The sequence below is a fragment of the Rhipicephalus microplus genome, chromosome 6 (assembly GCF_043290135.1).
Source record: "Rhipicephalus microplus isolate Deutch F79 chromosome 6, USDA_Rmic, whole genome shotgun sequence".
In the NCBI taxonomy this organism is placed as follows: Eukaryota; Metazoa; Arthropoda; class Arachnida; order Ixodida; family Ixodidae; genus Rhipicephalus; species Rhipicephalus microplus.
This window is the reverse complement of record NC_134705.1, coordinates 160666307-160738395: the sequence shown is the minus strand read 5'-3', so window position 1 is coordinate 160738395 and position 72089 is coordinate 160666307. Positions and strand designations below refer to the sequence as shown.

The following is a 72089-nucleotide window of genomic DNA, read 5'->3' as shown; positions in this document are numbered from 1 at the left end:
TAAGTAAACATAAACTATCACCAACTCACCCAATTTTCAACGTTGTCGCCTCTTCCCTTCGTGATCCATTCTGGCTTGCGCTGAAGGTATCAGTGCTGCCTAGGAAGGTGAAAGTGTACACTTACTTGCACCAGTGGTCCACGGGCCTTGCCAGGTTAGTAGAAGCGAGCGCGTGCTCAACAGCCGTGAAGAACGCCAGAGTAGTGCAGACCAGAACCATGATCTGAAACCCACCGTGTCCACAAAATATAACGTGGCCCAGTGGTGACGAGGCTGCTACCATCGTAGTCGTGGCTGCTGTCGTAGCAACTACAGCAGTGGGGGTCTGAGCCGCCTCGTGATGACCTTCCTGCTGCGGAAACAACGGCGATGTTGGATTGGACGCGGTCTTCATGACAGGAGCTGTCCGATTCGTCGTGCGCTCGTCTTCAGCGCCCCCAGTGACCGCCGCAATGAAGGTCTCCCATTGTTGACCATTGTGGGATGAAAGCGAGGACGTCGGAGCGGTCAATGACTGAATGACGATGCCTCGTTCGTCTTTGGGAATCATGGACTGGTCCTGCCGAGCATCCCATGGCGACAGTGGCGTGGTCAGTGCAGTCATAGACTGATTGGTGGTGTCCGGCTCGTTTTCTTTGCCGCTGGACATCTTGTCAGTGTCCCACTGGCCATCATACGGCGAAAGCGAAGACGTCAGGGTGGTCAATGGCTGTTTCAAAGTGGTAAGTTGGTCTTTGTCGCCGTACAGAATGGAAGACTCCTGCTGACCTACGCACGGTGATAGCGGCGTTGCCGTAGCGGTCTCCAACTGGTTGGTGGTGACTTGCTCGCTTTCTTTGCCACTGGCCACCTTGACGTGTCGCTGTTCATTGTGAGGAGACATGGACGAAGTCGCAGCGAGCAATGGCTGGTCGACAGTGGTTCGTTGATGTTGGTAACCAGGAATGATAGCAGTCTCCCGCTGACCTTCTAGTGACGGCCGTGGCGTCGTCGTGGCGGCCGCAGGCTGGTTGGTGGTGGTAGTTGGCTCACTTTTTCTGCCACTGACCACGTTGTCGGTGTCTTGCTGGCCCACGTGTGGAGACGGCGGGATCCTCGGCTGACTGGAGGTGGCCCGACGCTTGGCTTCCGCTTGTCTCATCTTCGCGGTCGCCCGGTGTTCCCTCGGTGGCACCACTGGCTAGCTGAACCCTGCGCGGCACCCTCAGTGAAAGTGGACGATGGTGTCGGGTTAGCTGCGTGGGCACGATGGCTTCGACAGAGCGACTGCCACTGGTAGTCAGCTGCGTTGCTTTTGAGAAGCCTTTGAGGAACGAAGCGAAAGTACGACCTACGTCGGAGCGTTCGAAAGCTGCTTGCTTGCTTGCTTGTTCCTTTCTTTTGTGGCTCTCACCCACTAAGGGGGATTGGCCAAGAAGCCGGTGGTTAATGCAAGTAAATACCTATAGATTTTCTAGATTAGGGGAATATGAATACTGTGTTTTGACTGTGAAATTAATTTGGCGCAATGTTAAAAAAAACAAAAAAAAGAAAAAAAAGGGGGGGGGGAGAAATAATAGAATTTGTTAAATATCTGTGGTGGAATCGTTATATGAAATTCTCCTGAAAGTTGAATCATTGCAGTGTATCAGCTAAATAGTAAGTGGTAGTGTGACTAGTAAAATTCGAGAGCTGATGGCTGCCTCAGCAAGGTAATCTTCTTGTGTTATATATGAAATCGCAGAGAGCCCCGCAGATGTTCCTGTCGCTATGTCCCAATGAAATGGCCCCAAAAGACAAAATATTGGGAGTATTAAGTGATATTCCTAATTTTCTGAATAAAATTTCGAAGCAGTTTTTTCTTTGATTTTTGAATCGGTGACATGTGATAAGAAAATGGTCGATATGTTCAGGTTCGTTACAGCTTGAGCACAGAGGGGATGGCACCAGACCAGACCTGTTTAAGTAGAAATTAAGAGGTGGTACACGGCAACGTAATTTTGTTACCAAGACTTCCAATTTACGCGTGGGACACCACTTATTATTCCATGTGAAGTGCAGGTGCGAGAAATCTGGATTCGGTATCATGGTTTTAGATGAGTCTTCAAGAAGGGAAAGTTTTCTAAACCTCGCTGATGTTACATAAGCTGTAGGAGGCATAATTGGCACAATCGGAAGATCAAGAGATGTTCGCGCAAGTTTGTCAGCCATCTCGTTTATAAATATACTACGATGGCCTGGCACCCATATCATTCGCACTAGACGGATGTTTGCTGGGATTAATGATTTAAAAGTCTCTAGTACTGCTGATGTCGACGACGATGATAAGAATGAACACACAGAATACGAGTCAGTCACTATCACAGCTGTCGAATGAGTCAAAGGAAGTTTACGAATAGCTAGTATAACGGCCGTTAATTCTGCTTCAAATATTGGTGTATAATCTGGGAGGCGTAATGAAAATGACCAGAATAATGAGAGAGAAAAAATACCCACACCTGCCTTCTCGCCACTCATAGATGCATCCGTTGCAATTACTGTATTAGTACCTAATTGAGACAGGTGTTGTTCTAATAAACCAATCAAATATTTAGAGGGCAAGTGTTTAGCGTTCATGGGAAAGATATCGTCAAATTCTATTTGCACTTGGCCGATTGGTTTGACAGATGGTGTGATCTCGAATATATTAACATTTAAAGCATCTAGAAGTGTTTGAACAAATAGCACTTGGGGTTTATATAAACGGGACCAATGCTCATTGAAAAAGACACCAGGCTCGGCAAAGAATACAAATTGTCGCCTTCTTAAAGTGGATTCAGAAAATTTTAAATAGGTGTTTACTGTTAAAATACGAAATCTGCAAGCAAGGGTGGGTATCCGAGCTTCTTGATACAAAACATTGTTAGCTGTGAATTTTGGCACACCTAAACAACTACGTAGGGCTTCCCGCTCTAAGAGAATGAGGGGGTTTATTTTGTATGCTGGTCCACCAGAGAATAGTACACATCCAAATTCAAGAATCGGACGAACGTACATGCGATAAATCATGATCATCGTATCTCTGCGAAGACCGGAACGGAGGCGGCCAAGCCTACTTACCATTCCAACAGCGCGTGTAGCCTTAATTTTAATATATTCAATGTGGTCACGCCAGCTCAGTTTTTGATCGTACAGTACTCCCAGATATTTAATACAATTAACCTGGGGTATTATTTCTTGATGGTACTGAAGAGAAATAGTAATTGGTGCGTCCAACGGAAAAACTATTATAGCACTTTTAGTTACGTTCAGGTTCATATGAATTTTCTGAAACCAGGTTTCTAATGTTGCCAAATAACACTGTAAAGTCGAATGTAGTGAATAAATATCGTTGTCAGATGCAAAGAACGTGATATCATCTGCATATATATATACGTGTACCTTATCACTCTGTGGTATTGAACTTAACAAAATGTTAAATAGCACAGGCGATAGAACAGAGCCTTGAGGAACACCTCTCGTTTGGCTATACTTCGGCGTGGAAATACCTCGTTGGAAGCAATAGAATTTTCTGTCTTTTAAAAATTCGTATATCCAATTTGTTATGTACTGCGGGAACGTAAGATCTTTTAGGACATTGATAAGAATAGCATGTTCAACACTGTCATATGCCTTGGCTAAATCAAGGGTTACTAGGGCTGCATATTGTCGTCTGTGCCGAGCAAGCTTTATACGAGCCTCTAAATCAACATGCGCCCACCATATAGAGTAACCTGGTCTAAATCCAATCTGGCACGCACTGAGTATCGCATTATCTGTTATGAACTTCGTAACTCTAATGTAAAGTATTCTTTCTATTAACTTAACTACGTGTGATGTTAAAGCGATTGGCCTAATGTTATCTATCTGCATTCCTAGTCCCTGTTTTTTAAGAAGCGGTATTATTTTTGCAAGTCTCCAGTCAGGAGGTATCCAACTATTTTCAAGTGAATAGTTGACAACGTTAAGGAGGTCTTCAGGAGAGATGTCGAATAATATTTTTAACATTTCCGAAGTGACGCCATCTGGTCCAGGACCTGTGTTTGGCAGAATACGAACGACCTGCGCAAGTTCATCCCTACTTACTTCAATAAAATCATTTTCGAATGACGGTTTTGCACACTTTATTTTGATTTGTGATGTAAATCTTTTCTCCAATTCTATTGCAATTTCCGTTAATGTATTTTCCAAATCAGTTGGAGAAAAAATAACTGAGTCAATATTTACGTGTGCTGTAATAGCTTTACGATTACGGAGAAATCTGAATAGAGCTTTCTTGTTGCCACTCTTGGATAAGTAGCTGTACCGTTTTTCTTCATAATCGTCTTTCGCTAATGAAACTGTTCTCCTAAAGGTAGCTTTAGCAAATAAATAATTTCTCCAATTAGTCGGACATTGGTTGGTGAGGAGTTTTTTCCATGCAGCGTTGCGGCGTCTATAATCTCTGGCGCAATCCGCATTCCACCAGGCAGATATGAATTTTCCCTTTGTTGAAGATATAGTGAACTGTGATTTTTTAATTGTACACTTTAGGGTGGAACAAAGGCTCATAGCTTTCATATTTGTTTCCATATTGGGCAAGGAAGACAGCGTTGACTGTAAGTTCTTTTTAAATTTAGAGTAGTTTACAAAACTTTGCACCTGGCGATCCACCGTCACTAAAGGAATGCTGACTTCAAATACCAGGGGGCAGTGATCACTACTTGTAGCAGTATCAAGAACAGTCCAAGACAATATTGTCACACTTGAGCTAGCAAATGTCAAGTCTAAGACGGACCTCGAATTACATCGAACGAATGTCGGAACTCTGGAGTTCCAACAAATAAGGTTATTCCGGTTAGTCCAGTCCCACAACCGTTTTCCTGATGAATCAGTGCGGAATCCCCATGAAACGTGATGGGAATTGAAGTCTCCCACAAATAGCATACTGTTTCTGCAAAAACTCGCAGTCACGTCAAGGGCTCTTTCATCTTGTATTCCAGCCGGAAAGTAGTTGTTGACTATAGATAGTGGCGCGCATCCGGGAAAGTGAATTTCCAGCACCAATACTTCATAATCGTGTGATATTTGTTGGTAAACTAAGTGTGCTTTATGGCAAATTTTGGATGAAATGAAAAACATTAATCCTCCACCACGTGAGTCTCTGTCCAGTCGAAAGCACTGATAGTCTTTTAGATAGAAGTTTTGATCAGAAGACAGCCAAGTTTCTTGTAAAATTATGACGTCTGGAGATTGTTGAGAAATTAGATATAATTTCTGCTTCTCGTCGCGCGAAACCGCGTGCGCCTCGTTGTGGGCCCTGCTTCTTTTTCTTCAACTACAGAAATGTGGCACGCTTTGTAGTGAAATGTTCTAATACATTAACGAAGTCGTCGATAGAGCAGAGAGCATTATTGATGCTCGTATGTCTCCAGAATATTTCTAAAGGCGATTGCCTTAGCGTAGATGTAGATCCTTGTCTTGTCGCCTAAAAGATCTTGGGTCATACCCACAAGGAGGATAAACTTAGGGTGATCTCTAGATGGTCCTGTGATGTCTATTGTTCCTGATACAGCTTTTACTACAGAACATCATTTCACTCACGACTTTTTCACTCACGACTTGCAAATTACTCTGAATACGGACAACATTCTATCCTTCGGGGCGTTCTCCGAGCGACGGTCGTAGGAAAGTGTGCTGCGACATACGAATTTCTTTCTGACAAAGTGACTCGCTCGAAATTTCGCAATTATTTCCACTAGTTTATCGCTCTTGATATTATAGCACTGTACTCTTACCTTTAGTGCTGTATAAATTTAAACACTCTCGAACAATTCTCTGCCCTAGACGAGCGGTCGACTACTCATTCCTCACCTTGATTCGAAAATATTCCACTCATGTTAGCCACCGGTTTTATTTTCGTTCGTCCGTAGTGCTCAAGAGCCATTAGTCAAGAGTAGAGCGATCAAGTAGGCGACTAGTACACTTGGCACGCCCCGAGTTCATTGCAACGTAATAAAATGATGGTGGTTATCACAGTTTACGAACACACACTAATACATGCGATTTCAGTCCACAATCCATTCCACATGGCTTTTGACAGAAAGTTAAATAACGGGAAATACCGCCACAAAGCTTGTCGTCATATCAGCGTCAAGTTCAACCAGGCTTCAACAGGACAACATTAGACAGTTTACCTGCAGGTCAGCAGCAAGTGTAAGTAGGTGTTTCCTTCGTGATTAAAACAAAATTGCTAAGTATACCTCAAAACTTTTCTCGTTTCATTCATTTTTTATCACACACAGTGGGATTTTCGATAAAGCCGCTAACAGGTTCGCGATGATTTCTATTATTGTCTGAGTGATGTCTATATTCAATCATGCAGTAACATTTATCCTTTTCTCAGTTGCGATCGAGGCATTCTTTCGAAATATTGCAGTTTTTTTCTTTAAAACCAACACAGAATATCAGATTCATGGCGGCCCCTTCCCGAGAGATCTAAATATACTTATTTTAAAAGAATCTGCGTTAGTCCTCTCTTCCTAGCAAGTAGAGGTAGCTCACCGGATGTCCTATTCGTTAATGCCCCTGCATTATTGTTTCTTTCACACACAGACTAGCGTGAAATGTTTCTCGGATGATCACGATACACATCATACATCCACTTAGGGAAATCAGTGAAGAATCGGTTGCACATGCAGGCGGTGTTTATCCTCAATAGTTTTTTGAAGCCTTGATTCATCTTGGCTCAAACTCTATGAAAGGAGTGCCTAGACACACAAGAGTGCAAACCCACCACTTTGATTATTTAAACGGCAGTTTCCGAGTACAGCACTCAGCTCATTCCTATTCCTGCACACTATTTCATATCTCTATACCCCTTTGAGCTACATATAGCGTTTGGCTGCAGGTCAGCTATGCAACTGGTCGTCTGGACATATGGTTGGGCAACTGTGGGTTATGCGACTTAAACACGTATTTGCGAGAAAACGTAAGGGTCGATACCGTTGCAGGCATGTCGGTTGACTTTATTGGGCACTATTCATAATTGCCAATAATACAGCATATTATCACATCTCTCTCTTTCATTAGTGTAATGCACTGAAATAACAGTTCCTATATCTTTGTAGTCGTGTGGCTTGGAGACATCTCCAAGGCTGAATCTGAGCCAGCAGGTTCTTGGCCGGGTCTTTGAAGGCAAAACAATACGATCGATTCCTTAATTGTGCGTGGCTGTCAACTAGCACAACAGCGTTAACGTGTTCGTCAGTTCTTAAAACTAGTCTTTAAACACGTGGTCTGCCAGCTTATCGACTGCGACCGAGGATGCGCGACGACGAACACAACTCGCATACAAATCCATTGGATCAAAACCATCCTAATCTACAGTTAACTTAATCGAGTAGTTCGCGTACAGCGAGACACTTGCTTCTCTTCCACGTCCTACAGTTGGCGTTAAGCAATTCGCAAACTAAGAGAATCTCACTCGCGATACCATTAAAGTTGCGAGTATCCTACAGCTGTAAATTTAAATCAAGGTGGCCTATAGAGTTGAACAAAAGCACAATGCAGATGCCATAGCGTGTTGTCAAAGTTAGTAAGTAATGTCTTAAGGCTGTTAGTTTAACTGAAGGCAGCGTATACAGTTCAGCAAACACAAATCATAGTATCGGGGCCCTGTAGCATCGGATATAAAACTAGCTGGCTTATTGCAGTTGCCTCAAGGAGGAACCACGCCCCTGTTTCTTTACGCCATCCACAGACGTCGTTCTAGAACGCCGACGCTTGCCACCACCTCGGGCCACTCGCAGCGGAGAGCCGAGCAGCCATTTCTCCTCCATGGCCAGCATGCCCTGCATTGTGTTGGAAGGTGGCAGCTGCCTCGTCTCCGGCAGCGCGAACGCCATCGCGCTCAGCACCAGCAACATGGCGGCCGAGACGGCGTACGCAGCGCTCCTTAGCGGCGGAGACGGGATCAAGTTGACGAACGGCGCCACGAAGGCGCCTAGGTGGCCGCTCATGTAGCAGCAACCCAACGCAGTGCCGCGCAGCACGGTCGGATACAGCTCGGCGGAGAAGGCGAACAGCGTGACGGCGGACAAGTCGAAGGCGAGAAGCCCCGAGAGTACGAGAGCGGTGGAGAGCTTCGCCGAGGCGCCGAACAGCTCCGCCACTGACAAGGCGGTGGCCACGACGGAGAGTGCCAGCATGCTAAAGCCGAGGGACAGGCGTCGACCGGCGCGCGTGATGGCGTAAACGTCCGCCACGACGCAAGGCAGTCGAAGCAAGACGAGGGCGATGCGGGCCCGTTCGCTGTCGCGCAACACGTCGGTCGTGGTGAAGTGCGCGAACGCGCCAAACACCAGGAACCAGCAGCCGAATATGACGGCAGACCGGCGACGCAGGTGCTGTTTGGACAGCAAGTCGGAGACGCGGACCTCTGCAAGTATTCATTAGACTGTTAATTGCATACACGACATAATGTGCGCTAAGGGTGGGTTAAAGGGGACGACAGTCACCCCATCGTAGCTGCAAACACTTCACAGAAAGATCAACCAATCATCTTGTTCTTACTTTTTTTTCGAATATAGCAACACAATTGAAACTCAATCTGATGAAGCACGATTTTTCAAATTTCGCAAGATAACGAAGAGCTAGCCATTCTCTGTCAAGTATCGATAAAGTTCCTTGTATCCATCAGCTCGAATTAACGAAGCTTTGGTGGCACTGAACACGATTTAAAAAAGTTTCTTTGAAAATAAATGAGCAAAAATACTATGATTTCTTTCCACTTTTCTCTCAGAGAACAGATGAATAGATGGATGTGAAACTGTTGTATCCATTCATCCATCTTCTGAGGGGCGTGCGCTGTAATGCAATCCCGTTAATATATCTAGTGTCGCTAGTTACGGCCCTATTGTTATGGTGGCTAGTTTCTAGCCACTATACAATTGTTTTATTTTGACCAGGTTCCATGCGGCAGCCGGAAGCACTTTTACGTGTCAAATAGAGCTGAGGGCAGTCAGTGGTGGTCTGTTGTCGCCTATAACACTCCCACAAAAATATGGTGGCTGCTTTCGTTATTGGATTGTTTATGCGACAGACGACAGTGATCGTCTCCTTGAAACTTTGTTACTCTGCTTCATCACATAAGAACTTCAGTCATTGTCACTGTCCTAAAAAATTGGCAACATAGTTTCACGTGACCGTCCAACGTGCCTGTATCGCCCACCCATGGAAAGAGTTTCTGTTCGGGCTGCCCTCAATTACTTTACACACGTTCAGGTGTGTATTAATGGCAAATAAATTGTCGTGATGTATCTTTCGGCTGAGGCTACTGTGGTATACTGGGTTCCTCTTGTCCCTGGTGGGCGTACTTCCATTGATTATTTGCACTGTAATAAAGAGTTATATGAGTTTCCGCCTGCGCTGCGGCTCATTTTTTTTTTCGTCGGGACCTTTGTCTCTCTCGCGTCGAGTCTGACGCGCGATAGAACAGCTGCATTAAAGTTATAGATTTTGATGGACAAGATTACCTTTTTGTACGCCGCAAACTTCACGATTTAGCGAAATAATTTGAACGCCCTATTCAGCCTCAACTTTATATCATTCATAATGCCATCATGCGGCTTTCAGCACGTGACCAAGGCGTACTTTCTGGAAAACCAACAGTATTCCTCCCCTTGTATTGGGTATGCGCAATCAATGACCAGTGCAGGATTGAGTCAACGCGTTCGCACCGTGCTCCGAGACGATGGCGCCTTCCGGTTCTTGCTGCATGGCCGGCTGTTCGTTCTGCTGGTTCAGCTCGATCCTGAGGCGAGAGAGGCGGCGTCTGAACATGCTCGGCTCAATGTTGTTGACGCCGGCCGCCCACGCGAGAACGCTCTCGGCGTAGCGCATCTCGGAGACGGCCACGAGCCAGCAGGGAGACTCCTCCATCAGATACACTGCGACGATCATGCCGCACGAGGGAATCATGAAGGCAACCTGCGACACATGCGAGCTGCTTCAGGCCTCCATAACAGTGTTGAAATGAAGACAAATCAAGACTCAGACCACGATAAAAGCAAATCAAAGCAAGATGTTTTGGTCAGAGTACGAGAGCCGGGTTCACAAGTGGATATCATTGCGTGAGCAGTCCGGTTATGCATGTCATAAAATACGACGTAAGCAACGCGTTCAGACGTATGGAAGGTTTCCGTAATTTCGATTGGGTGTGTGCGCCGTTGTCTGGTTTGTGATAGATTCGATATGAACATACGTATTCCGAAGAAACGTGACATAAATGTCTTCATGTCTGTTCCTAACCAGATGGGTCCAATACCAATTATCGATTTCCAACAGTGTTGACTTGTTGGTATCGCAACGGTACTCTGCAAAATCTAATCTACCGATACGTCTTGAGGAATCAGTTATCAGATGAGTTACCGAATCATTTGCATTCGTCAACAATGAATTGGCGATAGATTAGTCAATTGTAAGTCAAGTTCAAACAATATCAAGCAAAAGAAGTGGGCGTGCAGTGTGTCGGCGAGATAACCGCTGGTTATTGAGGGTTATTAGTCGAGCGGCGGGTGGGGGTGGAGTGCACTTTTCCAGAAACCTAGCGAAATCAATTTTTCTCTTTATTTTGGTATCTTCCAGACAGTCTCCCATTGCTGATTGTTGTCGCCCCTTGAAGTATATAGTACCTGAGCTGCCTACGTTCTGTTCGTTACACTTCCTCTTGCTACAGAATGTACTCGTAAAAGCCGTCGTACTTCACGGGGAGTTGAGCTAAAGTGGCTAAAGCCCTTCGCAGCCACCTTAACATTGCTCCGTGCATACGATATGTGCAAACTTCGTTTTCGTTTGCGTAACGTACGTTGTTTAGCGCGCGCGTAGGATCACAAAATTTTTATAACTGGATGGTGTGAAACACATCCAGGGCATATTGGTATCCTGACAGGGACGCTATGGGTCTCGTGACGTTCTGGGAAAAGAAGGCACAGTCCCGCGAAATTGGGGTAACCATAGTTTACGGGTATAACGTGGCAGCTCCAAGAACTGGACCGGGGCTCACGAGAGGCCCATGTACCAACTTGCAGTGGGCGTCTAGTCAGGTTACGATGATTAGTTAATTCAATCAAGCTACACTGTTGTAAAAAACAGTACTTGATCTTTTTATGTGAGCCCTGCCTAGCCACGTATGAGACGCTCTTTTAAAGAGACGCGCTAAATGACACTGAGCTCTCCTACGAGAAAGGTATCCTCTCGTCGGAGAGTCGTGGAACGTGATAGAGAGCTAAACGTAGCACTTTAAAGAAACACAATATTAATGTGAAGTAACAGAAGATGATGTCCGGGAAAGTACAGGGGATGTTATTATCAGTAAATGTAATCTAAATATGGAGAAGAAAGAAAATTGGACGAAAATATAACTTGCCACAAGCAGGATCCGAAGCTGTGACCTTCGAATAACGCGCCCGACGCACCACTGCGCTACGGTGCCCCCCCCCCCAACCCCGCCCACATTATAAGGTACAGACGCAGCAGCGTCAGCCAGCGTCGCCTGCTGCCGTTAGTCCTCTCCTACCTATATGTCAGGACTGAGCGAGAAGAGTGAGAAGCAACTTTGTTTAAGTGAAATATTTCACAGAGGAATGGTACTCAGCCCGTGCCTTGCCACCACCTCCTCATCGCGGTATGGCGCGGAGCTTCACTTGCAGGTTCGTATCGTGGAGTACACTTTCTCGCTCCTCGGATGAGGGAGTGGTCAGGAGATCATTCTTGCTGCAGTCCCATAGTATATGAAAGAGGGAGGCCAAGGATGCCACACTGTGAGCAATGTGGACTGAACAAATCGGGGTGATTGTTTGTGTACCTCCGCGAGAACGCGGGAAGGAGTGTGAGTATCCAATTCATTTTGAGAGAGCGCGATTCAGCCATGTGACAGGTAGTGAGCCGAGCTATACCTGTGCCAGGTGCCAGTTTGGGATGCAGACGTAGATGAGCTTGCTGTAGACGTCTGCAGCCAAAATGCCACTGGCGATAGCGACGGCGCAGTAAGAGGCGCGATAGCGCGCGCCAGTCACCTCGAACAGAAGCACGTGCGACGCCACGACCACACCGGCAGTACCGGCCGAAAGTAGGAACCGGAGCGCGGCGAACACGGTCACGGTGAGGGCGAACACGAGCATGGTGCCAGCGAAGAAGAGCAGCACGAGCCACAAGCACAGCACGGGCCGTCGACCGATGCGGTCTGCCGCGATGCCGGCCACCTGGGTGAGTTGGCGTGGAAGCATTACGAGAAAAGTAAAACGACGGCAATGCAAGACGTAAGGGGTGTCTGCAACACTTTTTCAGCATGGTCAGACAACACGGCCTATCGGTGGTCGAGACTCCTGAAAGCACGCAGCCAGGAAATTACCATTCATTCTAAGGTCAGCTATGACCACTTCTCTTTAACACCAAGGTGCTTTATGTAACACCACCTAGACTATTCACAAGGCCCGTTCATACCCCTCTCTCCAGACGGCATACGTCACGCTAGTTGTCCGATGTTATGACCGGCGCAGAAAGGAGGTGGCTTGCAAGGGACGCTCATCGGCGTTACGGTCAAACGCTGTCCGCGTCCTGCAGGAACACGGGAGGCGTCTGTGTGTGCCGCAGGAAATGAACGTACGCGGCACTGGGACACACAGTCGGCGTCTAGCGCGTGCACGGACGGCTATAAAAGGAGCGTGTCGGGAGTGCGCTGTGCTCTCTCTCTGGACTTCGCTGGCCCGCTCGTCTCGAGTGCACTCTGGGCCCTTGTGATGGAAAGGCGCGTCTGTACACTCTCGTTTCAATGTACTTCTCTTGCAAATATGTAAATTAAACGCATCTTCTACTTGTTCGTGAGACGCGTCGCAAGAGTCGTCCTTCACCGGATCCTGGGTGGCAGCCTCAACCCCTCCCCGGGCATATCACCGACTGTCCAGTGGCCGAGGACGCGTCGCTCAGGTGGTGGTGTTGGTCAGCCCGCGCACTTTTTTACCCCGAACGGCGGACATGCCACGACAGGTTTGCCTTTCATCGCTACCTGCTTCGCTAGTTAGACTGCGTTAGGCTTGGTGCTGCCTCGCACTGCTCTGAGTCTTCCTCCGTTCCCACGTGTCCTATTTTATTGGTGTTGTATTTGTGAGTATGTGATTACACATCGATCAGTGTGACATGGGACGTTGTTGTGTTCCAGAGTGCCGCGGCAATTATGACAGTGGTTCCAAAGTGCGTGTTTTCGCATTCCCCAAGGATGAAGCTCGGAAGAAGTCTTGGATAAAAGCCATTCCGCGAAAGGATTTCCCACCAAGCATACACTCCAAGGTGAGAAACTGCTGAAGTTTGTTGTCTTACCGGCTCTATCGCATTACTGGCGTTCTGTCTCTGTTGAACGGAGTGAGTATCGTGAGTGGCGATGGTAGTTTTGTCGCACTTCAGGTAGGGCAGTGCGGTAAAATAGAACAGAAATACTCAGGCTCGTGTCAATGTTCCCATTAGCCCGTTTCGTATGAAAGTAATGAAGTCACTGTTATGCTTGGCGCAGGTCTGTGAACTCCACTTCCTCGAGGCTGACTTCATCACAAAGCTGTCACATTTCGACGCAGCGTCGGGACGGACATTGACAGTCGACAGCGAGAGGGTGCGCCTAGTTTCAGATGCTATACCATCAGTGTTTCCGAACTGTCCGTCCTACCCGAGCATGAATCGCAATCGTTGAGAATCTCCTGTCTCGAAACGAGCTGGAATGGAAGACGAGGTCTTGAGCAAAGCGATTAAGGACTTTATATGCGCAAAAAAAGCGAAGAGGAGAGAAAGGCTGAGTCCTCTTTCGAACACTTAAGAGGCAAGCTTTCTGCTGTATGCAGTAATGATTTCTGGACCATCAAGGCCAACGATCGTTGTGTGATGTTTCTCCGCATCGAAGATAATCCTTTACCGCACGTGAGGTTTTCCGTCACTGTGCTTGCTGATCTCTCACTTGCAGTCTCAGCAAGTATGATCAAGCTGGTTTCATTACCTTGCGGAGGCGCAGTTCCAGACGCAGTGCAGGACATCCGGAAGTTCTCCTCACTGCTCCAGCAGCTGGAAAACCACATGACTGAGACGTCTGAAGTTGCATGTCCGTCAAAAACAGCGTCAGTGTTGCAGCATATCGGCTCCTTATTGAATGAACTGTCTCAAGACAGTGACACGACCGAAGAACACAGTGCTTTGTTTCGTTTGCTAAATGAGCAAATAGCTCTCGCACTCGCTGCCCCCATTCGTCGTTACAGTGCTGAAACATTAGTGTTTTCTAGCATCCTGGACTCTATATCTCCGCACGCCTATAACTTTGCCAGATCAGCGTCGACATTGACTTTACGCCATCCTTCAACCCTGCGCCGCGTTTGTTCCAAGTATGGAGGCGATCCACTGAAGGAGAAAAACGAAGCGAACTTCCTCTCCTACATTTGAGAAAGAGTGAAGTGCATGCAGCTGCACGAAAAGACGGTGACGCTAATGGTTGATGAAATTCATACCAAGCCATGCTTCGATTATAAAGGGGGCAGCATAGTTGGATCTGCAGCCAATTCTCAAGAGGCAGTCACAACCGCTCATGTTTTCATGATTCAGTCGCTCTTGTTATCTAACAAAGATGTGCTTCACATTCTTCCTGTTGCTAAAATGACTGCCGAAAATCTACATGAGTTCTGTAAGAAAGTAATTTTATAAGTAGAATCTATGGGCCTCAGGGTCATTGCTGTAATTACCGACAACAATTCCCTCAACCGGAAAATGATGTCGTTTTTCTCAGAGAAACAGGAAGTAAACATTGTATATCCTCATCTAGCCGACAACAATCGGCCTCTGTTTTATGTCGTAGACCCTGTGCACATACTGAAATGCATCAGGAACAACTGGATGAATCAAAAAAAACGAAGGAATATGCTTTTACTTTCTGAAGTGAGCCTGTCAGGAATATTGCCAAACGGGCCGCCCAGAATACAAGGAGCATCATTTGAAGGCGTATGGCAGCTGTATGCACTGGAGCAGACATCGCTTCTCAAGCTTGGCTACAAGCTAAATTCCAAGGCAATCAATCCAACACCTATGGAGAGACAAAATGTAAAGTTGGTGTTAAATGTCATTATTCCATTTGTATCAAACGCACTTGAGACGCGTGGCGATGCCCTTGAAACCACATGTGCCAGTTCAACAGCTCTCTTCATAAACATCATATCGACGTGGTGGAAAATCGTCAACGTGAAGACCCCTTTGAAAGGTCGCCGACTGAACGACACCCTTCAAAATCCAGTGAGTGGTATGGTAGACTCGCTGGATGCTTGGAGCAGCGTGAACATGAGCCGTGGCTGCTTGACAAGGGAAACATATTCTGCGTTGAGACTCACTTGCTACTCCCTTGTTGAGCTGTCGCGGTACTGTTTAGAAAGAAGAACTGAAGTTCAAGTATGTCTTGCTGGGAAAATTTCAAACTGACACTCCTGAAGATCGCTTCGGTCGCTACAGTCAGCTTGCTGGTGCACAATATCATGTTTCCGTGAGGCAGCTTCTGGAATCCGAAAAAAAAATTCGTCTGCAAAAGCTGCTGATGCTTCCGCAGCCAGACATCAGCAGCGAAAGTGACACAGAAGTATCGCAACATACCCAAAGCACGACATGGAGGTCGTTGCTTATATCGCGGGATATTGTGTTCATTCAGCTCTGAAGAAGCTGTCATGCGCATTTTGCAGCAGCGTGCTCGTCCTGGAGAGCAGGAACATAGATGTGGAAGGTAACACAATGATTGACAACTTGTTAAGAGGAAGCTTAAAGTTTCCGCAGCCATGTACTGTGCACATGGTGCTGGTGACAACGCTTGTTGTCGAAAAGCTCACCAAAGGAGAAAATGCAAAGGCGTTCCTCGCGTCGAACAACCAACGTGGCATTGTAAGCTCCATTACCACATCACTGCTAGGAGATGTTGAGCTAGAGACTTGTGAAAATGGCCATACCTCTGAGACTATCGTGCGGCATGTAGTGCGTGTTGCAACAAATGTCGCTCGGAACAACTTTTGTAGACTTCGAAATGACACCATTCAAAGCACCGCACAAAAAAAGGCAGCTGACAGAAAAATCAAAACCTTGAACAAGAAATTAGGTAGGGTAGGTTTTAGCCTTTCGTCCTAATAAAACCACTTCTACAAATGCATTTCTGACTATTACAGTTTGATCACTAAAGTGTAAAGGCAGGCGTAAACAAATGCAGACCGCGCAGGAACAAAAAAAGAACGAAAAAAAGAAACACCGGCTTTCAATGAGTGCCCACAGCAGATATAACGAGAACGAGTGGCGACGACGGCCGGGGTGCAGGTGGGCAACTAGCGTGACGTCACGCTCTCCCTGGAGGGCCCTTGTGAATAGTCTAGGTGGTGTTTCTTTATGCCGGTGTCCACCACGCCTCCGCTGACAAGCTTCCGTCTCGGAAGTGACGTTGAAGAATATATACTAGCAGATTGGAAAGAAGAAACCTAGAAGCCAGCATTCGTCGCGCGTAATCGATTCAGCAACCTATCGATTTCAGCTCCCGGTGCTAACCACTACGGCACGGAGTGCACCTTGGCTGGAGTGCTAATGGCAAGTCAATTATAAACACCGTACACCGTTTGGCTGTCCTCAGAGCTTCGAAACATTAGTGCGTTTTCGTTATCAGTGACGAGATGGCGGGACGGGCTCGCGTTGGGCGCACTTTAAAAGCTGTCGCTTCCAGGGAGCGGAGTCTCTCCAGCACGCGCGCTTATGGGACACCTAATTCGGGAGATGACGAAGGTCACTTCACACGCTGCCGTGGCTGCGTGTACGAAAGGAGCACGCTGCTGACACACGGCGCAGGAAGAATTGTGACAGTTGTTCGTGCTTGTCCTGCGTATACTTGTGCGCACGCTTCCCGCCTCTTTCTGTTGAACAGAGCGCTTTTTCAAGTGTCGAGCTGTGACAATTGTTAGTCCACGCTCGTTCTATGTATGCTAATGTGGTGCGTGTATTCTGCGTGAGCTGTCTGCTGCAAGTTTAGAGCTGCCCGCCGTTTTCAACGTGACTTTGCAATTTGTTGCGTTTGCTGAAACAATGCACAGTAAACGCTCAACTACCTTGGTAAAAACACGTTTCACTTTCGTGTTATACCGATTTCTATTTAGGGGGATCCGCCACTTTTTTGTGCGAATGATGTCACACAGCCAAAAGTCCAAACCCTTTTGAAATCCAGGGCCGTTTTGAAGTCCGGGAAAAGAAAGGTGAAGCTGACTACATCGTAGACACGGCTGGCGGCAGAAAAATCTTCCACGCCAACTTACTGAAAATATACGAGGAGAGGGACAGCAGCCCACGAGGAGGCTTTGCGAAGTCTCAAACAACATGTCTCTACGGAGCCGATACTACGGCTACGAAATTTGCACCAACCATTCGTACTTCGAACGGACGCATCGGACACAAGTCTCGGAGCTGTGCTGAAGCAGGCCCACGAAGGCAAGCTCCACCCCACTGCTTATGCCAGCCGAAAGCTACTTCCACGGAAGGCTTTCTATAGTACTATCGAACGCGAATGTCTCGCGTTGGTATGGGGAATTCAGAAATTCTCCATGTACGCATAGGGAGTACATTTTTGTGTCCAGACAGACGACCAGCATCTGAGTTATATCCAAAAGGCAAATCAGCTGAACGCTCGAGTACTTCGATGGACTTTACTACTCCAAGAGTACCAGTTCACCATTACGCATATTAAGGGTAGCAAAAACGTGGGAGCCGATTACTTGAGCCGGATATAGTTCGTGAGGTCTGGGGAGCATGTCATTTTTTTATGCCTTTCGTCGTTTGTTTTCTGTTTGTATGTGCGTATTTCATTGTATAAGAAGTGTATTTTGAGTTATTTTCTTTTTGCTTGGTACATTGGTTGTTTTTACATGTTGTAATGTTCATTGAAAGATTTTACTACACTAGAAGAGCGCACCTGTTCCGTTTTGTTTCGTAGTATACATTCGGGCAATGTATTCTGTATTGATGGCGGCCATACCCAGCTATTTCTTTTTCTTGTTTGTATGGCGCATTGACATTGTTGCGTGTAACTGAAGCTGGTACCCTACCAATTGTTTTTTCCCTTTTGTTGTTACTTTGATGCACTATGCCTATTTATGTTGTGTATGAGAGGGACAGTTCTCATGTCTCCCTTGTTGGTGGTGTTTTGTTCCTTGTTGTCGAAAAATTCCCCTCCGTGTAAGCAAATGTTATGAATAACATTCTGAAAGTGGGGGGAATGTCACGGACCGCCATATTTGCGACCCGGCGTCACGGCAATTAACGGGCGCCGTACTACCCCGCTGACCGTGGGAATCGCGCGCGCGTGAAAGAGAGCCGGGAAGAGCAGAATTGGGGGTTCTTCTTCGAACATCGCCGCCGACGTTTCATCCTTTGTACCTACGGCGGCGTCTGCAGGGTCGTGGAAGGCCGCAATGTATCCCGAAAAAGGTTTAGACTACAGGACGCACCGGCTGAGAGCCAAACAGTCTGACCGTTCCCACGGGAAAACTTCTGGGGCCAAGCCGTATGACAGCACCCCAACAGGTTGTCACTCTCGCTAGTTGAGGGCCCTCTCCTAATTAAAAAGGGGTGGGGTCAATATATTTTTGGAGCGGAGTTTCCCACAATGAAACGCGCATGATTGGACCCATGTAGAGGTATCTTGTCCCCAAGGAAGAGAGCGAGGGGACACGAGGGAAATTTGAGCGCACAGGATTTTGCCCTGCTAGGCAGACTAGTCGCTGACTAACATGGTTTAGAAACAGATCAACAAGTATCTCTTCTAGAAGTTTTTAGTGTGGCTCTATATAGGCTGGCCACATAAACTTAGCCGTTCGTCTAGTTGTGACGCGATATTAACGCCTGCAACGTAGACATCGGGACTTCGCCTCGAGTTAGCTCAACCTGCCCGAGGTCTCCTCAAAGCACTAGCCTCCCGGAGCCACCAGCGTTGCAACACCGCCGACATCGCAGTCATGCCAGAACTCTCTTCGACTTCTCGCATCCGATCGTCGGGAACGCAACGCTGCCGGTAATCACACGTATGCCTTCACCTGTTTATATCTTCCAACTTTTTCCTCCGTAGTTCTATTGTTGTTAGTTTGCGTAGTTTGTAATAGTTTCCTCTCGTAAGCTGATAATTGTTTTTATATGTATTTTTGTTATATCAAGTGTTGATGTATTTAGTTAGTTGTATTGAAGTGTTGTACTAGAACCCGTGTGCTGCAATATCACTAGAGTAAAGTTTGTTTTTTGTTCTCATGTCTCTAATCTCTCCACTGTCTGTGCTTGCGTACGGAACGAACTAACCTGCGGTCATTCCTGTCGCCGACTTCGTGCTGGCAACGCTGGAATGGCAGCTTGTAACAGTCGTAGAGGGTACGCCCAACAGAAAAAGATTGTGGGACGCCAAATTTTTGACAATGCTAAATTCCCACTTTCTCTGCTATCATAATATTCAAATAAATGTTACACACTGCACTTGGCATTCAACCTATACAGTTACCAGCTTTATTACGAACAATAAAGCAGAAATTCACATTTGTCGTAGATCCACCATCCTGCAAACGCTTGCTGTTGGGTGTACATATGTGTCTTTCAGTAATTGCCCCCTTGGCTTTATTGGCATATAATCCGTAGATAGACCGATACACAGAAAGAAATAGCCAGACAGTCGTTTGTCTACGAGAATTTTTACGTCCGTCTCTATTCGCAGCAGCTTAGCTTCAAACTTCGGTATATAAACAAGATTTCTAGCGAGTCGACTCGAACTTAGGGCCAGTGTGAAGGCGACTCACCGGAGCGCCAGCGAACCCACCAGCCGTATAGGCAGCCCTGAGTGCGGACACGATCCATTTACGACCACACACCAGGTTCCACTCGACCACAATGGAGTGCGGATGTTTGAAGTCGAGTTTTCCGGAGTGCCCGTGGTAATCGGGACCGTTCGAGATGGGTCCCGTCTCAAAGTGCCAGCCAGCGTCGCAGGGTATCACGCTTCGGTTGTCCGTGGACGCATCATGGCCGGCCTCGTCCGACAAAAGGTTGAACGGGGGGTCGTACCGGTGGCACTGGCTGCGACGTACCACGGAGCCGTCTCGGTGTTCTGGGATGCCGACTTTCTTCCAGGTAGCCTCGGATACAAAGGCGTACTCTTCTGGGGGGCTGCAGCAATAGCTCAATGTAAAGGGCCTTGCACGTGAGCCGTGTGCAGAGCACAAATTTGTTTTGCACAAAGAGGCATATTCACGTGGTTTAGATGTACTGTACATACATTCCCTTTACGGAAGTACGGGTGTGTAGCTTAGTGGCTTATTCAGACGGGTTCTCTCTGGTGGACTTGGTTTGTGTCATTTGTGCCTTCGTCAGTCAGTTAGCCAGTTTATTTTTCTTCCGAAATAATCGAGACCCATTCACACGTGCTGTTATACAGCTTAGGCTTGGAAGGCGGTTGCCAGAATTTGTGGTACCACCTGGTCACATGAAAGCACGATATGGAGGTTCTCTAAATGAAGTTGTTGATTCATGTTTCTTTCAAAAAACGCGCTTTTAAGTTGTATACCTCAGCACGGTTTCGCGCAAAAAGTTATACAAAAATCTAGTAGAAACAGCTCTTCCTGTTCCCCTATGTGGAACATCATACCGTGTAGGCCCAGGCCAGATTGTCTTAAGCCGTGTAAAAAAAATGAAGGCATCACCTGGAGCGAAATCCTTTTTCTTTAAATTGCACACTTGGACCTCTCCCATGAAAGAATGGATGCAAGAAAAAGGCTTATTCGTTCCTTGAAATGTTGATTGCCTTCTCTGCAAAATGTCGGAAACAATCGAACGTGTTTTTTGAGACTGCTGGGATGCTGTCTTTTTCTGGGATGTTCTCCAAAGGACTTTAAAAAGGATCTGCTTCTTGATGGCGTACCAGTATCAAGTGAAGAAGAAATACCTTTCGACCCAGTTACTTTACTGGGCCTGCACGGTATATGGCAATCTAGAATGGAGGTGCGCATTGCAGATGTTAATGCACGTCTGGTTCGGCAATGCTACATTCTATCTGTCTGTTCATTCATGGAATCACCAAAGGTTCTACAAAAGGTGCCCGAATGGCTTCATCAATTAAAAAGCCTTCTACAGATGAAGGAATTTTAAGAAGACTGTTATGTTTGACGCTTTTTACCTCTTTTTTATTCATGTTTTTGTATGTACACAAGCAATAAAGAAAGAAAAAAGGATGTGTAGTTTAGTGGTAAATATACTCGCTTTCGGAGCATGAGGGTACGATTTCAAACCCACCATGAAAAAGATAAAAAATCTTATTTTATTTACGCTCAAGTGATTATCGGGTCTGACAAGCCACTCGTGGGGCTGAAAGCAGCGCATTAGCTTGGCCGCAGGGCTCTACGGAAGTGTCCGTTCTTTATGTATATTTCTCTATGGCTTAGTAGGATAGTTTTCTGCCAAGCGAGTTATCCTTCTGCAGATAATTTATTATTTAGTGAATTATGCTCAATGCCAACATTATCATATATCAACGGGGGTAACCATCTGATCCAGAAGAGTATATCTTTTCCGCAGACGTCTTGCGCAGATGGATCTCTTTCAGTGTCGTCTTGCATGCCACATTCGCGCGACACAGTGCAGTGCGATATATTGTATCAGATTGTAATTTGCTAGAAAAAGCGTCATTAGTGTGCGCAAGAAGCTCTCCCCGGCTCCCTATAGTCCTTGTCAACAGCACAGCACTTGAAACACAGGACAGGGAAAGAGCAAATGAGAAAAAGAAAGGACGGCGTTGACGCAAAGAAAAGAGCACTGAGTACTATAAATATATCACAGTAAGAAATATGTTGCAGTAACACTGGGGAGCTGGTTTTCTAAAAGAGAACCAGCTTTGCAGTCGATGCAAAATTGAAAATGAAGGGATCACGTGCCGCTCACGAAGGCTTGCCCTTGGTCCCTGGCTTTCAGGTGGCGTGTAAAGAGATGGTGAAATGCAACATCAGCGATTCTTGGTCATCGTTATCGTCGAAAAACGTGCGTGGCCATAACTGTGCGCCTTAATAAGTTACGTAAAAGATCTAGTAGGACACAGTTAGCGCCCTCTTTGAGGTGGTGGTCACTAATATCAATAACAGGGTGCGCGCCCCACCACGGTACTGCCCCTCTACACAACCTCTCTCCAGCTATACTGTGCTCGCCTATGAAAAGCTTGAAGTACCTGCACCAGTGGTCCACAGATCTCGCTAACGTCGTCGAGGCCATAGCGTGCACGATGGTCGTGAAGAATGCCAGCGTGGTGCAGACCAGGACAATCTTCTGGAACCGGCCGTGGCCAATGATGAGAACGTGGTCCAGCGGCGACGAGGGCTCGATGGTGGTGCTGACCGCGTGCGCGTTCACCGTCGCCGTGCTGGTGGTCAGCATCGTCTGAGCCGCCTCCTGCAATACTCCGACCGACAGCGGGGACAACGGAGTGGAGGCCGGCAGGACCGATGCAGATCGCGTCTCATCTTCGCCGACGGATGTCCTGAGCTCTTCCTGCTGATCCTCTAGCGGGTACTGCGGGAACGACGTCGACGTAGACTCCGACGGCCGTCGGGCGAAGGGGACGACGACGGCCAGGTGTTCTTCACTGCTCGACGTCTCGGACGCCTCGTCACGCAGCTCACTCGGTGACAGCGGAGACAGTGGCGACGGCTGCGCCATGTCTGAGGGCTTACGGCGCCCATCTTCGGCGTTGGCCATGTTGAGACGACAGGGCGGCCTTGTTTGGCTGGGTGCTGGAGGCCGAAGGGGGACGACTGAGCGGATTTTTTTTCGGTGGAGCGATGCGCAGTCACGTCCAAGCGGTGAAATCAAAGAGCTTCTTCTGGGCTCGCGCGCGGCGCCAGCCGACGTTAATGATGATGATTTTACTGGGTTGGGGGCTGGCTGGTCCCGACGAAGGAGAATAAGAAGATGGCCGACGGAGACGTACGTGGCCGGTGGGGACGCCGACAAGCCCGAACACGCGGGTTGGCGAAGAGAAGCGCCGAAGACAAGAACAACCACCGCACTCCACGGTTACCCAACGCACACTGGTTTTATTTTACAGTCGCCTTGAAATCCTCGATGCAAGAGCGGCGCCCCCTGGCATCCACACATGTCATTCCGAGACAGAAACCGACAACCCAGAACACAACAATCATCCCCTCCTCGAAAGAAGTTCACCTATACACTGTTTATATTTATACATGATCGATACCAACGTATTATACAAGGTATGTACGTTAGAACACATGAAAATTCAGAGCACGGCACACCGAACCCACACACTATGAGTCCTGAAACTGCACAGGAAAACAATATACACAACTCAGTACAATATTGATTTGGATGCATTGGACCTTTGCACAGAACAATAATGTTCACGAACAGTAATGAACAAGAGTTCTACATCACGTAGTCTTCGAACCGACGCGGCTTCTGCCGCTTCCGCTTTGGGCGGGCCCATTTGGGTGTAGAATCAGGTGTCTCTGCACCTTGGTCACTTGTGCTTTGATGTGACACATCAAGAGCAGTAGAAGATTGTGAAGGCTCTGAACGAGCGTTAAAACTCGCGGTCTCATCAGAGCTCGCAGCATGAGCTTCGGAAGAATTTTGCGGACCGGAGTCCAGTTCAACGGTCCCAGCCGTATTTGAAGGTTCGAAGTGAACCGTAAGACTTGGTGTACTTGAACCAACGACACCGACTGGTAACTCCTCCCCCCTTGAAGAAGAAATGCCTGTACATGGAGGCCACATGTAACTAGTTGAAAGGCGTGGACGAAACATGATGGGGAAGACTTTTAGGTGTTGAAGGCGAATCCGTATGAAAAATGACAAGGCGCGAAGCATTCCAGATGTTACCATCACTTAAGCGAAAAGAAGTGGGGCTAACCTGGCCCAAGACTTTGTAAGGACTCCGATACTTGAGGCGCTTGCCTGGCACACGAACCTTGACTAGATCGCCAGTGCGAACTTTGGACTGCTTTGCACCTCGACGGGTGTCGACATACTTTTTTATTGCTTGTTGATGAGAAGAAACCCTGGTACGGATTCGATCAGGAGAAGACACTGCTATGTTATGAGGCAAAGAGACTATGTCGAGAGCAACTCGCGGTTGCCTACCGTGGAGAAGTTGAGCAGGAGACACTCCAGTGGTGCCTTGTGGTGTGAACCTGTACGAAGCTAAACATTCAGTCAAGACTTGCTTAAGGGGACGGTGCTCTAATTGGGCGATCTTGATATGTTCCTTCAGAACGCGATTAAAACGCTCGATTTGCCCATTTGATTAGGGATAGAAAACTGATGACCTCAAGTGCTGAATTCCTCGTTGTGAAAGAAAAGCCTAGAAATATTGGGACTGAAACTGTGGACCATTGTCCGTAACTATGGCATCAGGAAAACCTTCCTGGCTGAAGATTGAAGACACAAACTCAATGAAGACCTCAGAAGTAACCGTATGTGTGAAACAAAGCTCTGGCAATTTGGAATGGTAGTCGATGAGAGAAACAATGAACCGGGCATTTCGCGGAACATTATGCAAAGGACCGATGATGTCCATGCCGAGTTTCTGCCCAGGCCGATCAGGCCACTGAACTGGCTGCAACGGAGAAAATGCAGGTTTGGCAGACGTGTCAGCTGCCTGAGATATATGGCAGTTGTACACTGCATGCTCCACCTGCTTGTCTAAGGCTGGCCACCTGTACCTGTCTCGGAGATTCTAATTGGTGCGGAAAATGCCTGGATGGGCCTCATGGGCAAGCTGTATTAGTTTGTTACGGAAAGAAGCAGGGGGAATCCCGCGTTCATTGCGGAAAAGCAAGTCCTCGACACAAGACAGTTCCTGTCGGACTGCGAAGTAAGGCAAGAATTCAGAAGCAAGAGCACAATTGAAAGGCCATCCTTCACGTAAATATTTGAGAACTTGAGACAAAGTGGAATCTGCAGCTGTAGCTGCCTAAGCTCAGCTTTAGTAATGCAGGAAGTAACGAATGAAACAACTTCCTCATCCCGCTTTTCAGTAACCGGTATCTGAAGAGGAAGGCGCGACAGTGCATCAGCAACCACGTTATTAGAATCTTTGCAATATTGAACACTGAAATTATAATACATGAGTTTGGCACACCAACGGGAAATGCGAATGGGGCGGTGGCCTTCGGATCCTGCAGTAAGACGAGCAACTAGTGCCTGGTGACCTGTACCTAATGTGAAGTGCCGGCCCCACAAGTAAACATGCCATTTCTCACAGGCAAAAAAACACGCGAAAGCTTCACGCTCTCCTACTGAATATCTGCGTTCAGCAGGGGTCAATGTACGAGATTCAAAAGCTGTAGTGATCAGCTGATCACCTCTGAGTTGTTGAAACACTGCTCCCAGTCCAACATCGGATGCATCCGTCGTGAGACGATTGGAATCTTCACATTGAAAATACTAACAGCTGGCTTTGAGGCCAGTCTTGACTTAACTCGAATGAAGCTCTGCTCAGCTTCAGCTGACCAGTTAAAAGGCTGTGCTTGATGAAGTAGAGTACGCAGTGGTTTAACAACATCAGCATAGTGAGGAACAAACTTGGCATAATAACCAACAAGACCTTCATCTTCGTCTCGGCGCGGCGGCCAACATGGACGCCCGCCTGCACAGTCCTTCCGTGGCGGTCAACATGGCCGCCTCTCTGCGTCGCGGGGGCGAGGAAGCCGGCAATAAGGCGACCCCATTCTGCCAAATTCTGGTTTTGAGGAACAGCACCGAGCTCCTAACTCGCGTTCGCAATTTTCTTTTCCAAGCGCAACCGCGCATTGCTTTCGTTGCGGATTGGCTCGGCATTTAGCCAATTTTGCGCAGTGTGCCGCGAGAAACCGCACTTGTCTTGCTTGCGGAAAAATCGGACATTTTCAGTCCATATGCAAATCCCATCCTCGTTGCCATTGCTGTGTTGGGGGCTGGCTGGTTCCGACAAAGCAGAAGAAGAAGACGGCCGACGGAGACGTACGCGGCCGGAGGGGACGCCAACCAGCCCGAACACGCGGGTTGGCGCGAAGCGCCGAAGAGAAGAACAACAGCCGCACTCAACGGTTACCCAACGCACACTGGTTTTATTTTACACTCGCCTTGAAATCCTGGATGCCAGAGCGGCGCACTTGCATTCTCATATGTCATTTCGAAACCGAAAATCCAGAACACAACAGATTTGTTTTAAAAAAAATGGCAGCGCTCTCCCTGGAAGATATGTTCGAGAAACTCGCACACTGGTTTTATTTTGCAGTCGCCTTGAAATCCTGGATGCCAGAGCGGCGCCCCCTGGCATCCAAACATGTCATTCCGAAACCGAAAACCCAGAACACAACAGATTTGTTTTAAAAAAATATGGCAGCGCTTTCCCTGGAAGATATGTTCGAGAAACTGGTGGTAGTCACGACAGGAAAACATTGAAAGTGACTCCAGGCATTTTTTGCTGGAAACCAGTGGCACCTGCTCGACCTGCCAGGTACTGGCCGACACCTACCACGTCGTCACTTCGTGCCCCTACAACCCACCTCCCTTTTCATCCCTTTTCCCCATCCCTACTACTAGAGAGGCTTGGGAGGACTACCTAGTCGGCTGCTTCACCTTGGATGCTCAACGATCCTTGGTGAGGTGCGCTCGGGCCGCGGCCAACTCCATTGGCGTCCCGTAATGGGGTCTTGCCATTCAAGCATGCAATATGCAGCAACTCTGGTACAATCCCTGCATTAAAATGTTTTCTACCACCACTACCGCGCAAAACAGAAGTGATAAAAATGCTTGTCGGAACCGCGCACGCGATGATTATCAACATATTACCCTAACGCTGGTGAATTGAAGACATGTGTAATGTCTGAGGTATTCATTGCATCGTGACGGCAAGCTTGTGAACAGAGGTAATGACATGTGTAAAAGGAAGTCATAATTATTTCAATTTTCTAGACTGATTTTTTCTGCCCTTGTCTCTACCTTGAAGTGTGAAACAACTCACCCAGCTGCAAGCTTTACTCAACAACATTTCACGCGGTAGGCATTCCACGCTGAATGACCAGGCGGCGCTGACAATAGCTGATCGCTTTATTTTTATCTCTTACCGAAGAAGAGCTCGCGTTTCATGCACAACCAGAACTCGCGCACCTGCATGGACTAAACACGCGGAATGAGAGACGCATATTTACGTCGTGTCGGCATTTCCATTTCGTCATTGTGAGTGCACAGTACAAACTAACACTACACTTTTAAACCCAAGCATTTTCATAAAAAGTAACCGAAGACTTTTGCAGAATATTTTGCAGATACCACGTTATAAGCCAAGTGTAGTACAGAACTTAAGGTAAATTTGACGTAAATTAATTTAAAACTACATATACATGTATTATACAATGAATGATTAAAGATTTCAGGTTTATTTTGCCTTGTGTGTATAAAGTAGTACCTTAGCAACAGAGGGGGGATTTAAAGGTGCCTGGGCCATCCTCAAAATCGGCGCTTCCTCAAGTGCTTCTCTCAAATAGTCAACGCCTACAGCCAGTGAGACCAACAAAAAAAAATAACGCGTATTGAAAACTTGAACGCTATATACATAACTGCCAAGCAATTCACACGTGTTATCTTCGAAAAAAAAAATCACAGCACACCCTCGCAGAGAATGATGATGAGTGGGGCGAAGCATCTGTCCATCCGTCCGTGCGTGCGTCCATCGTCCACGTACGCGTCCATGCGTCCGTCTGTCTGCCCGTCTGTCTGGCTGTACATTTGTCTGTTTGTACACTCTTAACGGCACCGGGTACTTGAAACGGCCAACCCCATCCGCAGCGTCCATCTATGTTGCTCAAGATTTAGCCTTCATACTTATGCAATTGTCAATTCTCAATGCAGGTCAGTAGCTTCGTTATGTCTTTTTCACAAAATTTATTACAACAGCTATCTGAAACAGAAATTATTAACAAGGCCATCATACATATCAGCTCGAACTTATCACCGCAATAAAGTTGCAGTTCCATCATGTCACACCAAATGTTTTCATGACTCATTCATACCCAGAACTTGTGTCAGTTGGAATGATCTTCCCCATGATATCGCTTATATAAGTGATAAAAATATGTTTCGTGAAACTATTATTCTTCTCTAAATATTTGTATATATATATATATATATATATATATATATATATATATATATATATATATATATATATATATATATATATGTAGTATATATGTGTGTATATATAAGGTTATTCTTAGTATACGTTTTTCCTTATAAACTGTTGTCATTTATGCCTACTTTATTTGACTTACTTATCTGCTGTGAGTTTTTTTTTTTTGCTGTTTTACATTGCTTATGTTATGTATATCTCCACTCCCCTCTGTAATTCCCTCGGGCCCTGAGGGTACAATAAATAAAGAAACAAATTAAAAGCCATTATTGCGCATGTCTGGGACACCATGACAACACGTATGTATTCTGCAGGTGCGCCGTTTACTAGAAAAGGCACACATAGGTAATTTCAAGGACCATAGCGCTTATCACGCTGCGCTGACCATGCAACGCTTGCACGAAAAGGCGCGCACAACCGTCTCAAAGCCACGCGCTTCGTTTCCTAAGACAGCTGCCAGATGGCGCTCATGTCTCACATGTGACGTGACTTGATGCGCTCATTCGCCTCCGCTGAACGCTCGAGGCACTCGAACGCAGCGCCTCCAAAATACCATTCACCGACTTTCTCGCGCAAAACATCAAATAAATGTTTTTTTCCACTCTCTCCACACGCAAGACTTTCGTCTTTCGACGACATCTGCAGATTAACATGCAGATACGGGGCCAATTTGTTTTCTCGTTTTCTTCTTCTTCTGCCCGTTACGCTTGACGTACGACAAGGTCAGACTGAGAAGAGCTTCGCCTTTAGGAGGAATCTTTAGGGGAGACACTCGCAATGAGCGTCTCCCACAGCCTAAGCACAAGGGGTTCTCACACCTTTTACCCCCATGTGATTCACGCCACTGATTCAGAGGATGTGCGCGTTTGTGAAGGCGTGGTTGTGCGCGTATGAGGGCGAGAGGTAGTGCGTGGGTTCGTGACAACTGATGAATGGGTGAGACTGATGAATTCCTTAATGATAAACAAAATATCCCTGTGACTGTATCCCAGAAGAGTGACCCTAAAAAAAGACGAACAGGTTCTGCTACTTCCATGCCAAGGTTTCAAAGAGGTGCTATGATTGTTCTTTTATGGAGTGCTCCACAGACAGGATAGAAAGAAATAACCAATTAACTGCGTTCTCGACATCTTTTTTTTTGCTGAAGATATCATTATGGCCAAAGAAGGCACGCGGCGCACGAGCCAAGAAGAAGTTCCCCGATTTCGCCGTTCGGACGTGGCGGTGCGTAGCTCCTCAGAAGAAGCCTTTAGGACCTCAGGACCTCAGCCTTGAACATCCCGCCACGCCGGCGCATTCCTTCGCATCAACATGGCAGGCTTGGGAGCCATGCGCCGTGCACCACGACGACATCCTGCTTCGACCACGGCGACACCGCATCGCTCGGTTTGGCCGTCACCGACGCAAGGCGGCTACGAAGCGTTCGAGCCGTCCACCGTCACAGAGGAGCGCCAGGTCACAGTTGTCGCTTTCGTCCTCGAGCCATCCGAGACACCTTCAACGCGTTTTCGAGAGGGATTGATAGCGGTAAGTTTTTTTAATTTAATGGTTAAAAATGTGTGCGTTAAAATGCCATTTTTATAGAGCTTGTAAGCGCGTCCATTAAAAAAATTATTAAGGTATCTTATGCAGTCTCCTCAAGCAACTCGAAGGTTAGCCTTAGCCTTCTTCGCATCAGTTTATGCATCGATTCTCCGCCTCCCCCTTCAAAAGCTTACGGCACTTAAGGTGGTTTTACATTGCATCAAGGATGAGAGGCACTGCAAGCTTTCGGCAACTCACTTGGTCTTTCGTTACCTCCAAGATCAACTCGCCTTTGTCCAAATATAAATGTCACGTGATATCGTGGGACGTCGTGAAGACGTCGCCAATTTCAGTGATATGCAACGTCATTAGGTGACGTCCACACTCGATTATTTTTCGCATCACACGTGTTGTGGCCGATGGTCCATTTTCACATTTGATCAGGCATGTCAAGCTTTTGCCTTCAGTTCCATCGTCGTCCTCTCCAGGCTTATTGGGAGACGCCCAGGGAGCTTGGAGGCAAAGAGATGACGACGGGACCTCCTTCTATCCAGATGACGTCATCTCGAACGTCACCGCCATCTTGGTTGGCCGAAGGAAGCCGGCCAGCCGACGACGACTGCTGTCACCACGAGCATGGCCAGCGGTACCTTTGGGCTCTCGTTGCGGCTGGACAACACTCACATCAATCGGTCATGTCCGGTTCCGGAGGGAGGGTCGTCCTGGTCTTCACCACGCTGACCTTCGCCACGGCCTTCGTGTACTTTCCGGTCATGGGAAACATGGGGAGACACCCGTGGACCACTGGTGCAGGTATTTATGAAATTTCAGAAGCAACAGACATTCTGACAAGCCAGATTGCATTGCATCGTCAAGAGCGAATGTGGCATGCGAAAGCTACACTGTTGTGTAGGCCTACTGAATTTTCAGTAGTAACTGATTGACACAATATTTACTACCTAAGTAGTAACTGACGCTAGCAAATGAAAAGCTACTAAGTGAACCATCGATACAAACTCTTATTCTAGTAACTGCATAGTGGGACGTAGTGATACTAAGTTTGAAGCTTTACTGCCCTGACAATCCCCTCCAACGACTGGTTGATCTCCCAATCTTTTCAATGCTTTTGAATGAAAGGAAGGCGTCATAGTAATCGAGTCAACCAGAGTGTTTCGACAGCCAATCGGTTCACATCGAGGAATTCAACAGATGGACCAAGCCGGCAGTCCGCAGCTTTGTGTCTACGACAGCACTGACGCAAAACTACTGGCTTCTTTTTTCTGTCTTTTTCTCTTGTAAGCAAAGCTGGTCACGTGACTATAAAAAGCCGTGCCACGGCCGGCGTTGCGTGCATGTGTGCGGTGGGATAAAACTGCGGCAGAAGCTGCAGCAGCGTGCAACGAGAAGGCAGCCCCCACATAAACGTGTTGTAGGTGATTGTTGGTTAATCAATTGTTGAGGTTCGACGTTGAAAAAACGGAATATGACGGAGGCCGTAGTGAGGACCCTATCGATTACGGCGTCCCGTAGCGGAGAAGCTGTCTACTATATTTGCCACCCTCGTATTCATGTCCTGCTTCCCACTTGGAGCCCCGTCGATGTTCCAGAGAAGTGTCACACACTTATTTGCGTGACGTAAACTTTACATTGGACATCAAATTTTTTTCAGCGCTATATTTCCCACCCACCACGGTGGTCTAGTTGATATAAGGTGCTCAAGTGCTGATCCTGAGGACGCGGGATTGAAATCCAGCTGCGAATTTTTGTGAATATGAAATGCTAGAGACCCCTGCACGCTGAAGAACATCAGATGTTTAAATTTTGCGGGGCCTTTCCACTTCAGCGTAGAAAAGCTCCGTGAACTATGGGCGACAACGATGTTATATAATCGTGGTCCCGAAAATAATTGGTTATCACGTTGTGGTTTTTGCGCGTATGACCCCACCAATTATTATTTGCCTTTATGATTTTTTGGGTTACGTACCAGTGTCTACAAAACTGATCTCACAACTTGTGTCGCCTTCAAAGTTTAGTATCAGTACTACTTCTAATGTTATGCGTTATTCTAAGCTGTCTCGCCCAAGGGGAAGTTCCACGCATACTTGCAATTTTCATAAATGATAGACAGAGAGACAGACAGACAGACAGACAGACAGACAGACAGACAGACAGACAGACAGACAGACAGACAGACAGACAGACAGACAGACAGACAGACAGACAGACAGACAGACAGATAGATAGATAGATAGATAGATAGATAGATAGATAGATAGATAGATAGATAGATAGATAGATAGATAGATAGATAGATAGATAGATAGATAGATAGATAGATAGATAGATAGATAGATAGATAGATAGATAGATAGATAGATACTACTCAACGCTAATATCCCCCTCTCCAGTTTTAAAACAGCTCCCGCTTTTTATTTTTTCATAGCGCACCATAAGAACAAGAACGGGAAAAAACATGCCGGCGTGATTTTTTTCCCGTGATTGTTCTTGCGTGCTTTGAAAGTGAACATCAATGACAAAACATGCCAAAGCATACGCGCTTTTAAGCTATCGCTGGCTCACTACTGCAGCGTCCCAGCCGCGTACGCCTAGGTGTACCAGGCTGGAACCCCATGGTCTGCCGATGGTCCTAAGTGTCAAGGCTGAAGACGATGCCGCAGCTACGAGCTACCCTGGAACCGTGCGGCGGGTGACATCAAAATCGTCGACTTCCTGGATGCTAGCAGCAGTATTCCCTGCGATCCTGGCGGGCGCCAGGAGACGGGAACCAGCACCACCGTGTTTTGTCAGACGTGGGCGCCGAATCACCCGCGCTCCATCGCGGTTGACTGATGAATGGCGTGCGGCTACGCCTGTGGCTGTCCTACGTGGCCACGGATGTAGGTGGTGCTCCTACGTGTATAGCGTGCGGTGGTCTCCGATTTAGTGAACTGACCGGAACTTTTTCACAAATGGACAACGCACGCTTGGAGATTAGGGGAAGTTTAGCAGTTGTGGACATAAATAAACCTGATTCGCTTGGGCTTCCTATTTATTTGGCAGCATGTCATCAAAAATATTTCAACGAAGCATTTCTGTCACACGCACCCTAGTAATGAATCACAATTTATCTGCAAATTTGTGTGGGTCCTACACCATTTTTTTCCAAGTAATCAGTAATCATCTCATCACCACATTATCGGAGTTCATTGGGCAAGGAATGGATTGTCATGAAAATTTGTCAACGACGACAAGAGACACCGGGAGGTGTTTGTAGCACCCTTTAAGTGCTTTCTCATCGCAGCGGGCTGGAAGCTAAGCAGAGAGAGATGGAACGAAGAAGCTACGTCAGCGCGCGTCATGACTCCGAAAGCTCATCACGAAATCAAGAAGGCGCGCACTAAAAAATTATAAACTTCGACCGCTGTTTATTATCTCTCCTCTATTCACGCAACTACAAAATTTGAGCGAGATGCTCGTTGCAGTGCGTGCTATCAGCAGAAGGAGTTTCCTCACCAAGTCCTGTTAATGAACCCTTTAATTGCGGCAGCGTAATACTGGTGGCGCAAACTTGTGCAGCTCCATCGGCGTTGAACAGACACTACCAGCCTTGATGCACGCAGATGATACATTACTAATGCCCGACAAAGGAGATTTGCAGAGATGGATGGACATCTATGGTAATGAGGGAGATAGGCTAGATTTCAAATTCAGTAAGAAAACAGCAGCAGTCATAATTTTTAATGATAATGAAGGTAGTGAGCTTAGGATACAGGAGGTCTCTCTTGAGATAACAGAGAAATACAAATATCTGGACGTATGGATAAGCAATGGGACCGAGTACTTAAGGGAACACGAAATATACGTAACATTTAAAGGTAACAGGAATGCAGCAGTGATGAAAAATAGCGCACTGTGAAAATACAATAGGTATGATGTTGTGAGAGGAATGTGGAAAGGGGTCATAGTTTCTAGTCTGAAGTTCGGCAATGTGGTCTTGTGCACGAGATCAGAAGTTCAAGCAAGGTTAGACATTAAGCAACGTGGAATAGGGCCCCGCCGCGGTGGTCTAGTGGCTAAGGTAGTCGGCTGCTGACCCGCAGGGCGCGGGTCCGAATCCCGGCTGCGGCGGCTGCATTTCCGATGGAGGCGGAAATGTTGTAGGCCCGTGTGCTCAGATTTGGGTGCACGTTAAAGAACTCCAGGTGGTCTAAATTTCTGGAGCCCTCCACTACGGCGTCTCTCATAATCATATAGTGGTTTTGGGACGTTAAACTCCACATATCATATCAATCAACGTGGAATAGGTAGGCTTGCTTTAGGAGCTCACGGGAATACACCAAATCAGCGAGTACAAGGTGATATGGGATTGACATCATTTGAGGGCAGGGAAGCTAGCAGCAAGATGTTATTTGAGAAGCGACTGAGAGAAAGGGGGGAGGAGCGTTGGGCTAGGAAGGTATTCAGCTACTTGTACATGAAGAATGTCGATACAAAATGGCGGAAGCGAACCAGAAAATTGACTAGTAAATACTTGGAAAACAGCAGGGGGCCAAACTAAAAAGAATTATTGGTTAAGAAGAAGGCGAAAGAACCTGAGACCAATATGTGGAAAATGGGCATGATTAAGAAGTCCTCACTAGAGATCTATCGATTTTTTAAGCAAGAAATGGCCAAGGAAAGTATCTACGATAATACTCGGGGTAGTTCTCTACTGTTTGAGGCAAGGATGGCAGTATTGCGAACCAAGTCCCCCTTCTCCCCCTCATCCTCCTCCTCCTCCTCCTCATCATCATCATCTTCATCGTCAGCCTGACTAAGTCCACTGCAGGACAACGGTCTCTCCCATGTTCCGTCAGTTATCTTGGTCCTGTGCTCTCTGCTGCCAATTTATACCCGCAAACTTCTTGATCTCATCTGCCCACCTATCCTTCTGTTTTCCCCTAACCCGCTTGCATTCTCTGGGAATCCAGTTAGTTACTCTTATTAACCAGCGGTTATCTTGTCTACGCGCGCCCCGCCGCGGTGGTCTAGTGGCTAAGGTACTCGGCTGCTGACCCGCAGGTCGCGGGATCGAATCCCGGCTGCGGCGGCTGCATTTCCGATGGAGGCGGAAATGTTGTGTGCCCGTGTGCTCAGATTTGGGTGCACTTTAAAGAACCCCAGGTGGTCAAAATTTCCGGAGCCCTCCACTACGGCGTCTCTCATAATCATATGGTGGTTGTGGGAGGCTTAACCCGACATATCAATCAATCAATCTTGTCTACGCGCTACATGCCCGGCCCATATCCATTTGATCTTCTTGATTTCAACTATCATATCCTTAACCCCCGTTTTTTCTATAGTCCACTCTGCTCTCTTCTTGTCTTTTAAGGTTACACCTACCATTTTTCTTTCCCTTGTTCGCTGCGTCGTCCTTGATTTAAGCTGAACCCTCTTTGTAATCCTCCAGGTTTCTTCTCCGTAGCTAGTTACTGGCAAGATACAGCTGTTATATACCTTCCTCTTGAGAGATAGTTGCAATATACATGTATACATGTCATAGTTTGAGAGTGCTTGAAAAATGTGCTCCACCCTATTCTTATTTGTCTAGTTACTTCAATCTCGTGGTTCAGCTCCGCGGTTATTACCTGCCTTAAGTAGACATAGTCTTTTGCAACATGAAGTGGATATTTACCTATCTCGAAGCGCTGCTCTCTTACGAGGTTGTTGTACATTACTTTTGTTTGCTGAAGATTAATGTCAAGACCCACCTTACTGCTCTCCTTGTCTAACTCCTTAATCATGAGTTTCAGTTCGTCCCCTGAGTTACTCAGCAATGCAATGTCATCGGCGAAATGCAGGTTGCTTAGGTACTCTCCAATAACTCTTATCTATAACTGTTCTCACTCTAGGCCTCTGAAAACCTCCTGTAAGCACGCGGTAAATAGCATTGGGGAGATTGTATCCCCCTGCCTTACACGCTTCATGATTGGTAGTCTGTTGCTTTCTTTATGAAGCAGCATGGTAGCAGTTGATCGCCTGTAAATTTCTTCCAGGATGTTTATATACGCTTCATCGACGCCCTGATTCTGTAGTGTCTGTACGACTGCTGACATTTCTACTGAATCAAATGCCTTCTCGTAGTCTATGAAGGCTGTGCATAGTGGTTGGCTATAATCTGAGCATTTCTCTATTACCTGATTGATAGTATGAATGTGGTCGATTGTTGAGTAGCCTGTTCGAAATCCTGCTTGTTCCGTTGGTTGAGTGAATTCTAATGTGTTCTCAACTCTGTTAGTAATTATCTTTGTAAATAGCTTGTATAATATGGAGAGCAGTCTGATCGGCCTGTAATTCTTCAAGTTATTGTCATCTTCTTTCTTATGTATTAAGATTATGTTAGCATTCTTCCGAGACTCTGGTACTCTTCGCGTCAGGAGACACCCCGTAAACAGGGTGGCTAGTTTTTCTAACACAATCTGTTCTCCGCCTTTCAGCAGATCTGATGTTACCTATATAATCTTCACCGTCAGCTTTACCTCTTTGCATGCTCTCCAAGGCTTTTATGACTTCTTCTATCATTAATGGTGGGGTGTCATCTGGGTAACTGCTGGTTCTTATAGTATTAAGGTCGTGGTTGTCCCGGCTAGTATACAGATCTCTGTAAAACTGCTCCGCTATTTTAACTATCCTATTCATATTGGTAGTTATTTTGCCTTCTTTGTCCCTTAATGCATACATCTGATTTTAGCCTATCCCAAGTTTCCTCTTCACTGTTTTGACGCTCCCTCCGTTTTTTGAGCATGTTATACCTCCTTACATTGTGTACTCATTATAAAGTGTATTTCGTTCTTGTTTTCGCCATTACGGCTCCTCCATGTCCACCTGAAGTTTCCTTATTTTTGGTAGAAGGTATTCAAAATCCGCAAACTATTGCGTTCTGCGAATTCTAGTAGTAGCTAGTACAGATGCCATAATCTCCTACTGCCTGGTCTCCAGCCCGCTTCTCCCCTACCTTTGCATTGAAGTCTCCCATCAGTATATTATACTGTGTTTTTTCACATTGCTCATTGTCGATTCCACGTCTTCATAGAAGCTTTCAACTCAAGCGTCATCATGGCTAGATGTAGGCTCGTAAGCCTGTACCACCTTCATCTTGTATCTCTTCTTGAGTTTAATTACGATACCTACCACCATTTCATTAATGTTATAGCATTGCTCTAAGTTGCCAGGTATGTTTCTGTGAATTAGGAACCCCACTCCCAGTTCTCTTCTGTCAGCCAAGCCCCGATAGCAAAGGACGGTTCCTTTCTGTAGCACCGTATAGGCATCATCGGTCTTCATAACCTCACTGAGCCCTAGTATATCCCATTTAACACCATCTAGCTCCTCGAATAGTACAGCTAGACTTGCCTCGCTAGGTAAGGTTCTAGCGTTAAACGTTGCCAAGTTCAGGTTCCCATGGCGGCCTGTCCGGATCCATAGATTCTTAGCACCCTCTGCTGCGTTGGAGATCTGACCGCCGCCGTGGTCAGTTGCTTCGCAGCCGCTGGGTACTGAAGGCCGTGAGTTAATTGACGTATGCATGTGGGAGGTAGTGGCCAGATACTGCACCAGGGTGGCCAATCCTTCTCTGGTGAGGGAGTGTGTTTACCGGCTGTGGTCACCGGTGAGGCCACACCCCAGGCCTCGAACCAAGACATCTCGGGCCAAATACGAAGGGGTAGACACGTATGCAGTGCGTGTGGAGGAGAGGAGGAAACAGCGGAACACTTGATAATGTTCTGTAAAGGGCTTCACCTTATATTTCAGGATGATGGCGCAGAGTTGTTCAAATCACTGGGGTTTAGGGACAGGGAGGTCAAAGCAGACTTTAAGCGGGTAGAATTAACTAGAAGGAGGCTATCTGATTGGTTATCCATCCATCCATCCATCCATCCATCCATCCATCCATCCATCCATCCATCCATGCATCCATCCATCCATCCATCCATCCATCCATCCGTCTGTCCATCGGTTCGTCCGTCCATCCTTCCGTCCATCATACACAGCCATGTCACAACCTCCGGCATAAGCGTGCGCACGAAGTTTGGCAGAGTGAATGATGATGAATAGGACGAAGCGTCCATGTATCCGTCCGTCCAGACGTTCTTCCGTTCATTTCGCCCCGCTCGTCATCATTCACCTCTTGGATACGCTGTGTTTTTTGTGTTCTTTAAAAAAAAAGCTGCCTGCTAACCTCGACGGTACAGTATTAACACAATAGCGCTAAAGAGCTCGTTTTGCAGAAATTGTGGTGTTGGTGTCAGCCTCATTGTAAGTGAATCATTTTTGCCTGTGACAGGAAAATCGAGAAGTGTGCAAAGAAGGAACACAATAAAAACTTCCGAGCTTGAATGACGATAGAACCCAGGACGTTTGCGTGGCAAGCGGGTGTTCTACCCCACATCCACGTGTCTGCTTGCAAGTAAATTGAAAAGAAGTTAATCTCCTTGAAAGTTCAGTGCAAACAGCTATCATGCATTACCAACATACGCGTCATGTATACAGGCATCGCAGTACAGCATCTGATAACACTAATACTTCGTGGAACAAGCCTGCATTGCCATAGGGTGTTAGAACATGTGATGATCATAACGACTTCGTCGTTTAAAGCCGGCCACTCACTACAAGAGGCACGCACGTTACGGCGCGTATTCCCTTAAGACCATGTATACTGAGTGCTGAAAGTTCGAAAACATTTAACACGTATAATTGCTCGTGCTTTAAAGCACGCTACAATATTCACAGAATGCAGCCATAAAGAAAGCTTTACTGACACAAGCCACTTTCAACTTTATATCAATTACATTGTAGTAATCCACGATTTAATTTTCACGAGTATCATCATACATTATAGAGTATGAACTGAGTGGTTTAAATACGCACTATGGACAGGATCGCTACCATATTCAACTCTTAGTAGCGAAGTATCATCATCATCATAAACAACAACCCGATAACGCCCCCTGCTTGGCAAAGGACCGTGATAGAAATGAGAACCATCGTGTCAATGAAGAAGAAGATGGCGCGAGGTCTCTTGATCACGCGACATCGCGCGAAGAGAAGCAGCTTCTACGCGCTACAGTCAGGTTGCAGTTTGCCGTCGCTCCTTCTCAACTTCTCGAGCCCAGGCAGAGCTAAGACAGCCTCGCACAGCCACGCTTCAAGTTCCGATTTGTGTGCACGGACCCTCGGCCACTTTAGCATAGACCAATTGAAGGTGCCACGTAGAGGAACGGGTCACAACAAAGATGAGCGACGCGGAAGACGAGAAGGCCATGGCCACTAAGCGGTCGAACGCCTCGACGTCATCCTCGCAGTCACAGCACGACCGCAAGTTAGACGACGCTAAGACGAGCAATGGCAAAGAAGGTGAACGGGCCACCGCCAACCAGCCTGCGACCTCTTTATCAACGGCGCTGGTACCACGCGTTGAGCGGGAGTCATCTGTGGTTCCCAGAGATGAACACCAGCGAGGAAGCGTCAACCACCCTTTGCCCGTTCTGACGTCCTCGCTTTCACCACACGATGGCCAACCGGCCACCATTAAGACGTCTAGTGGTAAGGAAGTCGAGCAGGCTACGACCAAACAGCTTACGAACGCTATGACGACGGCGTTGGTGCCATACGTAGGCAAACGAAAACCTTTCGTTACTTACAGAGGCTTAGACCGGTGGGACATTGTTGAAAAGTCGTTGCTCAATCGGGCGTATTCTTCTCTGACGCACGAAGGCCAGCCGGACACCGCCGAAGTAATCAGTGGCAAAGAAAGCGAACAGGCCCATACGGACCAGACTGTGAACGCTCTGACGTCACTGCCACGACGCGAAGGCCAGCCGGAGTCCTCCGCGATTCCATCTGACGATCAAAGGGTGCTCCCAGAGCAACCGTCCGCTCCGATGCTCACACCGCACGAGCGCAAGCTGGGCGTTACTGACGTCGACAGCGGCGAAGAAAACAGGCCAGTTACTGCCGACCAGCCTGTGACCATTGCGACGATGTCACTGCCACCACGTGAAGGCCAGAAGGAAGCCTCAGTGATCCCTAGTAATGAATATAAACGGAGCATCGTTGACCAGCCTACTCGCGCTCCGACGTTTTCGCCTCACGACAGTCAAACGGACTCCACGAGAATCATCAGTCGCAAAGGAAGCAAGCTGAAGATCGCCAACCAGCCTTTCACCGTTTTGACGTCACTTCCACCACACGAAGGTCAGCAGGAGTCTACCATGGCTTCCAGCGACAAAGAACAACCGGCCGTTGTTAACCAGCCGTTTACCGCTTTGAGGGTCTTGCTCTCGTCGCATGATAGCCAGCTGGAGAGCGCTGAATTGTCTAGCGGCAAAGATAGTGAGCAGGCTACCACCAAACAGCCTACGAGTGCTCTGACGACGTCGCTGCCGTCACGCGACGACCGGCATGAATCTTTCATTATACCCAGTGACGAAGGGGCCACCGTCAGTCAACCGTCTACCACTCTGACGTCATTTCTATTGTCACAAGATGGTCGGCACCGGGAAGGTTTCAAGATGGCAGCTACTCGCGGAACTGAGGACGAGCGCTTGGCGATTCATAATGCTTCCGTCAAGCCCACTTACGAACGGACATCGTCGCTGTCGTCAACGGAAGGTCATCAGGAGGCTGCCCGTACCAGCACCGTCGCAGCGGTCATGACTGCAGCAGCCTCGGTCGCGCCGGTGGCACCCACGTCTCCACTGGACCACGTCCTCATCTGCGGTCATGGCCGGTTTCAGCAGATCGCCCTGTTCTGCACCGCGCTGGCCTTCTTCACGACCATCGTACACGCTATCGCCTCGACAAACCTGGCAAGACCCGTGGACCACTGGTGCAGGTATAGTGCGCCACGAAGCTCCATGTGTAAGTTTGTGTGTGTTAATGTGTGTGCGTGTGTGCGAGTGGGTGTTTAAAAGCAGTCACATAATAAGCAATTCGGCAGGAGTACCTTCTTATCTGCCCAGATTGAATACTTATAGTCAATAATTGTCAGAAAAGAAGTCGGAAGCTCTTCTTTAGGTGAGAAATTACGCCACCTTGGAGGCCTACCGAGTAATGTTATTGCCACATCTCCTTAAATTTATGTTCAAATGTAAGAAGATAAATGGGCCATTTTGTTCTTATTTCGTCTAAGTGGGCCCTCCCTATGTGTCTTAAAGGGGCTTTGCGGCATTTCAGCATGTTCAGAAAACGGCGCCGATCGGTAGTCGAGGCTGTTGAGAGCTCGCGAACCAAGCATTAGACTCACTGCCAGTTGTGCAAGAGCAAGGTTACCGTATCAGTTTTTCATTAATTCCCACTGTTTGTGATAATAAGGGTGGATTTTGGTGACGTGCATGCGTGTTATGCTTATATATATGTGAGAGTGTTCTTTCCGAAATAAAAATTTTCAGTAGCTATAGTAAGTGCTCCGTCCGGTGTCCTTTCTAAGTCTTCGTACATATTGCGCTTGTTTCATGATTAAACATTAGGGGCAGCATGCGGTCTCGATTGGGCAATATATTTGCAAGGTCAGCTAGAAATCGTTCGCCCTCCTTTTAACAAATGATTCTATATACCCAAATGACCATGCCATATATCCAAATTCACGGCCACTAGCATCGCGGGTCGCATCTATAGTTACCACGGCCACTGCGAGCACACGCGTCCGTTTGGAGCCACACAGAATGTAGGCCACGCCTTCGAAAAAAAGTGCTCGAACTAACAACGCGCTCATGAAGTAACTTCCTTTCTCCGCACCAACCCACGCAGCTTAGCTTCTAGGGTGTTCATCGGGATGAGAGAAAGCATTTACAGCATTCGACGAATCACCGTAGCTCCACTCCAATGATTGTCAAGTTCTAACATCGGTCGATTCGTAAGGCAGCAACTCTCTTACTGAAGAGAGAGAAAATATACGTTGACGAGTGTACAGAGGGCCTTCATTGAGTCCAGGGCTCCATTGCCTTGCGCGACCCGGTGAATCGATCAACTGGATCAGCTGCTGCTGTTACGGCCGACGTAAGCTGAACAGTGCAGACCCTCAAGAGGAAGGGGTGGGGTTGTGAGGAACGCCGAAAACTTTTGGTGGTTACTCGGAGAAGAGTTGCAGGTGTAACAAAAAGGAGCAGTGTATGAGTACAGGCGACGCGAACGGGGCCCAGTCATGATATCGCGTTCCTCGTCCAATTTTAGCAGGTATTGAAGACGTCTCCTGGAACGCCTTACCACCTTGCGCAGGCCTACTGTCCAGTACTCCTACATGGAACCGAACGTCTGGAGGAACATCAGCATACCCGTAATACAGGAAGAAGACGGTACTGAAAGGCGTAGCCAGTGCCAACGCTTCGAGCCTCCACTGCCCTACGCCGAGTCCTCTGCAGGGCTCCCGGACAACCGGAGCACCGTGTCGTGTGACGCCGGTTGGCAATACGCGTCCGGCGCCAGCTCGGCTCACCAGCGGTGCAACGCCATATTCGCGGAGTCGCACGGCCACTCCATCGTCGACGAATGGGACCTGGTGTGCGGCCGCAGTTGGATGGTGCTGGCGCTCTCGGCAACGTACGTGGCTGGAGGTGTTGTTGGGGCTCCGGTGAGTTTCACAAACAGGAGCTGCGGCTAGTGGAGCTGCATTTTCCTTTCATAGCTTGCGCATTACTCGGAATCCGGCTCACGATTATATTTACTGTATTAACGACAGAGCTCTTAAGAGGTCTGACTTGTCGGTGTCCTTAAATTTTTACCAATATCTGTCGAGAATATCCATTTTCTCCCAGGAGGTGGAAAAGGCGTGAGATGGTGGGGAGGTAGAAGACGAGGGGAGAGAGTAAAACATAGTATAGCCTAGTACTCTCTAGCATGGGATTGGGAAAGAGAAGTTACGGTGAGGAGTGATACGAGGGTGAGGAGTAGGGGAAAGAATGAAGCGGAGCATTGCCATGACCAGGAATCACACAATGAACGGCTTTCTAGCGGATGCAGCGAACGCTTCGTTTACATGGTCACCCTCACTGCCACATGGTGACATGGTCACTTCAGCAGTAATGTGCAACAAATATCGCATTTCAAACGCCCCGCATTCTACGTCAATGAGTCGTTGATTTGTAAACCAATACAATTTTCGACTATATCTAATTGTGTGCCTTTATTTGCCACTTCAGCTTTTGTGCAACTTGACACCATTACATTCCACAGTGAAATTATTTTGTACTGATTGTTTTTCGGTATGTTCAACCCTTGTCTGCATTTTGTACCGCTTCTGTAAGTGACCTGTACCAAGATTTACGGTGTGCGAATGGAGCAGGTAAATAGTGTTATTTTAAAAGAATTCATAGCTTGGCTAGGGCCTATTTGTGAACTGCAGATCGCAAATAATGTCCGTCACTCGTAAATTATCCCAGTAGCCCCACAGCACCTCAGTACAAGCGCTTGCTACTTTCTCCGAGACAATATGAACAATTTTGTAGCCTGACAACATCCCGCCTATCCCCACGAAAAACACGCACCTCTTTATTTTACTATAAACAGGTTTCAACTGGTTTAGGACCACAGTGCATATAAAACAAGCACACTAGAACGTCAGCACGAACCCTTAGTTGCGCTGCAGTTATCACGCTGAAACAACTAGCTCAATATTGAACTCTAAAAAAGACACAAGAGTAAAACGATCTCGCGCGTATTAGTAAAAACTATTCTACAATACTGAAAACAGCACTCTTAACGCGAAATAACATTCACCTCGAGATGCCTGATCCAAACACCGTGAAAGAGCAAGAACATTGTTGCGTTAAAAAATTAAAGTAATGGTCATCTATGGGTGTCGTAGACCTAGAATACGGCGTTTCAGGAAAATTTCTTCAAGCCAGTGTCATCGAACGTGCAGAAAATACATTTTAAATTTAGTGCCATCACGCAATGAGATTCGGCGCGAAATTTAAATAGTGAAACCTGAACCTTGATTTTCTCCTCTAGTGATGAACTTATCACACTGAAATATGTTATATTAGGGTAATCAGAGTGCAGTTTATCAATTTAAATGAAGTCAATGTTTCTTTTTAGTGTCCCTTAAAGGGCCAGAGATCACAAAAAACAGATTGCGAGTAGATGTATTCTGTTTTGTGTGTTCTGCCTTTTTTCGCACGTAATTTGCGCTAAAGTTGAGAGTTGGGCGTGTTAGAAACTATGCACGAACACGACGGAGACGCCAGACGAGGAAGAAAGACGAGCGCTCTCTACAACCTTAATGAGTTGTTAGGGAGCGCTCGTCTTGTGCTCTTATCGCTTTTTTGTCTTTCTAATTACGGAAGTTGAAATAAAGCGAAAATGCAAACGTCTTTGGCTCCCACCTAGAATTTTCGGTCATGGCCAGCGCCGATTCTTCGCTCACAACCTACGACGCCACCACCACCGACACCGGAAATCTGCTAAATGAGTGGGACTATACACGCGCTATCCGTACACCCACACCACACGTGGCGGGACACCTGCCACACGCAAGCGGAGGGCGAAAGAGCACCCGCAAGCATAGTGCGACAGAGCGTCTCGGCGACGCTCTTTTGCCATAAGCTTGCATGTGGCATGTGTCCCGCCATGTGCGGTCCGGCTGTGCGGACAGCGTGTTAATAGGCCCTTACGCAATCCGTCAATAGATATTGTTTGGTAACCTTAAATCTGCTCTAAAAAATTGATTCTTAAGAGAGAAAGGAAGAGGAAGGAGAGCCCCGTAAGCGTCTGCTTCAGCGAGCGACACCTCAACAGTAGCTCATAAGGGATGGGGGTGAGGAGAGATTAAAAGGGTAATAGTAAAGTTGTAGAAAAGAGGAAGAGGCGTGAGGTGGTAAGCCAGAGAGAGCGATGACAAATGGAGGGGATAGGAGAGATAGGAAACATGGAAAAACGGTCACAGGAGTCCGAGCACGGGGAACCACTTGCGAGAGCTCTTGTCGGTGTCAGTAGATGGCGTAGAGCAAGTCCAGTCGGTCAGAGCTATACTGTCGTCGAAGGTCGTCGGCGTCAGGAGATGGCATAGGCCGAGCCCAGTCGGCCAGAGCTACGCTGACGCCGGAGATTGCGAGGGCATAAGCGGTCGGCACGGAATCTTGACAACTGATGTACTAGACTCTCTGCTTTCAGCTGGCGGGCATCGCTGCCGACCGCATTGGTCGACGTCCCGTGCTCGGCATCTGGCTCGTGCTGCTCGTATTCGCCGGTACCGCACTCGTGTTCGCCAACAGCGTGGCGGTGTTCGCTGCGCTCCGGTTTGTGACATCCGCGGGTGCCGCCGGAGTGTTGGTGGCCTCGCAGGTGTTGCTCTTCGAGGTGACCGACTCGCAACACCGCGTCCTCTTCTGCGCCATCGCCGTCGCGGCAGCCGCGTTCGTCGCAGCCGTCTACACTGAAGTCGTCTACGTCTTCATCCGGAACTGGCATGCTGCCCAGGTAAGACGGTGCGATCTCAACAACACGCTACAGGAATAAGTACAATGCAGCGTTTGCTCAAGGACATGTACTGGAACGGCCCTTCAAATAGCGCATACATATGAACACTATACGCCACCATATTGAAGGGCATCAATTTCTGAGAATGTCCGCCGTCGCCGTACTGTTCTTGAATTTAGTGAACGTAAATGCAACGTGAAGTGAATGTACAGTTTTTCGTCTTTGTGCAAGACATGTTGTTAGCCTGCATGAGTTGAGTGGGTGAGTCATACGGAGAAAAATTTTCAATAAACTTGAAAGCTTTTCTTTGCACATTCTCTAGGAGGGTAATGTTGGCTTTAGTAAAGGGGTCCCAAAAACACATGCATATTCAAAAGATGGCCCATTTAGTCTGCTATAAGCAAGTGACATTACAGCTGGAGGTGTCTGAGCTTATGTCGCAGTAAAGCACTCCATACAGACTATAAGGCTAGCATTGCTTATAACCGGGTTAAAATGAATGAACAATTAGGCTATAAGGTATTATAACAGGAAGCAATTGCAATAATTTGGTTGCCGAAACCTTTTTAGCACTAAAATGCTAAAAGCGCTTCGGCAACCTCTTGGGCCGCGCAAGCAAGTGGAACACCGCCTCGTCTCCGGCGCTCCGTCGGTACCTTTGAAGAGGGAAACTACCCGACAAAACTCGCTGTAGACGACGCGTACCTGAACTGCCGTAACAAGCAGGATGTCGATAATGTGCCGCACGAAGTAGAACTCATGTCGCACACCGAGTTCTCGAATCTCGCTAACCAGATCCCGCAAGTGCCGGGAAAAAGCTACGTGCTTAGCGCACACATTGGTGTCATCGACGCTTTGCCGAACGGTGCAGCGGGAATCTGTACGAAGAGGAATCTCTGGATGCCCGTGCTGCAATGCTTTCCTCGTGCTTCACAGTATAGCGGAGCTGTAGCATGTTTTTATCTCTCCAGGTAGCCTACATGGCTCCCACGTGTGGTTTGATGGTCGCGGCTTATCTAGCAGAGGAGTCGCCCTGCTGGCTCATGGCCACCTATGAGCTGCGCAACGCCGAGCACGTGCTGTCGCGTGCAGCCGGAGCCAACAGAGTCGAGCCGCCGGTCTTCAGGCGCCGGCTGTCGGCGCTCAGGGACGAGATGTGCAGGCAGCACTGTCACTCGGTCACTCAGCAGGAACAGGAACGCGCCAACGTCACAGTGACGGACCCCGGTGATCATTTCTTCCGTTCTACTGGCGACGAACGGGTTACGGCCACCAATCTCTTTGCATGATACCACGCAATGTCACCTTCATACTTCAATGTAGCTTGTGAGTGAAGACACGTCTCCGTTCAGCAGCAGCGCCTATACACTTGGCTTGCTCGGCTATGGGACAACCATGGCGTGCGCACGGTTCGTTATGAGGGGAGGTGAGGGGTAATTTGTGTCGGAGACCCCCGCCCCCCACCTAATTATACGTCCGCTAATTTTGACTCATTTGCCCCAACAGATCTTTGTGCCGACACAGGCGCCCATGACATTGGTGCTCTACTCGCTCGGAAAACAATGTAGGCAGACATTGCACCCCTCTCCTCCCCACCGTCTTAGGTGAAGAGGGCGGCCACCCCCACTCCCCTTCCCCTCCCCCGAGTGCACGCCTGTGGACATAATAAAATAGCGCACAAAAAAGACTACGCACAAGGCGAATAAACAAACGGGACGATTGCTAAATTGGCGTCGTCGTTTGTTCACGTCCCGTTTGTTGCTGTCGAATAAAACAGTATACAGTATACATCTTTGGAGCGCGTTTTAGAACAAGCCATAAATTAAATTCGGGATTGTCGAACATGCAGAAATACTGAAAGTATCCTTGTTTCTCGTGGCCCATAAAAGCTGATATGATGTGCAGTGTTCTTCTTATTACCACGCCATATTCTTGCAGCGTTTCCTCCATACAATGCACTTAATAAGTAGAGGCCTGCGATTCCGCAGAGGGGGTCCGGCTTTCGGACTTGCTTTCCAACCAGCCCCTGCGCCAGCGGTCGGCCATAATCTTCGGCTGCTGGTTCCTGGCGTTTGGAACATTTGCTCACCTCAGCACGGGCCACATGATGCGCACCAGCCAAGGTGCCCGCGCCGCCCTCGTGGTCTTGCGTCTGCCCTGCGTCGTGGCGGACGTCTACGTTCTCACGCGCAACAGCCGGCGCCTCTGCCTCGTCTTCAGCATGCTGTCCCTGGCCATCGTCATGGGCGCCCTGTCCCTTGCAGTCTCCTTGGACGCCGCTGACCTCGTCTCCGCCGTTCTAGTCACCTTGGCGTTGCTGATATTCGACATGTCCGCCATCTCCGCGTTCGTCTTGTCCGCGGAACTCTACCCGACCGTGCTTCGTGGGGCTACGTTCGGAGTCTGCTACATGAGCGGACGTCTCGGGGCCCTAGTGGCGGTGTTCGTCAACGAGATCCAGTCGCGGCCGCTACGGGGCGTTGCGTACGCTGTCGCGGCCGCCATGTTGCTCCTGTTTGGCACGATGGCGCTCGCACTGCCCGAGACCAAGCATATGCCGCCTTCGAACGTGGCTCACGGCATTGTGGTCATGGAGGACAAGTGGCAGCTCTATTCTCCGCTGCGAGTGGCCCGAAACCGACACAAGCGCCGCCATTCTAAGACGGCGCTACTGGAGAGCGACCGAATGCGCCGTCGCAGCTCTTCTTTGCTGCGAGAACAAGCCGCTTTGGGTCAGGACCCAGCGGTCTATAAATGACAGGGTGCTGGGTACTTGCGGCGATTAGCGCTTCTTTTTTAGTTTTAAATATTTTTGTGGTAATTTGTTACGCTTAATGTTTGCTTTAACAACGTGCCTTTCTTATGAAGTTTATGGACAGCTTATCTTTCAATGTAGCCCTTAGTGTAGGCAGGACACATTCTTGAACTCTTTTGTTTTGGAATATATAATTCACATTTGTGTATGTTTGTGAACGACCTATGTGGATCGCACATTGTATCTATAGGTATGTGTTCTCGGAGGCTAGCTATGATTGGATTGCATTTGATACGTATCCGATAAACCCTGAACCACTTTACTACGCACCCTATCTGTCTTCATCTTATGGTGCTACGGACATCAAGACGAAAAAGACGGATGCGGGACAACGTGATCTCGTGAACAGACTTAGTCTAACGACTGTTTCTTGATTAAGTAACGTTGTAGTTGAGTTTGATCTTGTAGCGACGATAGCAATATACAGCTGCTGCGTTGTCGCTTCTTGGAAATCATCAAATGTTTTGAATATTTTCCTCCATGAAGAAGTATCGACGCTTCCGCTGTCTGTTGGCTCTGCCTAGAAAGTAGTAAGCCTTTGGTTTCACTACGTTTTGTTGTTCGAGTGGATCCTGTGGTGCACATGCATGATCCCCCCCCAATTACAAAAGCTTCAGGCATAATTCTTCATCGTCGTCAGCCACAACATTAAAAATGCACAAAGTTGCAAGCGTGTAGCGGGTACCACGCTTCTCCGAAGAATGGCGAAGGATGGCATAGTGAATATACTGTGCAAGTGTGCTCGTAGTAATTACCCAAAGAGGGTTTAAAGAAGAAACGCTGCTTTTCCAGCTTTCACTGTGACTGTTCTGAGCATTCAGCGCGCAGGCCTGTGCGTTTTTTTTAATACCAGGGGTATTACATGCATATGACATGAACGAGAGAGAAAAAACCTAGATGAGTAGAGCTGAAAAAAAGCCCACTACACTCAAAAGTGCGTCGAATATGTTGCTGACGCAGCCAGCTCGACTGGCGGAGATCTGTCTTGCCGAGTTCACGGAGTGCACCGAAATGCCACCTTCGTCCCATGCTCTGCAGTGGCGCACTGCCGCAAGAAGAAGACGACGGACGGGTTAGGAAAATACGGGGTAGACTTGCCCTCGACGCTTTGCATAGAGAAACCCTTCATGAGATCCGTATGCGCCCGGTTTCTTGACCCTCGGGCTAAAAAAAGAATCGCTGGCCTCATTGCCAGGGTTTCCCAAATGCGCGGACACACAAATTAGCTCAACGCTGCGGGAAGAAAGGGGGATTTCGGGTGGGAATGTGGAACGTGGTAGGTTGAACTCCAGCCAAAGCATAATTTAGCAGCGCTGGTTTTGAATAATTTAGGATGTAGGTATTACTTTATAGTGTTAAGAAATTTTTCTAGTACACTGTATATGTATTCTAGTTCACTGTTATAGTACATTGATTCGCCTATTATTCAAGCTTGCGGCTTTGAACACAGTTTTGGCTGTATTTATTGCTGCATTTTACTTTCATTTTTCGTAAAAGAATAGCTTGTTGTGAACCTTGTGAGCTGGCCTATGTAGGTGAGCCTTAAAGGGTCAGGTTCTTGAAGTGGGCACTGCTGGCTTTTAGCTATTTTTGATCTTGCACGAAGCGGCTGCAGACCACACGGAGCCGAAATAACAAAGCTTAGGCAAATCCATCATATCATATCTATGCTGGCTGAAGTATCATGCGTTGCAGCTCCCACACATGCTGTAGCTCCGAATTTCCATAAATAGCGTAACACCATTATTATTATTAAACTCTACGTCATGAACATTCACGGCAACTGTATTCTTAAACAGTGCATGTGTTACGTGGCTTATCATAAAGAGCTTCAGTAGTAAAAAAATTCGTCGTCGCCATGACGTCCTCCAAACGATTTAACATAACCGGTCATCTCTTCAGCTTTTCTCGCAGAAAGACAAGCTTATTTTTAATTTCATTTTTTTATTTCGGTCAAAAAGTCACGTGGTACTCAATGTGAATATGTGTGTGCCAACGCCGTAACAAAATTTCCATGACCTTGATGTCACATGACTTTACCAATCGCCGAAATTTGCGACGTCATGACATGGCATCACCTGATGACGTCATCTCACTGCGTCGTCACTTGGTTAAAGGAGGGCGGATCATGGAGGCAGTTGAAGATCACGTTACGTACGCAAAGCCGTCGGGGGGGGGGGGGGAGGGAATGGTAAATGCAATCAACTGATAAAACAGCTATGGTTATCGCCTTCGAGCCAGCCGTCTTAGGAGATTGCAATGAAGGCCGTGTGTGTTAAGCAATCGCTATAGCCATGCTATTCGTTGGGCGTTTAAAAACTAGATTTCGTTGATGCAAACTTGGAAGAAGACGAAATAAGAGGCACGGCAAGGTGCGTTTTACCGTGTCTCTCTCTTCTTCTTTCAATTTTGCGCCAACGAGTGCAAGCCACACACCAACTAGCCCGACACCATACGTTAATCAGAAACTATACGGTTGAAGTATTGTGACGGACTGGTATCACCTCAGGTGGCCTACATGGTCCCCTCGTACGGCATGATCGCCACGGCTTATCTGATTGGAGAGTCACCCTGCTGGCTCCTTCATTCTCCTAGATGCGCTGCGCCGAGAACGCGCGTGCAGCGAGCTCCCACAGAGTCGAGCCGCATCTGTTCAGGCACCACCTGTCGGCGCTCCGGGTCGAGATGTGCAGGCAGCACGAGCAGCTGGTGGCTCACCAGGAACAAGAGGGTCCCAACGCCATCATCTCGGACCACGGTAATCATTCTGTCTCATCCTATAGATGGGCAACAAGGAGTGCTACTTATCCATTTACCGTACAGCTCACGCACACAAGCCGTTTGTTCCAGCTCCGTGGTTCCAGCTTCGCACGCCCCTCTGGAGCTGCAGCTCTGCCCCTATATCTCATAAACGGGTGTTATGCAAGAGTCCACGTGCCTCCCATCAACGCAATACCTCAACTTAGAATATAATTGAGATAAGAGATAACGTTAATACAAAGTATTAGGTGTAATAGGTTGTCAACTGTTCGTACGCTTTGGATGTCTGATAAAACTGTTCGGTATAACAGGATGTCTCATATAAATGTTCGTACGCTTTGTAATATTTCTTTAGTATTATTGTTTGTGTGTAGTAATATTTTCTGTCTTTATACTGTATACTTTCTTTCGATGTATAGCGTGTGCGTTCCTGGTTTGTATTAGTTTGTATAACTTTTTTGTTCCGACGCAAAGCTAATGCATTGCTGGTGTAAACTGTCCCGGTGTGTTTACTTCGCTGTTGCCGGTTTTTTTTTTTTTGCTACAGTTGCCATATATTGCTACAGTTACCAATATGGGGCTTTGTCGTGCTCTTTTATACCGCTTTTTCCTCTATCCAAGCCACTTACAGTGCATGATAAAATAAACTAAACTCTAAACTCTAACTGAGCCCCCCGGTTAAAGCTCTTTATATGAGGCGTGTCAGTCATTGTACATACATGCAGCTGATGGGAGGTACAGGTATAACTTCAATTAGGTTTATGATAGTGAGCCGATGGCTTGCACTCGAGATGGTGCTACAGGCAACAAAAACGCTTTTGCAACGTGATTGATTAGTACCACAAGCAAATGGTGAAGTGTCCAGTGTTAACTAAACCATGTACTTGCATAATGAGGTTGTACCTAGGCAGTTACTAAACATTGTCATTGTTCATCGTCCCTATGTTAATGGTAGAAGTCTGCATTGCGCTGAGCTCCGGCTTTCAGACCTCCTCTCCAATCATTCCCTGCGCCAGTGGTCAGCCCTTACCTTTGGCTTCTGGTTCCTGGTATTCAGGACCTTCTCGCACCTCAGCATGGGTCACGTGCTGTGCGATAACGAGCGCGCTCGCTCCACCCTCGTGGTCATGCCGCTGCCCTGCGTCGTGGCAGACGGCTACGCCCTGACACGCGCCGGTCGGCGCCTGTCTTCCACCGCCAGCATCCTGGCGCTCTCCATCGCGACGGGCGCCCTGTCCGCCATCAAGGTACTGGGCGCCCCCGTCCAACTGGACGCCGTCGTTGCCATCTCGGGACTTCAGGTCCAGGACATCTCCGCCATCACCGCGTTCACCTTCTCCGCCGAACTCTACCCGACCGTGCTTCGGGGGTCTGCCTTTGGCTGCTGCTACAAGAGCGGCAGCATCAGCACCTTCGCGGCGTCATTCGTCAAGGCGGTCCGGTTGCCACCGCTCAGGGCGCTCGTTGCGCCACGGTGGCCGCCATGTTACAGTAGTAGCCTGTAGCTTTGTTGGTGCTGTTGGTGCCGATAGGGCTGGCGCTGCCGAAAACGAGGCAGCTACCACCCTGGAACACAGCGCACGGCATGATGGTCGCGGAAGACAAGTGGCTGTTCTTCTCTCCAATTAGAGTGGCCCGCAACAAAGGCAAGCGTGAGCTCACGAACACGACTCTACGGCCGGAGAGCTACCGAGTAAGGCGTCACAGCTCTTCTGCACTACGGCAGGCTGTGTTTCATCAGAACCTGAGGGACACGTACCGCTAGTCGGCGAAATATTTGCGGCAATGTGTGTCTTATTTGTGTTTTCCTTCGCTGCTTCCCCGTATTATTGTTGTTTTTGGAAATTAAATGATGGTTGTTTTATGTTTCTACGATGCCTCTTCGTATTGTGGGGTCTCGAAGTGGTTAGCGCCGCGCTCTTGGAGCGAACGGACACAGTAGAAATGGTCGGACCGAACCAAAACAAGCACACATTTAACAACCTTTAGAACGACGACATCACCAGCCGAATTATTCTACATGTGTGATCAACACGCTAAACAACCTTACACAATATTACACAACATTGGACAGCACAACGCTACCTACCATTCAATAGTTTGACCCTAGAATGCAGCCTATGCGCGCAACACGTGTGCAACGAGCGCGAACTCTTTCACAGAGGGTGTTAGCACCCCCTCAGTAGTTAACGCTAACCCAGACAACACACAACATCCAAAGTACTTCCCAAAAAGATACCAATGTCCCACATTTCAACAGGGTGGGTTTTTAGATGTCCTTTGGACATGTGTGTAGGGGATATCCCAACAGGGTGGTTATTAGCATGTCCTTGGGAGATGTGCACAGGGATCATTCTTAAAAAATCCTCTGTGGGCTCTGTTTGGGAGTTCAAGTTAGCGGTAAATTCTCCGTGTTGAAAATTCGCCATTGGAAACTGCGATTCCAACGGAGTTCACGGTTCGTGCGCGTGCACAAATGTGTCATGCACGAACCACTTTTTTGCACACACACGAAAAATAGTAAACTTTGTATTGTGCTTTTTGTGAAATGGTTTATCTTTTTCGCTATAGCTGTCACACCGTCGTTTCCCTGGAAATCAAGAAACTCATGGCAGGGCCGCAGTAACCCTTGTCATTCTAGCTGGCTGCACAGCGCAGCCATTTCCATCGCCATGATCGCACCGAGAAGCGAAATCATGGTGGTAGTGCCGTACTGTAACGTTTTTTTTTTTCAAACAAAGCGAACACACTTTTATTTCAAGTGTGAAAGTGTGCATAAGGTTCTTTATTTTCTTTTTGTTCGGGCTACTTCGCGCTGAGAAGGCGACCCGATCTAAAGCGTCAACGCATCTAGGAGGCGTTGAAAGCGCATAGCTGTATCGCCATCTCCATCAAGTTGCAACACCACGGAGGAAGGAAGGGTAAGAGAGGCCCTGACGTCACTCGTTGTGAAGCCGCGCTGACGCCGGAAGTTATTATTAGAAACAATAGCTTTCTCTGGTTTGTTCACCTGCATTTGAGGTCGCCGAGCTGTTAGTGGTCGGACTGCCATTGAAAAGTGGCACTGTATGTATGTATGCATGTATGTATGTATGTATGTGTGTACGTATGTGTGTATGTATGTATGTATGTATGTATGTATGTATGTATGTATGTATCTATGTATGTATGTATGTATGTATGTATGTATGTATGTATGTATGTATGTATGTATGTATGTATGTATGTATGTATGTATGTATGTATGTATGTGCATGTATGTGTGTTTCTATGTATAGTATGTATGTATGTATAGTATGTATGTATGTATGTATGTATGTATGTATGTATGTATGCATGTGCATGTATGCGTGTATGTATGTAGATATGTATGTGTGTATGTGTGTGTATGTATAGTATGTATGTATGTGTATGTATGTATGTTTATATGTATATATGTATGTATGTATGTATGAATGTATGTATGTATGTATGTATGTATGTATGTATGTATGTATGTATGTATGTATGTATGTATGTATATATGTATGTATGTATGTATGTATGTATGTATGTATGTATGTATGTGTCACACCTGTCCCGTTAATTAGGGAGGCGATCGCCGGGCTAATTCCAAGGGCCGAAGTATTGGCCCTCCGAACCGCACCACGAAAGCGTGGACAATTTAGAAGTGGTCCTTTTTGGCGCGCCAGCGGACGCCAGCTGTGGTCCAAAGAACAAGTCAGAGCCGAGAGTTGATAAACAAACAAAATTATATTCTCATTAACGGCAGATCAAAAACAATACACACGTATGCACACTCCACAATAGTTACATACAATACGTCACCAAACAAACAATGTACTACACAGTACAATCAACCACACTTGAAACAACGGACACAGACAACAATACGCACCACAATGCAGTCGCATGCATTGAACAACCAAGACACTTAAAGACTAAAGAGATATAAAACCTATTCAGTCCAAAGTCCTTGGAACAAAAGTCTGAATGATACTCTTCCGAGAATCACTCACTCAAAGTCCAGCGTTGTTGTCCTTCCGCAGCTCTCGAAGTTCTCTCCCAGGAAACCTCGCCGGAGTTTCTCTTCCAGGAAAACTCCGTCTTCAATAGGCCACTCTTCAAACTTCAACTTCTTCGCCGGAAATCCGTCGGCTTCACACACGCAGCTGTTGCCCGCGTCTTCGCTCGATAGCGGTAAACCCACGCTCTTGCCTGTAGCTCGAGCCGTCCCTACGGACCAAAAACTTCGCCGACTACACGGCGGACTCTCTACGCACTCTGGCGCTCACTTCCGTCTCCTCCTGTTCTGTCACTACGGGCAGAACCTTCGCCGACTCCACGGCGGAATTCCTACGCGCTCTGGCGTTAACTTCCGTCACCACCTATTCTGTCACTACGGGCAGAACCTTCGCCGACTCCACGGCGGAATTCCTACGCGCTCTGGCGTTAACTTCCGTCACCTCCTGTTCTCGTCTCGGCCGCTCGATTAAATACCTTCCGCGCCACTTTCCAGAATTTTCTCGTCCTTTCGTCGGCGCGATACGCAGCGAAGGCTGGAGAGAGGCGAGACGGTTTGTCAGCCCTCCGCGTCGGGTGACTCAGCTCGGCGTAGCCACGCCTCCTTCGTTCTGGAAATTTCTAGCGCTTGCCCGGCCGCCGCTGTGGGGTGAGGAGGTTCGTCTGCGAAGCCGTGCTTCTGCGGGGAGAGCGCGCGCCCGGGAGCCTTGGATGTTTGCTTTCTTTTTTTTTTCTTTTTACCTCGCGGCGTTTCTACCGCCCGTTGTCGCAAGGATTTGGCGGCGCGCTCTCTTTTTAGCGCTCGTTCTGTGACACTGCCCCCCACTTTAAGAATATTATCTCATAATATTCAAAACCACACAAACGAGCGCGGAAAGTCACCACACACTCTCACAGACTGTAACACCATCAGTCGCTCATAACACTTCACATTCACAATAGATCACGCAATACAATCTTACATTGTAGTTCAATTCCACAACACATGAAATATAGCCAAAGGTACATGCCTACAACACTTCATCCCACATTCCAAACAATACAAACGTACAAAGTTCTGTCGATACAACAATTATACCACACTTTACATCACATCATCGCACAGAACACTGACTCGCTCGACATACACTTGAGACACAGGATAACAAGAACAATAACACAACATATGGCACTCAACCCTGCCAAACACAATCTGATTCCACCTCAGCACCTATCTTGAGTACTTCGAACAGCGCTTGCGCCCTTTCTTGCGGTGCTCGCTCGACTTCTTGTTTTTCCACGTTCCCTTTCGGCGAGCCCTTTCCAACGACGATATCTGAGGCGTCGTCTCAGCCATCGTTGTCTCTTCCGACACCGTTAACGCGTCATTCCATTCGACGGGTCCTGTCTGTTTATTTACCCGCTTGATCATACTTCTACATTTTTCCCGACTGGCCAACTCCGTCTCCTTTACACTGTCGGTCGGTTGAGGGCGTGCCGACGTAAGTCCGGTTGCTCGGCCCGTGAACTGATTCGACACGATCGTCTTCTCCTTCGCTGTCTCTTGCGCCGCAGCTTCCCCTTGGGCTCTAGTGAGACCCGTCACGGGATGTTCCTCCACTGTATCTCGCGGCCGCTGTGTTGGCGAGGGCTCTATTTTCGGGTCTTCTCCCAAACATTCTGGATCACTTGGCCCTCGCGCCCCGTCGATGTTTCCGATGACAAGGTCATACAGGGGGGTCGTCATGCATAACGCAGTAACCTTCCCGCTGAAGTACGGGGTTTCAACCTCAATTTCTGCTTCGGGAAGCATCCGGACCGTACGGTCAATTAGGCAAACCGGTTTCGTTCTGCCTGTCAACTCTCTTTCCCGTACCAAATTTCTTCTCACGATAACCGTGGAGCTACCGGTGTCTCTTAGAACCGTAATCTTCTTGCCTGCAATCTTTCCAGGAAGCGTTGGCATTCCCTTCGTAACACCGGTTGGCTGTTTTGACATTACAGCCCCCACAATAGGAATTTTCTCCCCATTCTTCAACTCTACGAATCCATCGGTGACGGCATTATTATCAGATTTCGGTGCCGCTTGCACACAAGATACCTGGTGAGTTTGACTCACTCCGTTCCGACAAGCGTCTGCTTTGTGCCCAGTCTGACCACACTTAAAACATTTTACAACCGTAGGGCTCGTAAAGATCGTTCGACAGTTTTTCGCGCGATGACCCACTCGGTTACACAGAAAACATCGCTGCATGCTCTCTGGTGCACGCTTCTTTTCTTCAGTAGCCAATTTCTTCGAATCCTCGGGACAATCCTTCTTGACCTTGGCCAAATTAGTTCCTCCTTGCGCTTCTAAGAATTGATCAGCCAATTCAAGCATTCCTTCAAATGACTCCGCCTTCCTCTCTTTCAAATACAGCGACAGGCTTGGGTGGCAACTAGTAAGAAATTGTTCTTTAATTAACAGCTCTCTAAGCTCATCGTACTCCTGTGCTGTCCCTGAAAGTTCAATCCATCTGTCGAAATAATGGCAAAGTCGGGCGGCATACTGCGTAGCCGTCTCACCATCAGCTGGCTTTCCTGTCCGAAATCTGTCCCGGAACCCTTCCACAGTGAATCTAAATCGCTTCAACAAAGCAGCTTTCACCTTTGCATAGTTGGCTGCATCGGTCGGCGTCAGCCTACCGTACACACTGAGCGCTTCACCACTCAAGCAAGTACTCAAAGCAGTTGCCCATTGATGTTCCGGCCAATTCTGGCTCTTCGCAATCGTCTCAAATCGGTGGAGGTACGCGTCTAGGTCGTCCTTCCTTTCATCAAACGCTACGAGCAGCTTGCTTGGGTTCAAGCGGAAGCCGTGATCCTCTCGTTCGCTGCTTTCCACTCTAGCTTGGACCGGAGTTTCACTTCGCTGTTGCAAACGGAGCCGCTCGAGTTCTATCTCGTGCTGTCGCTGCCGTTCCCTTTCCTCTCTTTCTTCTTTCGCCCTTTCAGCTGCCAACCTCTCTCTCTCCAGCTCCAACTTCAATTGCTGCTCTCGTTCTTCCTTCAGCTGTCGCTCTTTTGCCTCTCTTTCTTCTTTCAGCTGTCGCTCCTTTGCTTCTCTTTCTTCTCTCGCCCTTTCAGCGGCCAGCCTTTCTCTCTCCAACTCAGCTGCCTTTTCCTCCTTGGCCCTCTCTGCCGCCAACCTCTCTCTTTCCAGCTCGGCTGCTTTTTCTTCTTTGGCTCTCTCTTTTTCTTCTTTTTCCTTCTGGGTGACCCACTTCCGTAGTTCGGCGCCAGAAAGACCCATCTTTTCACCAAGAGCAACTAACTTTTCGAGATCCATTGTGTCTCGCAACTCGCAACTAAAACCTTGCCGCGTGCAAAAAGTATCTGCCTAAATAGTCTATCGGAACACTCTCCTGCACTCGTTAACGAGAACACTAAACAACACACAAAATCGTTCCGATAGCACTATCAACAACTCGAGGCTCTTTCTCACTACTTTGGACACACTGTGCACCAAAAGGTCCTGTCGCGGACGCCAGATTAATTGTCACACCTGTCCCGTTAATTAGGGAGGCGATCGCCGGGCTAATTCCAAGGGCCGAAGTATTGGCCCTCCGAACCGCACCACGAAAGCGTGGACAATTTAGAAGTGGTCCTTTTTGGCGCGCCAGCGGACGCCAGCTGTGGTCCAAAGAACAAGTCAGAGCCGAGAGTTGATAAACAAACAAAATTATATTCTCATTAACGGCAGATCAAAAACAATACACACGTATGCACACTCCACAATAGTTACATACAATACGTCACCAAACAAACAATGTACTACACAGTACAATCAACCACACTTGAAACAACGGACACAGACAACAATACGCACCACAATGCAGTCGCATGCATTGAACAACCAAGACACTTAAAGACTAAAGAGATATAAAACCTATTCAGTCCAAAGTCCTTGGAACAAAAGTCTGAATGATACTCTTCCGAGAATCACTCACTCAAAGTCCAGCGTTGTTGTCCTTCCGCAGCTCTCGAAGTTCTCTCCCAGGAAACCTCGCCGGAGTTTCTCTTCCAGGAAAACTCCGTCTTCAATAGGCCACTCTTCAAACTTCAACTTCTTCGCCGGAAATCCGTCGGCTTCACACACGCAGCTGTTGCCCGCGTCTTCGCTCGATAGCGGTAAACCCACGCTCTTGCCTGTAGCTCGAGCCGTCCCTACGGACCAAAAACTTCGCCGACTACACGGCGGACTCTCTACGCACTCTGGCGCTCACTTCCGTCTCCTCCTGTTCTGTCACTACGGGCAGAACCTTCGCCGACTCCACGGCGGAATTCCTACGCGCTCTGGCGTTAACTTCCGTCACCACCTATTCTGTCACTACGGGCAGAACCTTCGCCGACTCCACGGCGGAATTCCTACGCGCTCTGGCGTTAACTTCCGTCACCTCCTGTTCTCGTCTCGGCCGCTCGATTAAATACCTTCCGCGCCACTTTCCAGAATTTTCTCGTCCTTTCGTCGGCGCGATACGCAGCGAAGGCTGGAGAGAGGCGAGACGGTTTGTCAGCCCTCCGCGTCGGGTGACTCAGCTCGGCGTAGCCACGCCTCCTTCGTTCTGGAAATTTCTAGCGCTTGCCCGGCCGCCGCTGTGGGGTGAGGAGGTTCGTCTGCGAAGCCGTGCTTCTGCGGGGAGAGCGCGCGCCCGGGAGCCTTGGATGTTTGCTTTCTTTTTTTTTTCTTTTTACCTCACGGCGTTTCTACCGCCCGTTGTCGCAAGGATTTGGCGGCGCGCTCTCTTTTTAGCGCTCGTTCTGTGACAGTATGTATGTATGTATGTATGTGTGTGTGTGTGTATGTATGTATGTATGTAGGTATGTATGTGTGTGTGAACGTATGTATGTACGTTCGTGCGGAGACGTATGTATTTCATGAAATTAAACCTGATGACCCTGAAGAGACTCTCTTATGTTACAATCGTAAGAATTCAACGTTCTCTCTCAAACTCAAGTAATTAGGTGCACCTGGCTAAGCAACTGTGTTATCGCCATAACTTCTATTTTCGCCCTCCTGTAGCTGTTGACAGGAACGGCATTCCATTCGAAACCAACGCAATAATCTATTTATATACTGTCGTGGCTGAACACTATAGATGATAGAAGATGAAAGAACGAATACCTTTCAACTTCGCATCATCCGTCAATCATAATTGGCAAAAATTCGTGCCTGAAGAAATTCTTGAAACGTTCAGTATTCCGTATAACACGCACTCCGATCGAAACCGCGAGTGGCGGAAAGCAGCGACTCTCCCTAAAGTGTACGACTGGCAAAAGGATTCTGTCTGATTATATGCTGTAAGCAATCATTACGGAGCCGCAGCAATGACCTACACTTCGCTTGTCCCTCCATTAAATATATAAAAAAAGACCGCCACCTTCACGAGGTTAACGATATGATCGAGCAACTTGCTCGGAGCCGATTGGGAGAAACCGTGAATCCTCCGTACGAGTCCTCTGCCGTCATATAAAGACGTGACAGGTGTCTAAAAGGGTGAATTTACTATCAGCGTTAAGTGAAACCCGAACAGCGCCAAGCCTTCGCGATGGTATGGTGCGCACCGTTCAATTATCACGATCGACAGGCGCGCGCTTCCTCTTCGGCAACTCTGCCCATATCTGCGTGCCTGTCCATCTTAACAAGAGAACGCGTGGGGCGCTCTATACCATCATGAAAAGGCTTGCCACTATTCAGGCTTCGTTTGACACATATACTACATACATTTATATATACACTAGATGCAATCATTGACGAATCGATGCAACTATATACAAGGATTACATTGCTAGCTACAAAGCTGTGGGACGCATTTTCTTTTGAAAATTACAATTTTTTAGTCGGTGAAGGATGTGGCCAGAGAATCTTTATATAGAGGCTGCAGTTTATTGTTAGAAAATACAATGTTGATACATTTCCCGGCTAGAGGTTCTCTTAGCTGCTTGGGTGTCGCCCCTTGGTCGCGGGCTCTCCCCTCAGGGTCCGTCTGTCGACGAACCTTCCTCGCAGCACAAAGTTAGCATAATGCCTTACACGTGCGTAGCGGGTACCTACCTTCTCGACAGAACGACGAATGCAATAGTGGCATAGTTGGTGTTTCTCTACTCCACAAAGTTACGGTGGACGTGTAGTGGGTACATAGCGCAGTCGCGCCTCTAGCGTACAGGCCAAGAAACATGCCCCTAGCGAAAAAAGCTTGGCGAGCAAGCCCCTAAATCTACCTCGTGGAACCGAACCGGAACAAGTGGAAAAGATCCCTGTGGCGCTAGCGCTATAGGGAATGCGAATGCTATACCTACATCCTAAATTATTCAAAAACAGCGCTGCTAAATTATGCTACAGGTGGAGTTCACTCTACCACGTTCCACATTCCCACCCCAAATCCCCCTTTCTTCCCGCAGCGTTGAGCTAATTTGTGTGTCCGCGCATTCAGGAAACCCTGGCAATGAGGCCGTCGAGGGTCAAGAAACCGGTCGCAGACGGATCTCATGAAGGGTTTCTCCATGCAATGTCTAACCCGTATTTTCCTAGCCTGTCCGTCGTCTGCTCCTTCTTGCGGCAGGGCGCCACTGCAGAACATGGGACAAAGGGGGCATTTCGCTACGCTCCGCCAACCAGGCTTGCTGCGTCAACAACTTATTCGACGCACTTTTGAGTGTAGCCGGCTTTTTTTTTCAGCTCGACTCGTCTGGGCTTCTCTCTCGTTCGTGTCATTGAACGCTAATGTCCTGGTATTTAAAAAAGAAAAACACCAAGCCTGCGTGTTGAACGCACAGCACAGTCACAGCAAAAGCTGGAATAACGGCCTTTCATAGTCTTCTTTAAACACTCTTTGGGTAATTGCGACGAACACACTTGCAGAGTACATTCACTATATGCCATCCTTCGTCATTCTTCGGAGAAGGGTTGTACCCGCTACACTCTTGCAACTTTCTGCATATTTTTTCATGTTGTGGCTGACGATGAAGAATTATGCCTGAACGGCTTTTGTGATTGGGGAGTTGGGGTTGGGGAGGGGTTGTTCATTTACCGCTATAAAACGCTATATTACTCATATTAATGCAATTCTTTTTCCCGACGTCATACCTGCCTAAGGCCAATTTATAAGCACCAGCGTCGCTCAGTGGTACAATACTGGGCTGGCACGCAGCGGACCCGGTTTTGAGTTTCACTGTGTCCTTGGCGTTTTAATGCGATAGTGTTGAAGAGCTCGTTTCACGGCCATTCCAGTGTTGGTTTCGGCGTCGTTGGTTGTGAGAGAAAAACTTATGAGTTACCGAAATATCGAGAACGATGCAAATAAAATAAAAAATAAAAAACCTTGGGTTGGAGAAATGTTAGTTTTTTTCCTTATTTCTTGGTATACTGGTTACGGACACCGGCGGCGGCGGACAACTATACGGTGCCACGCGTCACCCCTGTTCTCACCTCGTGACAGCGTTCGCTGTCAAATCGTTCCAGGTGTGTAGTAATTCTAGTTGTTGCCACATATTACGAAACAGAAACTTATGCGCGAAATTGCGAAGAACTGTATGCTAACAAGCAGGCGCTACTCCACTCATGGGCGCTGTGTCGCTGCACGTATCACGGCAATTCCTTTCGTTCACTCCTGCACCTTGGCGCCATTGTCTCAGTACACGTTTTCTATATGCCAATGTAATTAAATCTACATGCGTTTCAATAAAACATCCGTGGAGACGCAACTGTATATGACGCATTACTCATTGGAGTTGCAAGAAAGTACCTCAGATTACATGGGTGAAACCGTATGGAGCTTTTTTAGCAATGCCGTTGCTCTTTTCGAATGCGAATGAATTTCTTAGTTGGGCTATGTCAGGCGTCCGTCGAAATTTGTTCACCGCCCTCTCCCATAGCAACAGCTGCGGTGCACGCTGGAGCTGGAAACGCATACCACGTTTCTCACGGCAGAAAAACGCCACGTGCGGCGAACGGGCGATTGGCTGCATGGTGCAAGACAAAAAAAACAATATTCTTATAACGCTGGGTTCTCGCGTGTGAAAAGGCCGTATGGTAGCTATACCTGATGTATTCATATTCCCCCATGATTCCCTTCGGGAACGTGGAGGCATCTTTTTTTCTCACTGTTTTACAAGTTCATTTCTTCATCTCTCTACAGTATTCTGAACGTCTCATATCGAGTGTACACCAGGGTTTCGAATTTTATACATACATGTGCCCCACAGTATCCGCTCGAGAACGTAGCGTACAGTGAAACCATACGCTTGCTACTTTCTAGGCCGAGCCAACAGACATCCAAAGCGTCGATATTTCTTGGTGGAAGAAAATATTCAAAAAAGAAAGTTTGATGATTACCAAGAAGCGACAATGCGGCAGCTGTATACCGTTATCGTCGCTATACAAGATAAAAAAATAACCACAACGTTACTTAATCAGAAACAGTCGTTAGACTAAGTCTGTTCACGAGATCACGTTGTGCCACATCCGTCTTTTTTTGTCTTGATATGCGTACCACAATAAGATGAAGACAGATAGGGTGCGTAGTGGAGTGGTTCAGTGTTTATTCAGTGTGGTTCGCTTCGAATACGTATGCAGTGCTATCCAATCATAGCTAGCCTCCGAGAACGCATACCTATAGATACAATGTGCGATGTACATAGGTCGTTCAGAAACATACACAAATGTCAATCGTAAATTCAAAAACAAAAGAATTGAAGAGGGTGTCCTGCCTAAATTAAGGGCTATATTGAAAAATAAGCTGTTTATAAACGTCATAAGAAAGGCACATTGTTAACGCAAACATGAAGCGTGACAAATTACCACAGAAATATTTAAAACTGAAAAAGAAGCGCTAATCGCCGCAAGTACCCAGCAGCCTGTCATTTATAGGCCGCTGGGTTCTGACCCAAAGCGGCTTGCTCTCGCAGCAAAGAAGAGCTGCGACGGCGCATTCGGTCGCTCTCCAGTAGCGCCGTCTTGGAATGGCGGCGCTTGTTTTTGGTTCGGGCCACTCGCAGCGGAGAATAGAGCTGCCACTTGTCCTCCATGACCATAATGCCGTGGACCACGTTCGAAGGCGGCATATGCTTGGTCTCGGGCAGCGCGAGCGCCATCGTGCCAACCAGGAGCAACATGGCGGCCACGACAGCGTATGCAACGCCCCGTAGCGGCCGCGACTGGATCTTGTTGACGAACACCGCCGCTAGGGCCCCGAGACGTCCGCTCATGTAGCAGACTCCGCACGTAGCCCCACGAAGCACGGTCGGGTAGAGTTCCGCGGACAAGACGAACGCCGAGATGGCGGACATGTCGAATATCAGCAGCGCCAAGGTGACTAGAACGGCGGCGACGAGGTCAGTGGCGTCCAAGGAGACTGCAAGGGACAGGGCACCCATGGCGATGGCCAGGGACAGCATGCTGAAGACAAGGCAGAGGCGCTGACTATTGCGCGTGAGAACGTAGACGTCCGCCATGACGCAGGGCAGACGCAAGACCACGAGGGCGGCGCGGGCACCTTGGTTGGTGCGCATCATGTGACCCGTGCTGAGGTGAGCAAATGTTCCAAACGCCAGGAACCAGCAGCCGAAGATTATGGCCGACCGCTGGCGCAGGGGCTGGTTCGAAAGCAAGTCCGAAAGCCGGACCCCGTCTGCGGAATCGGACGTCTCTACTTATTAAGTGCATTGTAGAGGAAACACTGCAAAAATATGGCGTGGTAACAAGAGAGAAACTCTGTACATCATAAACGCACTCCTCTAAGAATGTATGTATACCGTATACTGTTCGACAGAATGCAACAAACGGGACGTGAACAACCAAAGACGCCGATTTAGCACTCGTCCCGTTTGTTTATTCGCCTGGTGCGTCGTCTTTTTGTGCGCTATTTTATTATGTCCACAGGCGTGTACTCGGGGGAATACGGGGGGGGGGGGGGGTGCCCACCCTCTTCATCTAAGATGGTGGGGGGAGGGGCGCGATGTCTGTTTACATCGTTTTCCGAGCGAGTAGAGCACCAATGTCATGGGCACCCGTGTCGGCGCGAAGCTTTTTGGGGCTAATTAGGTGGGGGGCGGGGGTCTTCGTACAAATTACACCTTACCTCCCCTCATAATGAACCCTACGCACGCCATGGTTGTCCCATAGCCGAGCAATCCAAGTGTGTAGGCGCTGCTGCTGAACGGAGGCACGTTTTCACTCACAAGCTACAGTTTGGAATGTATGAAGGTGAAATCGCGTGGTGTCATTCAGGCGAGATTGGCGGAGGTAACCCGTTCGTAGTCGATACAACGAAAGAAATGATCACCGTGGTCCGTGACTGTGACGTTAGCGCGTTCCTGTTCCTGCTGAGTGACCGAATGGCAGTGCTGCCTGCACATCTCGTCCCTGAGTGCCGAGAGTCGGCGCCTGAAGACCGGCGGCTCGACTCTATTGGCTCCGGCTGCACGCGACAGCACGTGCTCGGCGTTGCGCAGCTCGTAGGTGGCCATGAGCCAGCAGGGCGACTCCTCTGCCAGATAAGCCGCGACCATCAAACCACACGTGGGAACCATGTAGGCTACCTGGAGAGAGAAAAACATGCGACAGCTCCACTATACTGTGAAACCCGAGGAAAGTAGCAGCACGGGCATCCGGAGATTACTCTTCGTACAGATTCCCGCTGCTTCGTTCAGCAAAGCGTCGATGACGCCAATGTGTGCGCTAAGCACGTAGCTTTTTCCCGACACTTGCAGGATCTGGTTAGTGTGATTCGAGAAGTCGGTGTGCCACATGAGTGCCACTTTGTGCGGCACCGTTTAACGACATCCCGCTTGTTACGGCAGTTCAAATACGCGTCGTCTACAGCGAGTTCCGTCGGGTAGTTTTCCTCTTTAAAGGTACCGACGCACTGCCGGCAACGAGGCGGTGTTGCTCTTGCTTGCGCGGCCCAGGAGGTTGCCGAAGCGTTATTAGCAGTTTATTGCTAGAGACGTTTCAGCAACCAAATTATTGCGATTACTTCCTGCTAATTATACTTTACACCTTAATTGTTTATTCAGTTTAACCCGGTTGTAAGTATTGCAACCTTATAGTCAATACGAAGCGCTTTACTGTGACATAAGCTCAAACAGACACCTCCAGCTGTAAAGTTACTTGCTTATAGCAGCCTAATTAGGCCAGATATTGAATATACATGTGCTTTTTGGGACCCCTTTACTAAAAGCAACATTACCCGCCTAGAGAATGAACAAAGAAAAACTTTATAGTTTATTTATTGAGATATTTTCTCCGTATGACTCACTGCTGAACTAATGCAGGCTAACAGCATTACATGCCTAGCACAAGGACGAAAAATTTCACGTTGACATTACGCTGCATTTACTGAGTTGACTAAATTCGAGAACGGCACGGCGACGGCGGACACTCTCGGCCATTGATGCCATTCAATATGGTGGCGTATAGCGTGCATATGCATGCGCTATTTGAAGGGCCGTTCCAGTACATGCCCTTGAGCAAACACAGCATTGTAATTATTCCTGTAGCGCATTGTTGAGATCGCGCCGTCTTACTTGGGCAGCATGCCAGTTCCGGATGAAGACGTAGACGACTTCGGTGTAGACAGCTGCGACAAACGTGGCCGCCGCGACGGCGATGGCGCAGAAGAGGACGCGGTGCTGCGAGTCGGTCACCTCGAAGAGCAACACCTGCGAGGCCACCAACACTCCGGCGGCACCCGCGGATATCACGAACCGGAGTGCGGCGAACACCGCCACGCTGTTGGCGAACACGAGTGCGGTGCCGGCGAATACGAGCAGCACGAGCCAGATGCCGAGCACGGGACGTCGACCAATGCGGTCGGCAGCGATGCCCGCCAGCTGGAAGCAGAGAGTCTAGTAGATCAGTGGTCAAAGAGAGCGGATTTAGGGTTACCAAACAATGTCTACTGACGCGATTGTGTTAGGGCCTAATAACACGTGTCCGCACAGCCGGACCGCACATGGCGGGACACATGCCACACGCAAGCTTAGGGCGAAAGAGTGTCGCCGAGATGTTCTGTCGCCCTCTTCTTGCAGACGCCCTTTCGTCCTCCGCTTGCGTGTGGCAGGTGTTCCGCCACGTGCGGTGTGGCTGTACAGATAGAGAGTGTATAGTCCCACTTATTTAGCAGAATTTCCGGTGTCGGTGGTGGCAGCGTCGTAGGTTGTGAGCAAAGAATCGGCGTTGGCCATGACCAAAAATTCTAGATAGGAGCCGAAGACGTTTGCATTTTCGCTTTACTTCAACTTACGTAATTAGAAAGGCGAGAAGGCGATAAGGGCACAAGACGAGCGCTCCCTAACAACTCATTAAGGTTGTAGAGAGCGCTCGTCTTTCTTCCTCGTCTGGCGTCTCCGTCGTGTTCGTGCATAGTTTCTAACACGCCCAACTCTCAACTTTAGCGTAAATTACGTGCGAGAAAGGGCAGAACACACAAAACAGAACACATCTACTCGCCATCTGTTTTTCGGATCTCTGGCCCTTTAAGGGACACTAAAGAGCAACATTGAATTCATTTAAATTGATAAACTGCACTCTGAGAACCCTAGTATAATATGTTTCAGTGCGATAAGTTCATCACTAGAGGAGGAAATCAAGGTTGAGGTTTCACTATTTAAATTTTGCGCCAAATCTCATTGCGAGATGGCACTAATTTTAAAATTTATTTTCTGCACGTTCGATGACACTGGGTTGATGAAATTTTCCTGAAACGTCGTATGATAGGTCTAGGACACCCATAGATGACCATTTTTTTTGACGTCACGGTGTTTGGATCAGGTATCTCGAGGTGAATGTTATTTCGCGTTAAGAGTGCTGTTTTCAGCATTGTAGAATTGCGTTTTACTAATACGCGCGAGATTGTTTTCCTCTTGTGTCTTTTTTCAGAGTTCAATATTGAGCTAGTTGTTTCAGCGTGATAACTGCAGCGCAACTAAGGGTTCGTGCTGACGTTCTAGTGTGCTTGTTTTATATGCACTGTGGTCCTAAACCAGTTGAAACCTGTTTATAGTAAAATAAAGAGGTGCGTGTTTTTCGTGGGGATAGGCGGGATGTTGTCAGGCTACAAAATTGTTCATATTGTCTCGGAGAAAGTAGCAAGCGCTTGTACTGAGGTGCTGTGGGGCTACTGGGATAATTTACGAGTGACGGACATTATTTGCGATCTGCAGTTCACAAATAGGCCCTAGCCAAGCTATGAATTCTTTTAAAATAACACTATTTACCTGCTCCATTCGCACACCGTAAATCTTGGTACAGGTCACTTACAGAAGCGGTACAAAATGCATACAAGGGTTGAACATACCGAAAAACAATCAGTACAAAATAATTTCACTGTGGAATGTAATGGTGTCAAGTTGCACAAAAGCTGAAGTGGCAAATAAAGGCACACAATTAGATATAGTCGAAAATTGTATTGGTTTACAAATCAACGACTCATTGACGTAGAATGCGGGGCGTTTGAAATGCGATATTTGTTGCACATTACTGCTGAAGTGACCATGTCACCATGTGGCAGTGAGGGTGACCATGTAAACGAAGCGTTCGCTGCATCCGCTAGAAAGCCGTTCATTGTGTGATTCCTGGTCATGGCAATGCTCCGCTTCATTCTTTCCCCTACTCCTCACCCTCGTATCACTCCTCACCGTAACTTCTCTTTCCCAATCCCATGCTAGAGAGTACTAGGCTATACTATGTTTTACTCTCTCCCCTCGTCTTCTACCTCCCCACCATCTCACGCCTTTTCCACCTCCTGGGAGAAAATGGATATTCTCGACAGATATTGGTAAAAATTTAAGGACACCGACAAGTCAGACCTCTTAAGAGCTCTGTCGTTAATACAGTAAATATAATCGTGAGCCGGATTCCGAGTAATGCGCAAGCTATGAAAGGAAAATGCAGCTCCAATAGCCGCAGCTCCTGTTTGTGAAACTCACCGGAGCTCCGACAACACCTCCAGCCACGTACGTTGCCGAGAGCGCCGGCACCATCCAACTGCGGCCGCACACCAGGTCCCATTCGTCGACGATGGAGTGGCCGTGCGACTCCGCGAATATGGCGTTGCACCGCTGGTGAGCCGAGCTGGCGCCGGACGCGTATTGCCAACCGGCGTCGCACGGCACCGTGCTCCGGTTGTCCGGGAGCCCTACAGAGGACTCGGCGTGGGGCAGTGGAGGCTCGAAACGTTGGCACTGGCTTCGCCTCTCGGTACCGTCTTCTTCCTGTACTACGGGTATGCTGATGTTCCTCCAGACGTTCGGTTCCATGTAGGAGTACTGGACAGTAGGCCTGCGCAAGGTGGTAAGGCGTTCCAGGAGACGCCTTCAATGCCCGCTAAAATTTGACGAGGAACGCGATATCATGACTGGGCCCCGTTCGCGGCGCCTATACTCATACACTGCTCCCTTTCGTTACACCTGCAACTCTTCTTCGAGTAACCACCGAAAGTTTTCAGCGTTCCTTACAACCCCGCCCCTTCCTCTTGAGGGTCTGCACTGCTCAGCTTACGCCGGCAGTAACAGCAGCAGCTGATCCAGAGGATCAACTCGCCGGGTCACGCAAGGCAATGGAGCCCTGGACTCAACGAAGGGCCTCTGTACACTCGCTGATGTATATTTTCTCTCTCTTCATCTAAGAGAGCTGCTGCCTTGCAAATCAACCGATGTTAGAACTTGTCAATCATTGGAGTGGAGCTACGGTGATTTGTCGCATGCTGTAAATGCTTTCTCTTGTCCCGATGAACACCCTAGAAGCTAAGCTGTGTGGGTTGGTGCGGAGAAAGGAAGTTACTTCATGAGCACGTTGTTAGTTCGAGCACTTTTTTTCGAAGGCATGGCCTACATTCTGTGTGGTTCCAAACGGACGCGTGTGCTCGCAGTGGCCGTGGTAACTATAGATGCGACCCGCGATGCCAGTGGCCGTGAATTTGGGTATATGGCGTGGTCATTTGGGTATATGAAATCATTTGTAAAAAGAAGGGCGAACGATTTCTAGCTGACCTTGGAAATATATTGCCCATTCGAGACCGCATGCTGCCCCTAATGTTTCATCATGAAACAAGCGCAATATGTACGAAGACTTTGAAAGGACACCGGACGGAGCACTTACTATAGCTACTGAAAATCTTTATTTCGGAAAGAACACTCTCATATATATATAAGCATAACATGCATGCACGTCACCACAATCCCCCCTTATTATCACAAACAGTGGGAATTAATGAAAAACTGATACGATAACCTTGCTCTTGCCCAACTGGCAGTGAGCCTAATGCTTGGTTCGCGAGCTCTCAACAGCCTCGACTACCGATCGGCACCGTTTTCTGAACATGCTGAAATGCCGCAAAGCCCCTTTAAGACACATAGGGAGGGCCCACTTAGACGAAATAAGAACAAAATGGCCCATTTATCTTCTTACATTTGAACAAAAATTTAAGGAGATGTGGCAATATTATTACTCGGTAGGCCACGGAGGTGGCGTAATTTCTCACCTAAAAAAGAGCTTCCGAATTCTTTCGTTTCAATACTATATGTATTGAAACTGGGCAGGTAAGAAGGTCCACCTGCTGAAATGCTGATTATGTGACTGCTTTTAAATACACACACTCGCACACACGCACCCACATTAACACACACAAACTTACACATGGAGCTTCGTGGCGCACTATACCTGCACCAGTGGTCCACGGGTCTTGCCAGGTTTGCCGAGGCGATAGCGTGTACGATGGTCGTGACGAAGGTCAGCGCGGTGCAGAAAAGGGCGATCTGCTGAAACCGGCCGTGACCACAGATAAGGACGTGGTCCAGTGGAGACGTGGGCGCCACCGGCGCAACCGAGGCTGCAGTCATGACCGCTGCGACGGTGCTGGTATGGGCAGCCTCGTGATGACCTTCCGTTGGCGACAGCGACGATGTCCGTTCGTAAGTGGGCTTGACGGAAGCATTATGAATCGCCAAGCGCTCGTCCTCAGTTCCGCGAGTGGCCGCCATCTTGAAACCTTCCTGGTGCCGACCTTCTTGTGACGATAGAACTGACGTCAGAGTGGTAGACGGTTGACTGACGGTGGTCCCTTCGGCACTCGGTATAATTAAAGATTCATGCCAGTCGTCGCGTGACGGCAATGACGTGGTCAGAGCACTCGTAGGCTGTTTGGTGGTAGCCTGCTCACTATCTTTGCCGCTGGACAATTGAGCGCTCTCCAGCTGGTTATCATGCGACGAGGGTGTTACATCGTGCATAATGAATAGCACAGCATAAACGGAGACATCTTGTTTATTTCATCTTCTTCCTTCTTCCCCGTGGCGGCCACCGAGCGCGTGCCACCGCACAGCGCTGTAGTCGGTAGCGACGCCTTATACCACATATCCCCTCTTGCAAAAAAAAAAAAATAATATAAAATAAAAATAAATGGTAGAAACACACAAAACTGTTTTTGTCTACTTCCTAACGAAGTCCTTCAATTTCTTTGGGGTCTTCTTTTTACGCTTGCTTTTCCTTGCAGGCGCATTAAATCCTGGACTGGTCAAAGCTTGCGTGCCGTCTGGTGGAGATGATACGGGGTCTGCCCTTTCATGACCATCCGCTCTTGATGTGTCCCATTGGGGCGCACTAGATGACCGATCAGATGCAGGGGACCAGTTCATAAGGGCAGCGGTTTCAGGCTGTAATGCATGAGAAGACCGATTAAATGCAGGTGTCCAGTTCATAACAGCAGGGGTGCCCGATTTCATTTTGTTGACCGCTCCGGAGTGAACTGCGATTAACTTAGATGCGTTCCACACACGCCCATCGTCCAAAAGGTACGAGGCCGGTCCCCGTTTTCCAATGATCTTCTTGGGCGCGGAAAATTGTGAAGACAGCTTACCGTGAGCTGCAGTTGTCTTAACGCGCACGTAATCACCAACGACGAAACTGGGTTCCTTGGCTCCACGTTTTTCATCGGTGTAGCTCTTCGAGATCATTTGCTTCTTTTTGACATGCTCTCGTAGCTGTTCAATCGCCCTTGACGGGTCCGTGCTGAAGCATCTGTCGGGCAATCCCAATATGTCAAGTCTGGTGCGAGGTTGGCGTCGATGAAGAAGAACAGCGGGTGTCGCACCAGTAGTCGCGTGAGGCGTACAGCGATATACTTGCAGGTAATCAAGCATGGCTGTTCGTACGTCACGACGTTCAAGCAGGGCTAGTTGAATGTACGACTTCAGCACCCTATTGAATCTCTCCACCAAGCCGTTAGCTTGTGGGTAATACACGGAAGAGTTGTAGTGCGTTATTCCACGCTC

The 72089-nt window shown here is 48.0% G+C and overlaps 2 protein-coding genes across 2 annotated transcripts; both read right to left on the bottom strand.

Annotated features, from left to right (window-relative positions):
• Window positions 1–7682: 7682 nt before the first annotated feature.
• LOC119185849 (solute carrier family 22 member 12) lies at window positions 7683–22788 on the bottom strand. The gene is made up of 5 exons (XM_075867887.1): window positions 22262–22788; window positions 19848–20214; window positions 11934–12239; window positions 9717–9966; window positions 7683–8416 (listed from the first exon to the last, which is right to left on the bottom strand). Exons 1-5 carry the CDS (start codon window positions 22786–22788, stop codon window positions 7683–7685), a joined length of 2184 nt encoding a protein of 727 aa, XP_075724002.1.
• A 40889-nt stretch (window positions 22789–63677) lies between these two features.
• LOC119186472 (solute carrier family 22 member 12) lies at window positions 63678–70799 on the bottom strand. Its single transcript, XM_075867886.1, has 5 exons — window positions 70480–70799; window positions 68748–69099; window positions 66345–66650; window positions 65102–65357; window positions 63678–64447 (listed from the first exon to the last, which is right to left on the bottom strand). The coding sequence occupies exons 1-5, from the start codon at window positions 70797–70799 to the stop codon at window positions 63678–63680; spliced, it is 2004 nt and encodes a 667-aa protein (XP_075724001.1).
• Between the last annotated feature and the right edge of the window lie 1290 nt (window positions 70800–72089).

Coding starts and splice junctions, on each gene's coding strand:
- LOC119185849 (XM_075867887.1), bottom strand. CDS start 22,788: ATGGCCAACGCCGAAGATGGGCGCCGTAAGCCCTCAGACATGGCGCAG. Junction 20,215..22,261: donor TCTGTGGACCACTGGTGCAG/GTACTTCAAGCT, acceptor CTATTGCTGCAG/CCCCCCAGAAGAGTACGCCT. Junction 9,967..11,933: donor CAAACTGGCACCTGGCACAG/GTATAGCTCGGC, acceptor CATGTGTCGCAG/GTTGCCTTCATGATTCCCTC.
- LOC119186472 (XM_075867886.1), bottom strand. CDS start 70,799: ATGGCGGCCACTCGCGGAACTGAGGACGAGCGCTTGGCGATTCATAAT. Junction 66,651..68,747: donor GAGGTGTTGTCGGAGCTCCG/GTGAGTTTCACA, acceptor CTCTGCTTCCAG/CTGGCGGGCATCGCTGCCGA. Junction 65,358..66,344: donor GGAACTGGCATGCTGCCCAA/GTAAGACGGCGC, acceptor TTCTCTCTCCAG/GTAGCCTACATGGTTCCCAC.